The 71875-nt window shown below is 33.5% G+C and overlaps 6 protein-coding genes across 11 annotated transcripts in view; 4 read left to right on the top strand and 2 right to left on the bottom strand.

Moving 5' to 3' along the window:
* Positions 1–3536: 3536 nt before the first annotated feature.
* Positions 3537–14805, bottom strand: LOC108908652. Of its 2 annotated transcripts, none has more exons than XM_018712757.2 (7): positions 14636–14805; positions 13965–14116; positions 13573–13866; positions 13228–13493; positions 11863–12863; positions 6268–6591; positions 3537–3681 (listed from the first exon to the last, which is right to left on the bottom strand). In XM_018712757.2, exons 2-6 carry the CDS (start codon positions 14076–14078, stop codon positions 6281–6283), a joined length of 1986 nt encoding a protein of 661 aa, XP_018568273.1. In that variant the 5' UTR covers positions 14079–14116; positions 14636–14805; the 3' UTR covers positions 3537–3681; positions 6268–6280. The 2 variants fall into 2 exon arrangements, with proteins under 2 accessions (XP_018568273.1, XP_018568274.1); XM_018712758.2 differs by having other exon boundaries at positions 11863–12860.
* Positions 14806–18230: 3425 nt separating this feature from the next.
* LOC108908656 (E3 ubiquitin-protein ligase SHPRH) lies at positions 18231–35582 on the top strand. The gene is made up of 17 exons (XM_018712769.1): positions 18231–18631; positions 18810–18980; positions 19106–19312; positions 20221–21080; positions 22749–22944; positions 23144–23307; positions 23363–23533; positions 23586–23763; positions 26620–26885; positions 29274–29464; positions 29518–29861; positions 29918–30018; positions 31565–31759; positions 31815–32042; positions 33376–33687; positions 33751–33911; positions 34839–35582. The coding sequence occupies exons 1-17, from the start codon at positions 18292–18294 to the stop codon at positions 35071–35073; spliced, it is 4320 nt and encodes a 1439-aa protein (XP_018568285.1). The 5' UTR covers positions 18231–18291; the 3' UTR covers positions 35074–35582.
* Positions 35583–40675: 5093 nt separating this feature from the next.
* LOC108908645 (2-acylglycerol O-acyltransferase 2-like) lies at positions 40676–54785 on the top strand. The gene is made up of 3 exons (XM_018712743.2): positions 40676–40978; positions 50652–51516; positions 54502–54785. The coding sequence occupies exons 2-3, from the start codon at positions 50652–50654 to the stop codon at positions 54657–54659; spliced, it is 1023 nt and encodes a 340-aa protein (XP_018568259.1). The 5' UTR covers positions 40676–40978; the 3' UTR covers positions 54660–54785.
* Positions 54786–57700: 2915 nt separating this feature from the next.
* On the top strand, positions 57701–60057 carry LOC108908646 (2-acylglycerol O-acyltransferase 2-like). 2 transcript variants are annotated; one of them, XM_018712744.1, is made up of 3 exons: positions 57701–57862; positions 58664–59528; positions 59825–60057. In XM_018712744.1, the coding sequence occupies exons 2-3, from the start codon at positions 58664–58666 to the stop codon at positions 59980–59982; spliced, it is 1023 nt and encodes a 340-aa protein (XP_018568260.1). In that variant the 5' UTR covers positions 57701–57862; the 3' UTR covers positions 59983–60057. The 2 variants fall into 2 exon arrangements, with proteins under 2 accessions (XP_018568260.1, XP_018568261.1); XM_018712745.1 differs by having other exon boundaries at positions 57701–57866.
* A 5812-nt stretch (positions 60058–65869) lies between these two features.
* Positions 65870–69082, top strand: LOC108908647 (2-acylglycerol O-acyltransferase 1-like). 4 transcript variants are annotated; one of them, XM_018712748.1, is made up of 4 exons: positions 65870–66034; positions 67728–67839; positions 67924–68592; positions 68870–69082. In XM_018712748.1, exons 1-4 carry the CDS (start codon positions 65924–65926, stop codon positions 69025–69027), a joined length of 1050 nt encoding a protein of 349 aa, XP_018568264.1. In that variant the 5' UTR covers positions 65870–65923; the 3' UTR covers positions 69028–69082. The 4 variants fall into 4 exon arrangements, with proteins under 4 accessions (XP_018568264.1, XP_018568263.1, XP_018568262.1 ...); XM_018712747.1 differs by having other exon boundaries at positions 67728–68592; positions 68873–69082; XM_018712746.1 differs by having other exon boundaries at positions 67728–68592.
* Positions 69083–69726: 644 nt separating this feature from the next.
* Positions 69727–71875, bottom strand: part of LOC108908644 (kynurenine 3-monooxygenase) — a 13496-nt gene continuing 11347 nt past the window's right edge. Inside the window, exons 7-8 of the mRNA XM_018712742.1 lie at positions 69812–70125; positions 69727–69762 (exon numbers count right to left, since the gene is read on the bottom strand). Coding sequence (XP_018568258.1) covers positions 69727–69762; positions 69812–70125 — 350 coding nt within the window. The remainder of the gene's footprint in view (positions 69763–69811; positions 70126–71875) is intronic.

The raw sequence follows: 71875 nt of genomic DNA, 5'->3' as shown, positions 1-71875 counted from the left end.
CTATGACCTACAATTATGTTTTTTTTTTAAATCACATGTTTTAGTACTTGGTAAAGTTTTCTGTTTAAAACCTGTTACACTTTGCATATTTTAAAATATTTTATTAAAAAAGTTACCTTTGATGATCCGAATCTCAAAACATAAAGATAATAAGGCTATTGTTTATCGGAAATAATAATTTTTATTTTTTAATGTTCTATCAACTAATGAATTTGCACTTTTGAAAAACATATATTTTAAAATTAAATACCAATAATTAGGTTTAGATATTTAAAAGTGAAAATATAAATATATATTTTTGGTCAATAACTTCAGCACCAAGAATTTGTACATTTACGAATAACAAAACCCATCACTAATATCCACTTACATTTAACTTTTGAATAAATTAATATAAATATGAAAAATATATAAAAACCATGCAGAAATTAAAACGTCTTCCTTCAACATTTTGAATTCCTAAAATACCACTGTTCATGCTTCAAATATTCTATGTAATCCTTTCCATACTATTATGAACTGGAAAAAACGGAGTATTCCGGAGGACTAATATCAATACAATGACATAGTTCCATGTCTCTCCTTTCTTCTCCATATCACTTCCACATGTAAACGCTAATAAGTTATTATTAGCATACTTTTGTCCTCTATACTTTAATGACGAGGAAATTGTGACAATTTTTATTAGTCCATAGAACTGGCATATTTGTGATCGTGTTGGGCAGCGAATGGTTTTGAAAGGCACCATGAAGTACAAAATTTGACCATCAAATGTCAATGAGAAACATCAATATCCCTTATTGGTGCTGCTGTTTAATTATGCCATAAAAATATGACACCGTTTTAAATTACTTTCTTTCCTGCTTTGGAATAAAAATAAATCCTTAGTACGGCTGAAATCACATGCTGAAAATAATATTATTAACCCACCGTCTAAGCATTTTTCGTCTATTCTTCACCGACGGTGTAATTGTTGTTTGTGTGCAAATTGCCGCAATGTAAAATAAATGTCTTGGTTTCAGTTTTTAACATCCGGGTATTCACAATTAGCTGCTTTCTGTTGTCATTTGACAACATAATCCTAAAAAAGCAATCCATGTGATGGGAAGAGATCAGAATCTGGATAGTTTTTGCAGTCATGAGCATAGCTAGGGGGAGTTGGGGGTGTGCACGGTCCACCCGACCCTGGTGCCCACCCCAGAAAAAAATCTAATATTATCATCTTCTTTATCATATTGGTAAATCGGATGCGCGGCTTTTTTTTTATCAAAACGTGTTCAAATTTAACATCGGTATTTGCGAGCGTTTTTTTTTTTGAGGCCTCCGTAGAGGTTGCAGCCCTGGGCCCACCTCAAGCAAACATTATAGCTACACCCATGTTTGCAGATGCATCAATTTGAAAGCAAATGGTTATTGAAACTGGCTTGATGGTTCCCTGTTCCCATCTGACAGCATAACCATTCCCGAAGCTAACCATTTTAAAAATAATCTAGTTGAAGATTAGAAGAGACCAGAACCCGGTTGGTTTTTTTACTTTTTCTAAGGTTCGGAAGTGAATACTATTTTTATTATTCACCATGTAATTGTAATCATTAAATATAACAATTACAAAGCATATACAAAGTGATTTATTAATTCCATTGTTTTGTATCATAATTCCCAATGTGAAGTACTATTTGTAGTCAACACTGACAGATTGAGAACAATCACAAAGCAATTTGTCTTGTTCTTAACACTTTGTTTTGTTCTTAGTTTAGTTTAATCGCTCAGCTACTAAGCCAAATGCAAAAGTGTAACAGTGGCAACTTTTACTTCTGAAGAATATTGTGATGTAATTATATGGAGCGAAAATGAAGGTACATGCAATCAACGAAGTTCTGTAGCTGGTAGAAGAAAGAATCTCGTCGAGTACTTAGAAAATTGTCCACTTGTTGGAGTGGTGAGTAGAACTTCATATGAAAATCACTTTCGGCAGTACTACGAGGCATACCCATAAAGTAAGAGTACTCATTTTTTTTATAAATCGAAACGGGAGTTCATGAAAAATTTACATATTCAGAAAGGCACACCAAACATTATTTTTCGACGTAGTTGCCTTCAACCTCAATGCACTTTGTTAGCCGAGGGATAAATTTCTGATACTATTGTCAAAAAAATCTCCCTCCGCCTCTCTGGCCCATTGTTTCACGGGATTGTAGACCTCATCGTTGGTAAAAAACCTTTTTCCACTCATAAACACCTTTAGAGAAAATATAAAAATCAGAACGTGCCAGGTCAGGGATGTGAGCAGGATGGTCGATGATGTTCCAACCGAATGAATCCTATAATTGCTTTGTGGCGTTGGCTGTGCGGGGATGTGCATTGTCATGCAACAAGCACGCTTCCTTCATTAACATTTCCCTTCTTTTGTTATGAATCGCCCTACGTAGTGTTTTCAGTACCCCGCAGCATTGTCAATGAGGAGAATCCCTTTACTGTCCCAAAACACAGTTGTCATCATTTTTCTCCTTTGTGATCATGAACATTTGTTCTTCAAGACACCACTTGTACACATTAGTACACAAGTACCCTCATGAACAGTTTTACAGCTGGTGGGATTTGGAATAGCGGCACTCATTTCAACATGCCACTTCAACAACAGTTCTCAACTGAGACAAATGAGCGCGCATTTTGTTCCCAACACCTTGGCCTTGAATGCATTGCCAACTTTGTCGAAAACAAAAACTACATAGCATCAGAGTCACAGCACTCTTACTTTGAGGATATGCCTCGTATTGGTTTGGTACCAAAACCAGACCAGATCAGAAAAATTTTTTAACAGTTTAATAGAACCATATTGGAGTATCAGGACATGTATATTTAATATCTCTGCAAGTCATATGAGAATACACTTTTAAACATCTTACTGAGGGTTTGGTTTATGCATGTTGAAGCATAATCTCCACTTCTTAAACGTAAAAGTTGTGCTCTTTGGATGACAAATGTACACAACATTGGTTAAGCATTGATGGTTTTATTTCTTGGCCCCTGAGAAGTCCGATCCTTACGCAGATGGACTTTTTTGTGGGAATACACAAAAATTCGGCAAATGTTCAACCCATGACTAACCAACATAAACAAGCTCAAATCATTAACAATGCCACATACATAATCCATGAGCAATGAGACGAGACAATTTTAAGCAAACGATATCCTTGGGCGGCACATCCATAAAGGTCTCATCTTACTTTTGCCATATTCAAATCAATCACTTTATATCACCAATGATTGCACTTGCTATTTACAGGTACGTAATCAAATTTCTAAATTGGTTGGAAAAAGGAAAACCTCTCGCATAAATTATCCTGTTTCATATTGCTAGTTCAATATTTCCAAAATAATTGAGAAATCCTTATTCCTTTCCCTTATTTCGGTGGGTCGAAGGGTAGGATAGCAGCTGGTTATGTACCTGGATATTTACCATTCTGCATCTTTAATCACACCGTTACAAAGTTGTTTTCACCTATTTCAAACATTACAAAATAAATGAAAATATGTATATTTGGACACAATTACTTTATTGTTATTAACTTATACAACTACCATTAATACGTCCCAATAACATTTAGATTATAACATAGAGATGTGATATATTCATTCCTCAGAAATCCAAAATTCCATTGTAGTTTTGTGACTCAAGACCTTTTAACAGAAATAAAAACTTATAAAATCTTATAGGAGATAACTGGGGAGTATAAGCATGCCTAGGTACACATGTGTACACTCAAGACATTTTAAATTTTATAATCCCATTACTTTAATAGTAACGTTGAAGCCCAAGACAAAGTTTTTTAATACCAATGAAAAAACTATTCCTGAGCAAATTTAACATTCAAGCTCCAAAATGTTGGCATGTTTAAGGGAAAATCCTATGAAAGTTGATGGGATAATGACAATACTTCATCGTCTGACAATAAAAAGTAGCCCTTTTCAGTCTCGTTTTGTGTCCTACAGAAAAGTACAGTAAACTTTTCCGTGATGAGCTTGTAAAGAATTCTCCAGTGTTGTTTATAGAATACCTCGGGGGTATTTATCAACAATCAAATGTTAAAAAGAACTGGAGAAAACACTGAGTAGCAATATACTACTACTTAGAATGATGTTTATAATAGGTCCATACATTACACAGTTTTAGCAATATAATCAAAACCGTATGAACTAAAATCGTGGCAAGTCGTGCCCGCATACTACATGGTCCCCATTGAGGTTATCCATTGGGAAGAGGGATTCACAACGGTGTCCAACCATGGTGTTAAAGTGCACGATTAAAACTGATTCCAATATGGTACCCAGTTTTGACCCGTACGGGCTAGACTGTACTGTTAACACTGTGTAATGTATGAGACCCGCCATAAAAATCTGTATTGCTCAAAACAAAGTTTAAAAAGGGACTGAAATCCCGTAGAAATCCATAAACCAATTAAATATGAAGAAAATAACCATGTATATTTCAAGTGCGTTATCAAGTACTAAATACTTATGTTCTCTAAGTTCCCTTCCGTTCCATTGTCACTGACTGTACAAGGAATTCGGACGAGGATACATTCCAAGAGAGTTCCTAGTGTGGCCTACACAACAAATGGTTTATGGTTATGAAAGACAGTTAAAGAATGTGTCTCTGCTGAATGGCAAAGAATTGCCATAGCCACTACAAATGTTTGTGAAACACTTTTCTTCCATAAAAGTGTAAATTTTTTGCAGCACGCAGTATTGTACTCGTAGAAACGACATTTTTATCAATCCTGAATCAAAGACTAGCCTGGCTGTATTTGTGACAAATAATCCTTTTTATAGAAAAAAAAATAATTAAATTAATTATGACCCTATACTATTGAGATGTTGAATAAATTCTCACTGTTTTTTCGTGGAAATTAATGCTTTACTTTAAAAAATTGGTAACAAATATCGCTACTTTTTCTCAGCCTTCTGGCAGCATTTTAATTCTACGTCAAAAAAACGACGCGTCTTATGAGGTTACCCAAGAGTCGACCTATTTTTTTGGCATTTTCATAAAAATGAAAGTGTTGCTGAGCCAGACCATGCCCCATTGTTCGGAACAATGTCTGGTGAACATCGCGGATGAGGTAGGACCTCCCATTTAAGCGGTTCCAAGGAGGTTTTCACCGGTTTTGCAATACGTGGCCAAGCATTGTTATGCTGCAACATCATTTTGTCCCCATGTAGCAGTTATTTTTTCTTCAATGTTCGATAGCGAACTCCCATGATGGTTTCGTTTGGTTTGAGCAGCGCATAGTAAACTATGCCCAACTGATCTCACCAAATGTAAATCTGAAGTTTGGGAGTGTAGGTATTTGGCTTTGCCGATAATGATAAAGCATGATCACGATTTTTTACGTTTAGGATTATCATAGCGTATCCATTTTTCATCGACAGTCAGGATACGATGCAAAAAAACCTTTCCTTTTCTGATATTGAAAAAGTTTTTCGCACGTGAAAAGACGCCGTTCGACGTCTCTCAACTGCAACTTGTACGACACTCAATGTCCTTGCTTTTGAATCATTGCTAATATTTTCAAACATTTCGAAATTCTTGTCCCAATCACCTCCTAATGTTTCTGCAAGTTCAACTAGCATCTGACACGAGTCTTCATGAAGCAATGCCTCCAATTCTTCATCTTCAAACTGTTTCGGTTTTTTATCTTCAACAAACTCATTTTTGAAGCATTTAAATCAATTTCGGCATGTTGTATGCCACAGCATGGTTGTCATAAGTTTCAACAAGAATTTCTTTTGAATAAAGTGGTTCAGTAAAATTCCCCACATATACAGCACGAAATTCGACATGTAACACCATGAAAAAAAAGTACTTTACACTTCGGCAAAATAACATACAACGCCATCCTTTCGAAAACAGCGAGAATTTATTCAACGTCCCAGCAAATCGGACTTAAACTTGCAAAGTGCCGACAATGGAATGACATAGCTGGTCTATATACACTGCTGACAAAATTTTCCAGGTGAGTCTGTGATCAAAAATAAAACTTGAGTTCATAGGAATGTAGAATCAGTTATTTTTTAGGTACGTTGTATTCTCATTTACTTTTTTTTAATGTTCATATAAAGTTTTTTCTTATTTTTGGCCACAGATGAAATATTGTTATACTTTATATTTTGCGATAAAACTATAAAATATAACAGATGTGTAATGCCGATATGACATATGATGTTGACATCATATTGGATACCAAAAACAAAATAAACACTTACTTGATTTTCCCTTCTAGTTCCTGTATGATCTACGGGAAAACTGGTCACAATCTTTTGTAAGATGGCCTGGTTTGTAACATCTTAAGCATATTTGATTGAAATCATTGTTTTCTGGAATATAAGCGCCAAGATATTTATCGATACTGGCGGGACAGCAAGGATTTGTGATACTCCCGAATTGCCCACAACCACTGCATCGGGAATAGGTGCTGTCCACGTTTTTGTTCTGTTTCGGGATTCGGGGAGAGTTAGGTTTTCCGCGTTTGTGCGACCAACAGTTGTCGATTGTGTGTCCCTCTTTACGACAAAAAGAGCATCTTTCCTCTACAGATATTTAAGTGTTTTAGTTAAATTCAAGTTGCATTGCCCCCATATATAGGGTGAATAGAAATTAGTAGAGTAAAAACAATTAAGACACTCATCATTACCACCTGTAATGTAAAGCCTCACAGCTGATGAGTTATCACTTAGTGATGTCATTAGTAGAGGTACAGTCAGAGACAATCTGGTGCAGCCATTTTTGTAAACTTATTTTAATAATTGCTAAAACATTTTTTATGGGCCTGAACACATTTTTGAATAATATTGCAGCATTAAAGGGGATGCAAGTATAATAAAATAAAATACAGCAACAAAAAGGGAAAATAATTAGAATACAATTAAAAATGACACAGTAACATCTAACAAAAGTAGCAAATGAAAGAAAAAAATTTAAGTGATTTGGAAATTTGTTGGTATTGATAAGCAACATACAATTTATTCGATGTATAAACTATTATGCAGTGCGCATCATGGGCGTGGCCTACGTCTAACACGCACCTGTCCATAAAAAACGGCAACCATGCTTTAAGGCAGTCCCCAGCCACGACAGAAGGCCCGGCGAACTTATTAATGGTCCAGGATGATGGGGAAACGGCCTACCTCTAAGAGGCGTCCAGGCCTACAATGAGGTGGGTAAAGAGCGATAATCTCGCTCGATCCCACTTCATCCGAGGTCATATATTCAGCCAAGGATATTGGCATCAGGGCAGTTGGAAGATCATATTTCACAGGATCAGGGTAGTCAGGGTTTACACAGACGATCAGGAGAAGGAAAAAGAGTGACAGAAGAAACGGCCCTAATTGGCGGAGCCCAGCCGGAACAGAAGGAGTTTTCACGTACTATTTGAATCTGGCCGTGTCAACGGTACGGGATGATGGGGAAAGGGCCTGCCTCTAAGAGGCGTCCGAGCCTACAAAGATGGCGTAAATAAAGAGCGATAGTCCCGCTCGAGCCTGCCACATCCGAGGTCATTTTTCCTGTCAAGGATATTGGCGGGTCAGTGCAGTCAGTCGCCAGCCACATATAAAGCAAATTAGTCGGCAACCATGTTCGAGTAAAGTCGCGAGTAGCACTTCTAGTACTTTCTAGTACTATTAGAAAAGAATTCATATTTGTCCCCACACTTAAAACGGCATTGAAAAGCGGGCCTAATCTCACGCTAGACGACGTGTAGAAGTATGAACGAGCTAGCCTTCGGAGGAACACAGGAGATGTAAATATCTATTTTCCTTAATAGTTCTTCGAAAAACATGAAATTCAATTTTGAAAAGAGTGTAGGATCAAGATAACTTTAAAATTAGTAATATAAAATAGTTTTAAATCTTTGTTTTTTGTGCCCAGAATGTAGTAAGTCATGAAAGTAATTCAACAAACCACTTACGTAATATTCAGTCTTTCCATTTTAAGTCGTCTGTAAAAATTTATAATGGGAGATGCACTTGTTAATATCATTTAGAAAAATGAAAAAAAAAAAAAAAACAGTGGTCATTATCCAGTACTTTAACTGTATCGTCTTGTTTCATAGCTTTACTGACTGATATTACTTACATCTACAGTGACATCAAAGTGTTGAGGCTTTATAACATAGTTGGTAATGGTGATATCCTTTTTATGACCTTAAAGTATACAGGGTGTAACTGTTAATGGGGGTTATAATTATATCATGGCCACCTTGACCTTTAAAAACACATCATAAGTTTGTTTTCTCAGTTTCCATTGTAGAAACCAAATTTTTTTCATAATTTTCATATCCCGCTACTGTAACCTAACCTCAAACAAGCGTGTGTGCCAGCCACAAGCATGTAACCAATTGGATGCATGTACTGTTGTCAAATCTCATCTTTCTTGATTTGAATAATTTATTTTTTCATATCACACAGAAATTTAACAAACACACTTATATTACACAAAATAACACTTTCAATTTTACTATAAAATTAAATTTCAAATATTTCAAACGGTAAGTCTCAAAATTATCAATTAAAATAAATTACTTGGAGGGTTACATATTTGGCCTCATATTTTGCCCGCCTACCGCCCCATTATCATATCATATCAGATGGATTGACATTATGTAGGTCACCAAAACTACAAGGTCACTGACAATAATATTCACAATCCAAACACAGTGCTTTAAAATAAGAAATAGTTGTAAACTTGTAAAATATAATTTTTTTTTAAATGCACACATTTTTTTAATGTTCGGCAGTGCTTTGTATGCATTGACATAAAAAAAAGATGATGACCTCACATGTTCTATGTTACAAGGTCATGCAAAAGCAATCTGCTTTGATAAAATCATTATCCATTACAGTTTTGCTCTGCCAATTCGTTAGTTTCATAGTTGGTTGAAAAATATTATAAAAGGTAACATATACACCTGCACATACAACCAAGTTCCGGAGCTGCCCAGTAGTGGCGTAGACAAGAATTTAAGTGAAGTATTAAAATTAATTATAACTCGATTATTTATTTTGATTTAAAATAAAATTAATTTCAGGGTAGTTAGTATTCTAGGAAACATTAAAAAACTGACCACTGCTTAAAGATACACCCTGTATACTCTTAAGTGTTTGCCAATTTTCTTTTATTTTCGGCTTAAAATTTTTGTAGCGTCTGAATTTTATTTTAGTCAAATAACTTGGAAAAGGTCATAATTGGTGTCCGAAAATTCACGCAAGAAGTAATTTTGATAGAAAACACATTCATAAAGTATACAGTATACGGTTATGTATGAAATCAGGTAAATGGCGTCTACAGTTTAGCTCGTACATACTGGTACATAATGAGCGTCAACGCTAAAGATGATTTTGTTAGAAAAGTCATCATATAGGCTTCAGTTCTAGAGTCAATTGAACTTTGCATGAAGATGCAAAACTTTCATGAGAATATTCTGTAGAGATTTTCGAAATGTTCAATTCTTGACCACGGTGCCAAATTGATGTTCCTGGACTCTCAGCAACACTCTCATGAACTACTTCGATGTTTTGTTGAATGACTTGTTGAAGGACGGCCAGTTTAAGATCACTAATTGATCCAGTTTCCATGAATTTCTCAATTAATCTCTTCACAGTTGATGAAGTTAAATCGCTATTCCGACCATATTTTGTACAAAATTTGTGAACTGCAACTGCCAAACTTTCATTATTTTTAAAATAATACTCCACAATGAAAACGCGTTCTTTCATGTAGAGCTCCATTTTTAATAACCCTAAACAGTTATATGTCGCACTTTTTTTTTTTCGTTGGTTGCACTTTACCGCACACATGGCGGCAAATTCAAATCTTGCGTAAATTTTGGAAGTTCCAAGAAAATTTGTTAAGAGTAATTTTTTAAAAAATTTTATGTATACAAGGTGTGGCGTGTATAATCTATAAAAATTAAACTACAGCTTCCCAACGATATTTGTAATAGAAAAGTCTTATACGAAAAAGTTTTATTTTTGCGTTTTTTTCCGTAAATTAAAGTTCAATTATAGATCAAAATATTTTCTCTGGAACAACGGTCCTGTCCGTGTGCTGTACGATGAGGTACGTACTTTAGACTAGCTGCGTAAACAAATCGTCGTTGAAAGATAGAAAGATACTTTTCAAGGGAATACTTTGGGAATTTTTCAATGCAAAAATACAAACTAAGAAAAATAGATATTTAAAAAAAACTGATATTTTCTTATTATAATAATTAATAGTAATTACTATCTTAAACGCATTAGCGCGGATACAGGCATGGCACCGACGCACCCAATTTTGGCGAATATTTTCCCCGAATTGTGTCAGCAGCTTCAAGTATACGGTTTTGCAATTCTTCCACCGTAGCAAGTGAAATATTGTAAACCAATGACTTCAAGTCACTCCAAAGATAAAAGTCCATTGGAGTTAGATCGGGTGACCGAGGTGGCCACAGCACAGGACCAAAGCGTCCAATCCATCGCTGAGGAAACATTTCATTTAAAAGTGTCATTACTTCTCGAGTACTGTATGGAGGAGCCCAATCTTGAAAATAAAACATGCGTGCCCGAACTTGTAATGCCACATCGTCCAATAATTCAGGCAACCGGTTCTCTAAAAAGTCAGCATATGTTGGTCCATTTAGTCGCCCTTCAAAGAAATAGGAACCCACAAGTACATCGCCTATTATGCCAGCCCAAACATTTACCGAGAACCGAAGTTGAAAATGAGTTTCCCTAATTGCGTGAGGATTTTCATTGGCCCATATGTGCATATTATGGAAATTCACTTCATCACGGGTAAATGTCGCCTCATTTGTTACAAAAACATAAACAGGAAAGTCTACTTGATTGGCACATTGCCGTAAAAACCATCTGCAAAAACGCATTCGTTGATCACAATCCGGGGGTAAAATCTATTGAACTGGTCGCAGATGATAGGGGTGCAACAGCTGGCGCCTTAAGATGCGATGTACGGTACGAGATGAGGTTCCTACTTGCTGTGGGACTCGTCGAGTACTAATTGTGGGGTTTTCGTCAAGATTTTCCAACACTGCATCTTCAACATTAAGGTTCACTTGCGGACCATGTCCTTCTCCTCAAGGAATAACACTTGACGTTGTGGCCACCGCTTCCGGCACAACCTAGTCGCTACGAGAGCATTTTCTCCAGATGCACCATACACTAACACCATATCGACACGTTCGGAAATAGTAAATGCATTGTTTTCTCAGTTCATTGTAAAACTAGTTTGTGTACAAACTAAAAAATTAAGTAAAATAAGAAATAAGAATCTCGTTTTTAATGTAATCGACATGCTATTCTTATTTTTCACTTCTTTATAAAAATTACACTGTCACTATCGTGGAATTACAAAATAAAAACTTTTCTCTGGAATCTTTCACTTTTTAACACTGATGGGTCGATGGACGATGCTTAATATTTAATAAGTGAATATAATGAATTCAATACAAATACAAAATCAGTTGACTGCACAAATTTTTTGACAATGTAACCTAACCTTCTTTTAGTATTACCAGTATTAGATTATACTGACTTAAATTATAAGGTTGCATCTCCGGTTGCATAAAAACATTTCCAAAGTTTTTAATAAATAACACAGAGTCGGCCTTCATTTTCGTTGAATAAATGAACTTTAATTTACAAAAAAAAACGCGAAGATAGAATTTTTTCGTATAAGACTTTTCTATTACAAATATCATCTGGAAGCTGTAGTTTAGTTTTTATAGATTATACACGCCACACCCTGTATTAGTGAACTGAAAATAATAGTAGTTTTGATAGAATAATTTTCTGCACACTTACCAAAGCGCTCCTTTGGCTTTTTGGGAGACTGCTTCTTCTGCGGTGCCTTAGGAGTGTTCAATGGTACGTATAACTTACAAGCATTCTGAAAATGTCCTGGTTGTCCACATAAGAAGCAGTCCACATTAGGTTTCATTTTCTTTGGTTTTCTTGCCCTAGCATCGCTCGCCCTGGGATTGTTTTGTGGTTTCAGCTTGTCGACTTTATCCAAATGCTCGCCGATTTTGTACTGACGGCATTCGATAACTGAATGCCCGTACCTATGGCAATCACCACATTTTGTGTGGATATTGCTTTTATCCTTCGGAACAGGAACAAGATTTGTAACGGGTTTAATTTGTCCTCTCGCTCTGAGTCTTTGAGATCTCGGGACAGGCTTGAGGGCCTCCTTGTTTATCTGGGCAGCTGCCTCGACAGTTTCTTTATCATCGCAAGATTTAAAGTAGTCAAGTAATTCTTCGGGGCTCTTGTAGTCACCTACCCTTCCAACGCAACACACCAGGATGTCTGTTATGCCGCCAAATATACAGGAAATTTTCTGCTCAGCAGTTAGGTTCAACGGTTCCATCAACTTAAGTTTGTCATTGTAATAGGCGACGTAGGTCTCCTCCTTCTTTTTTCTACGGGTGATCAGCTTCTTGAGATATATATGGTAGTCATTTCTACGCGGGAAAGCACGTGTCAATTTCGTTTTCCACTGTTTCCAGTCCATTATATCGGCAATGTTGCTGAACCAGATGTACAACTCCTTCAGATCCTTCAATTTGACGAGGACCTTGTGGATGGTGGTGTAATCGGACCAGTTGAATTTCTGTTTGTACTCCTCCACTTGAGCCAACCAGTCTTCCACGATGTCCGTTTTGTTGGGATTGTACAGCAGGTTGTTATTGAAATGGAAGTGTGGCAATTCCTCATCATTGATATTTCCAATCATTAATTTTTGCTTCTTTATTGGTGGCGTCTCTTCTTCTTTAACAACCTCAGAAATTGGGCGTTTGCTACTAGAATAAAGTTTTCTCCATATAGAAATCAAATTTGAAGGGTATAACAATTAAAAAAACAAAAAAATTTCTTTCTCAGGATGTACCACTTAATATTTTCAGACTTTTTCTTAAATACTAAATGACATATTTTAAATCTGTATTAGCCATATGCACGTTATTTGACGGAGTTGTATTGCAAATCTTACTTTATGGTATTTTTCAGTTTAGAAACTAATTTCACATTGTAAAATTAATGTTTTGATAACAAATATGATTCACCAGCTGTCAATTTGGTTCCAAAGTTGCAACAATTAATTGTGGCACTTTATCAATATAGGAATTCTATGGGATTTAGTTGTAAAAAACAAAAAATTAGATATACCTTTCTTCCCGGATATTGGGAATTTCATCAAAAATATCAGTTTCGTCTTCATCCTTCACTTCAAATCCTGATAAGAAATCATTTTCTTCCTCTGTTCTGTTTAACATCAAAATTTTGTTCAGATCAACGCCTTTGTCAGTTACACAATCAGGGGAAGTTTGTATTCTTTCTTCTACTGACAACCAATCCTTTTTGTAGTTGTACAGTTTATACAACAAAATTTGACATGTAGAACAGACCGCTGGCTTTAAACTTAGAGTTTCGTCCTAAAATTTGTAAAATTGAAATAATATTCCCATTTTTTTTGTCAAATATTGCAGTGAATGTTGCAAATTATGAACTTACCAACTCGGGAATACAATAGTCCAAAACATTGCTGAAATCATCATCAACGTCTTTATTTATATATACGAATTTACCTTCGATGGGTTGTAAGCAAATTCTGCAAATGTCTCGACAAGATTTAGAGTTGCCACTTTTAACAATGTTATGTAAATTGACTTTATTAGACTTCGACTTGTCTCTTTCATTTTGAATCAATTCGTTATTTTTTGAAACCATCCTTTTTAAATCAAACGATTTTTCCAGTACATTTCTGCACTTTGAACATATAACGAAATCATTTGGAAAATTCAGAATCTAAAAATCATTTTACAATTGAGAACAAAAAAATCAAATTCAATGAAACTAGAAATAGTTTTTTTCTAGACAGAAATAAATAGTATATAGTTTATTACCAATTCTGGAACAATTGCTTTTATTTTTCCAATAGCAGAAGCATCTAGTTTAGTAAAATTACTATCCTCAATGTTTAAACACAATCGACATATATTCTCTTTGGATTCCCCCATAGTTGTAAAATCGATTTACTGCAATTTGTGAATTAACACTGAAAGAAAGCTCTTAATAAATATGTACATAAAAATAAAAATATTTGTTGTGCATCTAGATCATTACGAGTTAATTTTCGTAAACTCCTATTAGTGTGAAGCACTCAAAGCACTTGTTTCTGTAATTTAAGCTAGTTGCATATTGCATATCCATGCATATTAATCATAGACCTTATAGTTTACTAGATCTATGATATTAATAGATAAATATTATCTGGTAAAGGTCAATTCATTGTGATTTATCCCTCATTACAATTATCCTATAAATTATTGGGTATATGTACAGGAAGTATCATAATTACACACGAATTTCAAACAAAATGAATCATTTATAAATTAAAACGCAGTTTGGTTAAACACAAATTCTTGATATAATTTATAACGATTTTTAAAACCTTAATGCCGGTTTTATAATAACTTATTAGCATAGACATTAGTTCTTAAGGTCTATCCTTATCTGCAAACATGTTTTTTTTTTTTAGTAAAATCATTTTATCTGAATGAAAGAAAAGAATTACCTTATTTAACACTTCTCAAATATAAGAAATACTATTAACTCTAAATATTTATAACCGCACTAACTGTTTAACTCGGACGCGTATATTATATACGCAAATTAAATTCCTAACAAATTGGTAGACAACCAAGCCAAGGAATTACCAGCGAGTAGAACACAAAATGGAGTTTGTCAAATGTCAAATTTGAATTTTTTGCATGTTCTCGTTCGTTTTGCGTGTAGATCATGGAATATTCTATTTCCGCTTCCTAAACTTTAGGCGTAAAGGCGTTTACGGATATACTACCACAGATTACCATTTCATTGGAAACTACTTATTAAATTAAAATTTAAAGTTTTGTCGACTTCCCGCAGTATAGAGCAACTCTGGGTAAACCTTACTGTTTCGAATAAAGCGTATTGTATTGGTGTTGTGTATCGTCCTCCTGATTTAAGTTACAATCTATTTTTAACTGAGTTGGAAAATACTTTTGTATATGATTTACTTCAAACTGATGCCAGTTGTTTGCTTTGTCTTGGTGATTTTAATATAGACATGTTGGAGTTTGAGAACAAACCTACCATAGCCATGAATGACTTCTTGGAAATACTTGAATTGAGTCAGATCATTGAACATCCTACTAGATCTACTTCACTAATTGATCTTATTGTAATATCAGATAAGTCCTTGGTCTCAGATAAAGGCGTCATTAAAATAAACCGACGTATATCAGATCATGACCTTGTTTACGTTAAGTTGGCGACACAGATAAAGTCAGTACCCAAGCAAATAATATATAGAGATTATAAAAATTTGGATTATGAATTATTTATGTTGGATTTAACGACGCTCCCTCTCTTTTACTTAATTGAAATTGATAATATTGATGAAAAATTAGTTTTTTTAAATGACAATTTAAATACCTTGTTTAACAAACATATTCCAATTAAAACATGTACGCTACGTAAACCATACGCCCCGTGGCTGACCGACAATTTGAAGCTACTCATGTCGATTAGGGATAAAAAATTGAAAAAGTTTAAATTGAATAAGAATGCCATTCATTGGCAAGAGTATAAAGCATGGCGTAATTATACTAATGCAGCAATAAAAAATGAAAAGAAGGCTTACTTCGGATACAAATTTCGCACTTCCAATTTAAAGGACACCTGGAGAGAATTGAGACGTATGAATGTTATTAACAAAGTAATACCAACTATCCCTGATGAGTTAGCAGATCCAAACTCTATCAATAATTTTCTTGTAACCTCGATTCAGCAAGTTGATAACAACACTAAACACGAATGGACTAGCTTTTATAATTCTAATACGAAGAATAATATACCCAACAGTTTTGCTTTTTCTAGAGTTAATGAAGAAGAAGTTAGTAAAATAATTAATAATGTATCCACCAAGGCGACTGGATCCGACGGTATTAACATAACCTTTATAAAATTATGCTGTCCATATATAGTTCCGTTAGTCACACATATAATTAATTATTGTTTAGAAAATAGTGTGTATCCTTCTTGCTGGAAAGAATCTCTAATAAAACCAATCCCAAAGATTTCTAACCCAACTGAATTTAAAGACCTCAGGCCTATAGCAATCCTCCCAGTCTTGTCTAAGGTGCTAGAAAAAATAATTGAAAACCAACTGCGGGACTATCTCAACAACAATCAGTTAATGCCTCTACATCAATCAGGTTTCCGTAAACAACACAGTTGCTTATCTGCCCTTTTAAACGTTACAGATGATATTATTGGCCAAGCTGACATCGGTAAAATCAGTGCATTGGTTCTGTTAGACTTTAGTAAGGCCTTCGACACACTCGACCATGATATATTATTAGCCATATTACACTTCGTGGGCCTCGCGGAACAGTCTATACTGCTTTTTAGAAATTATTTGAGTGATCGTGTACAATCTGTGGTTGTTAATAATAAAGTATCTGATAAAGTTAGAATGTCAACCGGAGTACCTCAAGGATCTATTCTGGGTCCACTTCTTTATACTCTGTATACGCTGAACTTTGAAACCTTTATCAACCATTGTAAATATCATTTCTATGCAGACGATACGCAGCTGTATTACTCTTTTATACCGTCTGAGGCTATTAATTGTTGCCAGAAAATTAATAGTGACTTAACAGCTCTGTCCACTATTGCGACAGGTCACTCTTTAAAGCTAAATGGCTCTAAGTCTTCCGTTCTACTTTTTGGTCGAAATACTGTCTTGGATGAAGTTATTCACTCAATGCATATTTGCATAAACAATGAACCTCTTTTTGTTACTAGAGAAGCTAAAAGCCTGGGTGTAATATTAGACTCTGGTTTGAGATTTAAATCATTTGTAAATTCAATGTTGAGAAAATCGTTTGCAAATCTAAAACTTCTATACGGTAGTCGGCATATATTAAGTAAGCAAATCAAGATGCTACTGTGTGAGTCTATGGTCTTGTCTCAATTTAACTACTGTGATGTTCTTTATAATCCTTGTATAGACAGTACTGATACATCCAGAATCCAGAGAATGCAAAATGCTTGTGTCCGATTTATATGCGGCATTAAAAAATATAATCATATATCTCCCGCTTTCAAGAGTCTGAAGTGGTTCCCAATGAAAACTAGACGAAATTATCATGCAATCTGTTTTTATCATAAGTTGATTTCTACAAAAACTCCTCCGTATCTCTATAATAAAATAACATTTAGGACGGACGTGCATAATGTTAATATACGAAATAAAGGTTTATTATCTATGCCCAGACATAGAACCGCTTTCTTTGAACGGTCCTTCTCCCATAATATAGTCAAACTATATAATGATCTAAGTAATACCTCAGCAGCAATGTCAATGCCAATGTCGCTTTACAAATTTAGGATATCTCTCAAATCTTACTTTTTAAATAGTCAAGTTTAAGATACTTCTCTATTATTTGTTGATTTTTTATATGCTATATATTTTCTTTTTAGTCCCCACATCTATTTTAAAATATATATTTTTTTAGAATCGTTTATTCTCTTTAGGATGCGCGGAAGAACAGTACCCTGCTGATGCAGCGAACTGAGCGTTATTCCTATTTGTCTATATGTAATATGTGTCTGTAATAAATAGTAAACATTATTGTACTATATAGATAAATAAAATTATTATTATTATTATTATTATTATTATGCCAAATCTCAATTCACATGGAACGTTGAAGTCGTCCTAAATCTTAGAGCATACTAGCCTAGATAAATGATACTACATACTAGTACTAGTAGTAGTAGTATAGCTCTAAGCCCTAAATTGATAGTTCCGTTCACACAGACAATAAGACTAAACGCGGAGAAACGGTTTGACGTAGCCGCTAGACATGACAATCCCCTCCTAAGGCAAGCCGTTGACTACGTACCCGACGTGACCGACAAACACANTCCCCCTCGATCCCAAATCAGTGAGGCCAATTTCTAGCCATGGAATAATGGCGCGAGTTCTTCATAATATCAAATTTGAAGTTAGCAACGGATTAGTGGTGAGTAATTAAGTTATTTTTTTTTTAAGTTGGCTATTTGGACTATTTGATATTAAATTAACCTCAAAAGTCAAAAATCAAAAATGATTAATGAGAAGTGGGGATTGTTGTAGGAAAACAAGTTTCAATTTTTTTTTAGACGAAAAAATAGAGTACAATGGTTAGACAGAAGAACATTCCTGCAAAAAAGACTAAGGATGCGGAATTTTGGAATATGCATAGTAACAATTTTATACCAGTCATAAAAAAGCGTAAAACACAAAGAAAATATAAATCCACGAATATAAATATATTACTGCCTAAGGATAGCAATAAAAAGTTCCATTTAGGAAATATATTTATTGGTACTACTAATAATGTGTTTCCGGATGAATATAAAAAGTGCAAAATCATTTTTAATTCTGTGGAAGATGAGGAAAAGGATACAGTCGTTGTAGAATGTGACGGGTCACTAATAGTTCTTATTAAAGTTAATTTTGATGTAGACATGTTAAAAGGTACAATTATTTTTATTGTATTTTTACTTGTATTTTTTTTTTGTTTTCAAATATTTTTCTAAAAATCGAACTAGAATTTAGAAATTTGTCATGAGGACACAGCACAACTAATAATAATATATATATATTTATATATATATATATTATATGTTCAGCTCTATTTATATTTTGGTTTTAGAAATATGTACAATGAAATTTTTGGCTCTGAAATTTGAGACAAAGAATGGTGAGGTATACATGGATATTTATTTTCAAAATTTACCATTGCCAAAGTTTTATACTAAACTTGGTAATTGTCTCAAAACTCTTTTCCATCTGATGTACAACTTTGAAACAGACACTGCCAATGGTGAGTTAAAAAATAAAAATATTTAATGCGCTTATAAATTATAAATCACAAAACTTTCATTTAGTACCTCACAAAGTACATAGCATATATCAAATTTAAAAAATTACTGATAGATTTGCTTTTAGAAACTGCTTTGGAAATATGTGATAGAAATCTCCATGGTAATGCGGAAATTTTGAATTTATATAAAGATATATCTGCTGTTAGGAAATGTAATTTGAGCAACAGCGAAAATATACAACATCCTTGCTTGAAACCAAAATTGAGGCCATATCAAGAACAGGCGGTGAGATGGATGCTTCATAGAGAACGGATGATTAATATTGAAAATGGTATGTAATACGGGTAATTTAAAAAAAAATTAAGTAATTTTTATTAAAATTGATTAAATACCTTGAAAATTACTCATTGTGTGTCTGTAAAATAATAGAGCAAAATACTAGTTATTCATAGGAAAAATATAAAATTCACGAAAAAACCGTGATAGCTGTTTAAAAATTTTTTATTGTAACCTTTAATATAAAATGAATCGTCAAAAAGAAAAAAGAGAAAGAAATACGTAGAAAGCTTCCTGGAATGTAATACAGTGTTTGTCGGTAAATTGATGTGGTAAAGTTATGTAAAATATGTAAATTAAACCAATAAATCTGATTTTAACCATTTATTGGCTGGAAAATCATAAAAGTAGTTTTTGGTACATATCGATTTAAGAAAAATGATATATTTATAAGTGGGTTTGCAGTACTTCAGGGTAATCAAAAATAACATTTTCCAGATGGAAAAGAATAGTATCTTATTAAAGAAGTAGTATAGAGACAAAAAACTAAGGATGGTTGAAGAAAAAATAGAAAAATATCATAGAGGTACAAATAAAAGGTTGTAATACAAAATTTTTATTAAAAATTTGTTCTTATTTTAACCTAACTTAACCTAGTTTATCTTAACCTAATTGAACCTGACAACTTATCCTAATCCAACCCTAAATTTAACCTGAGCTAACAAAACAGAAAAACAAATATCACATGAGTAACCACAACAAACTTCTACAAAAATTAACGATAAATAATGACCTCGCTCAAGCGAACTATAATAAAACATTTACCTTTACAACTTGACATTTACAGTACAAAGAGAACATTCGTGCATATGATTTTTTCATGTGTAAACAAACGTAAATATTCTTAAGCACGCATTGAGAACGTTCTCACCTTTACAATACTTATATTTCTTAATATTACAGATTTGCTCCATCCACTTTACACAACAGTTGTATTAAAATCAGGGCTCACGATTTATTACAATAAGTACACAGGTTATGTAGATATAGACAAGCCTGTGGTCCCACCATGTTGTAATGGTGGGATACTAGCCGACGAAATGGGTTTAGGCAAAACTGTCGAGGTGCTTGCTTGCATACTGTTAAATAAACGATCAACAAATAACTCGCAAGCACAGGAAACCAGTTGTCTAACTCTAGGCATTGATATTGATCCAGGAGAGCTACTGAAGTCTCCAACAGTAGACAAGCAGTTGAGAAAACGTAAGTTAGTTGAAGAAGATACCGCACCCAATCAAGTTGTCAATCAACCAAAGAAGTTAAAGGTCCCTAACGATTGGGTTAAACCGTCGAGTAACAAGAGTGCGACAAAAGTCGCTCTCGAACTGTGGTACAACAGTATCCTTTCTGGTATGAGCGTAAGCTCCAGTAGTTATCCCTACAGAGATGAAGATGAGCCTCTGGTACAATGTGTCTGTGGTAACACCTCGGAAGAAGGGATTATCGAATGTGATTCCTGTGGAAAATACCAACACCGTATTTGTCTTGGGTACAGAAAGTCCCTTGGCAGATATTTATGCCCTCAGTGTTGGATGGACGAACCACTGTTAGAGTGTAGCGCGACGTTGATCGTAACACCGCTAGCTTTACGGACTCAGTGGTGCAATGAGATTTGTAGGCATGTTAAGGGGGGCTTCAAGGTGTTGCAGTACGAGGGGTACAGTGCTACTCCGGTATATCCTACGCAGTTGAAGGAGTATGATTTGGTTATAACGACATACAATGTTTTGAAGGCTGAGTTACGGTTGACTGAATGTGGACAGGTAAGTTTTACTTTTTACATACTCCATTAAGGCTCACCTGACTGTTTAAGTCAGGTGAGCCTAAGAATTTAGATTTTTTAAATAGTAGTTCTATTTTCTTATTTCCGTTCATAAAAATACCAGGACTAGTTTTTTTTTTTGTAAAATCAAGGCTTTATTGTGAAAAATTGTGTACATTATTATCTTTCAATGCTAGCCACTATTTTTCCCCATCTTTCTGCCAGCATGCGATTGCGAAAGTTGACAAAAGTGAAATCTGAATTTGATAAAACTTTTAGGAACTTGCGCAATAACGTTTTCTAGTTTAATACGTTTTAATCCTTGGTTTTGATTAAATAAGGAAATAAAAATAATTGCCAGCAATATACAGCGTAATGTGACTTAATTTAGGCAGTAAATCATGTTAAAAGTAGAAAAAAAGAAAGGTTTTTCCAAATAACTCTGAAAATGCTAGGACCTTTGCACTGATGTCACTTTTTGACATTGTGAATTAATTTTGAAGGATTTTTTTTGTAAAGTCGAGGCTTTATTGTGAAAAATTGTGTACATTATTATTTTTCAAAGTATTGTCCATCGCTAGTACTTTTTTCCATATTTTTGACATACGGATCCCCGTCATAAGAACAACCCATCTTTTGATGCTATCCACTAATCGATTGAATTTTTCATATCTTCGTAAGATTGGAAGCGCTGCTTAGTCAGGCCATGTTCCATGTATAAGAACAAGTATTAATTTGATGGATCAATATCTGGTGTATATGGCGGTTTGGGTAAAACGTTCCATTTTAGCATTTCTAAATATTTTTTGACTTTCTGAGCAACAAATGGTCGAACTTGTCATGTTGAAAAATTACTGTGCTTGAATTGTGGCCGTTTTTCCTTCAATGCTTGGGTCAAATGCATCTATTGTGTTTGGTAGTGTTTACCAGTGATGGATTCGTTCGGTTGAAGCAGCTCATAATACACAACACCAAGCTGGTTCCTCAAAATACAGAGCATGAGCTTCGAACTATGAATATTTGGCCTTCCCGTAGCTGTTGATGCCTGTCCAGGCAAACCTGATGAATTTCTATACTTAGGATTATCATAGCTTAGCCACTTTTCATCTCCAGGCACCATACGATGCAAAAAACTCTTTCTTTTTGCCGTTGAAGCAAATTTTCACACAAAATCGTTATTCAACAACTCTCGGCTCCAATTTGTATGGCACCCAATCTCCTTGCTTTTGAATCATACCGAGTGCATTTAAAGATTTGGAAACGTTTGGTCGTGCGATCAACATTCAAGTATTCAGCAAGTTTATCTTGCGTTTGATATGAATCTTGGTCGAGTAACGCTTCCAATTCCTCATTTTGGAACTTTTTCTGTTAACCAGGGCGTCCTTTGTTAACTGCATCGAAATCGCCACTACTAAAGCATCGAAACCAATACACACATGTTTTTATCGATGGAGTGTGTTCACCGTAAGTCTCCAACAGCATTCGATGGCTTTCATCAGAGCTTTTCTTTGAATTAAACAGTAAAAGTAAACCTTCCCGCAACTGCCTTGTGTCTCAGTATTTCTGCATTTTATATGTTTAAATATTCTCAAAGCTGCAATAGCAAACTGAATAAGCAACCGCATAACTGAGCTTTTTCATTAGAGCTTTATTTTTGTAAAAACATTAGGTTGTGAATTTGAGACGAGAAAGAAAATATTCCCCACCAGGTAGTCCACTGGTGCGAGTGAAGTGGTGGAGGTTGTGCCTGGATGAAGCCCAAACTGTGGAGACACCCAGACAGATGGTATCAGAAATGACAAAAAAAATTAATTCAACTTTCCGATGGGCAATTACGGGAACACCAATTTCGAAAGAAATATCAGGTAGTTACAGCAATAGAGAAAATATTTAAAATCTTTGATTTGTTATTTATCCTTTAAAAATATGCAGAGTAGTACCGACATACTGTATATACTGTAAATGGCAGAATGGCACAGTCTAGTTGAGTACGGAATGACCATGTAAATGTGTACATATTTTTTAAACATTATGTACAGTTCAGTACAAATATTTGCGTTTTAGATTTGCAGGGGCTAATTGACTATTTACAAATAACACCATACAATGACTTCGAAACTTGGAAATATATACTTTACGACCCTTATATGAAGGGCAACAAGGGCCCCATGCTGGAGTTTTTATCAAAAGTAATGTGGAGGACATCCAAAATTGACGTTGTGAACCAGGTTTGACAAACTATCGCCGTGTAATATTGTTCGTTACGTATCTTTCTATTTTCAGATCAACATTCCAAAACAAACTTATAAGGAACACTTTTTGGAATTCTCTGCAGTCGAAAAGTACTTTTACCGAAGGGAGCACGAGCTCAGTTGTAGCGATTTCCTGCACAGGGTGCAGAACATCGATCCCTCTCTGCTTCTGGGGAAAATGGACAGGAGTTGTTTGAAAAAGGTAAATTCTCTAAAATATCCTAAAACATGATAACCTTTTTTTTTAATTTTAGATATTGGCGCCCCTCTTGACACTAAGGCACGCCTGTACCCATCCGAACACCTTAAGGGGCAGGTACCTGGCCACCAAAAAGCAAGTCACTTCTATGAAGGACCTGCTCGACGCGTTAATTTTGAAGAATACTTCGGACAGTGAGGAGTGTTTACGTTTTGTAATCGCCTCGCTGAATGGTAAGAACAAAATTAAATTTTAAACGAAACCTAATGTGTGAGAGAACAATTCAAATCTGTGTTTTACCTTTTCGAACATTTTCACAAATATCAGGGCGTTTTTAAATTGGATGTGGTAAGGGGTGACAGAGAGAGATAGAAAAGAGGGATGGGGTGGACAGCAGCGTTGCCAGATTTTTTTTTCAGGCAAAGCGGGATTTTGAAACCTTTTGAGTAAAAAAAGCAGTATTCTTTCGTCGAAAGCGGGACATACTAAAAAAACATATATAATCATTAGTTTTTAACTACTTTTCCTTTTATTTGAGTTTCAAATTAAATTTACATGACGATTGATAGATAGCCAAAATTGCCATAGAAAATATATTTTAATGAAATTACGTTACTTTACTATACTAATTGTTGTGCCGTCGAGTAATCACCGAACAGCGGGACTGAGCCTGGCCCGCAAGGGACATTTAATTTCGGGCTAAAAATCGGGATGTCCCGCTAAAATAGGGACGTCTGGCAATGCTCGTGGACAGATAGATATAGGTTGTATACCAGCAATATAAAATTATTATTTATTTTGGTACAACTCTAAGAAAACAAAAAAAAAACTAGTTAGTCACTAAATAAAAGATTAGGCTAGTCCGCTGACACTGACTTGACCTTTCTCTTGGGCCTTCTGCCCGAAATCCTAAGTTAGTCAAAATCATAACAGCGGTCTTTTGCAGTACACGAGATAACACATCGTTCAATAAGTCCCGGGACTAGCGTAGAGATGGCGCTAATAATGCCATGTATATACCAAGGTTCAGAAGTACCAACCTTTAGATGAGATGTGTCAAAATTTGATGTAATTCGAAACATAACCAAGAAAGCTATAGTGGTTAAAGTGACGCTACCTTTGCAATCGTGAAAAAATGGACCAAAACGAGTTTCGTGTGTTGATAAAACATTGTTTTCTAATGGGAAAAAACACTGTTCAAGCTCAGCAATGGCTTGAAAAACGTTATCCGGACTCTACTCCGTCGAAAACAACCATTTGTCGGTGGTATGCTGACTTTAAACGCGGTCGTGCTGATACAAATGATACGGAACGTTCGGGTCGGCCAAATGAAGCAGTAACTCCCGAAAACACCAAGCAAGTATTGAAAATCGTGATGGGTGACCGCAAAATGAAAGTGCGCGAGATAGCTAAGATGGTGAACATATCAACTGGTAGTGCATTTACTATTTTGCACCAAAAATTGGCTATGAAAAAGGTTTTTTCCAAATGGGTGCCGCGTTTGCTCACAATGGAACAAAAGCAACAACGTATCAATGATTTGGAGAGCTGTTTGGCACTGTTTACTCGCAATAAACAGGATTTTTTGCGTCGATATGTGACAGTGGACAAAACATGGATTCACCATTTCACTCCGGAGTCAAGTCGGCACTCAGCTGAATGGCGTACGACCGGTGAAAGCCACCCGAAGCGTCCAAAAACACAACAGTCGGCCGGCAAAGTGATGGCGTCCGTATTCTGGGATGCGAATGGTATAATTTTCATTGACTACCTCGAAAAAGGAAAAACCATCAATAGCGACTACTACATGGTGTTATTGGATCGTTTGAAGGCCGAAATATCAAAAAAAATGCCCACACATGAAGAAGAAGAAAGTCATCTTTCATCAAGACAACGCACCGTGCCACAAGTCAATCAAAACGATGACCAAATTCAACGAATTGGGCTTCCAGCTGCTTCCCCATCCTCCGTACTCGCCGGATCTGGCCCCCAGCGACTACTGGCTCTTTGCGGATCTCAAAAAGATGCTCCAGGGAAAAAGATTTGGCTCGAATGAGGAGGTGATCGCTGCTACTGAGGCTCATTTTGAGTCAAAAGACAAATCGTTCTACAAACATGGCATTGAAAAGTTAGAGAAGCGTTGGAATGATTGTATTACACTTGAAGGAGATTATGTTGATGAATAATAAAGAATTTTGCGGATAAAATGTTGTTTTCATAGTTAGTCCCTGGACTTATTGAACAATGTGTTATATCCACAAAGTAACAGTACTGAGACTCTGATGCTCTGTGGCTTTGGTTTTCGACAAAGTTGGCAACACTGCATTCAAGGTCAAGGTGCTAGGAGCAGAACATGTGCTCATTTGTCTCAGTCAGTTGAGAACTGTTGTTGTAGTGGCACGTTGAAATGAGTATCGCTGTTTCGAATCCTGTCAGCTGCGAGGTGTGGAGTGTAATCCAATTTCTTCTTGCAAAGGGAAAGGTGCCATTCCAGATTTTTAACAAAATTAAAACTGTTTGTGGGGATTGGTGTGATGAATCGTACTGTGTACAAGTGGTGTCGTGAGCTGGCAGAACGAATACTCATGATAAACAAAGGAATAGGCGTCCCTCAATTGTGACTGGTGAGATGGTGAACAAGATTGAAGAAATGCTTTGTGGCGACTGTCGATTGACTTTGGACACAGTGTTATCACAGATCTCCAAGCCCACTACACCCCTGACAGGAAAAGACAACCAATGTGACATTCGTCTTCACCATCCACCTTATTTTACTTAAAGGGAAATTTTTGCAAATAATTTTGATTTCGATAAAAATTATAAGTAAAAAAAATAATACTGACTGAATTCACCATTCCATAATTAATACAAAGCCACATACCTGGTATATTAAAATTGTTAAATAATGCAATTATTCAAAGAAATATTCTGTATTCTTGCTGTTCTAATATCACCCTTGACAAAGACTAATCACGTAAAAAGCACCTGCAAAGTTTTTTACATTATTAGTCTTCGTCAAGTTTGATAATAGATCAGCAAGAATACAGAATATTTCAAAAGAATACAGTTTGGACAAAATTTTTTCGAAGGTTTGGCGGGAATTCAGCTGCTCCTGCAAGAACCCCAAGAAGCTATAGCTCACTACAGGGAGGTCCTGCAACTTGCGGCTAGGTTTTCCGAAGGCAATAAGGAGGCGAAGTTGATGGTGGATAAGCTGCAAGTTATTCATACCATGCATAATTTGGCACAAGTGTTGGATACTTGGCAGCCGAATGAGCCCACTTTGAGAGACGGTAGTTTGAGGAAGGACTGCTTTGATCTGGAACAGAAATATATGGAGAAGTTCAGAAAAGAGGTAGGTCATTTTGCAATTTTACGTAGCGGCAATTTGGTACAGAACTTGCTTTAATGGGTGTTTTCAGCAGTTTTCTTTTACTTGTTTATATATAGGGTGAGTCATTTTAATTTCTCCTTCAATTATTTTGGCGCGGGGGGTCATTTCGTGAGGTTTGTTGGAAGTTGGATTTGACCTTGACCCATATTTTCAAGGTCGACTTATTTTTTTAAATAGAAAAGTCTATTTTTGGAATACATAGTTTGGTTTTTTGTGAAAGTGATCATTGAAAATAAACCATAATTTTCATAATCGAAAAGAATGAAGAATTGATAAGAGTAATTATGGCTAGAATTATTTGTTTTAGAGGTTGACCTTAAATTTGACCTTACCATTTTTCAAGGTCATTTTGAATGACGACTCATTTTCTGTAACAGAAATGACTATTTTTACTTCAGAAATGAAAATGAAGGAAAATTTTATGTCAGAATAAATAGTTTAGATTTTGGTGATCGATTTTGCATCTCTTTTGTAAGTCGTAATAGTACAGTCATTGAGCTGAAAATCAGCTGTAACCTCCGAATTCTTTGAAACTGCATGGATTTGCATGAAAATTTAGAATAAGGCTCACTTTGGCTCAAGTTCAAAAGTGACATTACCCGATTGACGCTTTTTGTTTTTTAGGGGTAAAAACTGCTCCTAAGTGAAAAAAAATTGAAAAAATTAAGTTTTAAGTATTTTATTGATAAAAATCTTGCTCAAACACAAAGATTAAATAATGTTCCTTGTTCTCAAACATGTTTTATGATATATTTGATCTTTTCGACCCTTCTTTAACCCTTAAAAACTACCCCAATGCAAAAAATAATGATAAAAAATTACTTTTTAAAGATTTGGAATGATTAAATCGTGCAATTATTTAAAATAAAAGTTACCTTATAGCTAATAAAAGAATTTTTCCATTTCAACCCCTAAAAACCACCCCTGTATTGACAAAAATTATAAAAAATTACTTTTTAAAAGCTTGGAATGCTTTAACGGTGCAATTATTTAAAATAAAAATTCCCTCATTGCTTATGAAAGAATTTGTATCTCATAACACTTTTCAACCCTTATAAATCACCCCTGTGTTAAAAAAATGATAAAAAATTACGTTTTAAATCTTGGAATGCTATAATTGTGCAATAATTTAAAATAAAAATTCCCTTATATTGCTTATGAAAGAATATTTTACTTTTGCCATTTTCAACGCTTATCTTACCCTTTTACCAATATTAATGTAAAATATTTTTATTATAATCGATTTTTAAATATAATCAATCATAAAAAAAATTGCTACGCTGCATATAAATAATCACATTAAATTTTTTTACTTATTTTATATGTATAATAATATAATATATAAAAATGAGAAAGCCTATTTAGCTCCGAAAAAATGTCATTGGTTTTTTTACCATAACTCGGTTAATATTGAAGCTATAGTATCCTACAAAAAAGCATTTTAAAGATAATTTCAAGAGCTGTAAGATCGTTTGCATATAAAACCTTTTAAGTCCTTCGTTTTTTAAAGGGAAAGGATCGAAGGGCTTGAGACAGATCGTTTTTTCACTAAAATGGACATTTCAAGTGGCGATATCTCCGTTATTTTATATGATATAGGAATAAAAAAAAGCAAAATATTTGTTGGAAAAAAAGCTACGTTTTTGTTGTCTATCATTTTTTACGTATCTTTCTTAGTTTCAGAGTTATTACATAATTAAGGCAATTTTTTTTGAATAATGAAAAATACATTTTCAACTTTTACTGTACATTATTAAAAAAATACACATTCTAAACCGGTCTATCTTCAGGATCGTATGAAAAACACGAACAAAACTAATTGTAAAGGGTCTACGATTAATTTTAATTCTGATGGAAATGGTACTGCGTTTACTGCTCATTTTTCCTTAAAAAAATATGAGCAACCCATACATTTTTGACGATAACTCCTTCAATTTTGCTCTACTTAACTTTTACAAGTGCTCATTTTGAAGGTCTTTTAGAGTACTACAAAAAACTCCGGGAGCGTTATACACGTAAAATGAATCATTTTTCCGTTATTTGACGTTGAATACATTGATTCGAGTATTCCCCTCAAAACAAGTCCCCTTCGACTAACTATATTTTGCTTTGTATAGGACGTACAACACTTTTTAAAAAACGATTTTCTTTGTTTATTTATAAGCTACATTTTTGTACATTACACTTTTTTTAATAAAATGCGTAGTTTTTGAGTTATTCGCGAAAAATTCTTTGAAAAAGTGTTTTTTTTTCACTCAAAATTCCAAGTTTTCAATCCTGAATAACTAAAATTTTCAGTATTTTCAGCCTGTAAAAAGTTTCGATTTTGAAAAACGTTCTCTGTTGTAGACGGTTTCTGCCTATGAATCTAGCAATGTGGCAATGATGCACGTTGAGGAGTTGCAACAAAAATTTGTCTTGAAACAGGGCCAGTGGTATTCCGACGGCTTGGATTGGACCTTTATTAACGATTTTTACGGCAACCTACTGGAAAGGATCCAAAATGAGTGCAACAGAGCAAATATAGAATGTAACTTAAGGTTAGAAGTCAATTATCGTTTAACAACTTTAAATGTCAACATAACTTTCTTAGGAGTAGCAGCGAGCGGAACATTTTGAAGCTGGTGTACACCTGGGACGAAGACGTGTTCTACTTGAGATATCTACTGTACGATTCCATGAGCAAACTGTACGACGAACAACCAGAAACGATCTTCAAGATCGTGATCAAAGAGAAACTAACAGAGAAAGCCATGAACTGCCATCTCAGGCCGCAGAAGAAGGCGAAACAAGTGAAGTGTCCCCTCTGTTTGTGCAACGCTGATCTGAAACGTTACGAGGCGAAACTCTTCAATATGGTGCAGAGGAAGAAGGCTTTTGAAGAAATGTCTCTTCTAGGCAGTTGGAAGCCTACTCAGGAGGAGATCATCATGCGATGTAAGAATTTTTTCAGTATTTAATTCAACCTTCATGTAATTACGTGATCTTTTTAGCTTTGTTGGCGTTGTTAAAAGCAAAAAATGGAAATCCCGATCATATTAAGGATGGGGAGGTACACATAAATATGATAGAAGGCTTAAAGAAGGAATTTAAGGTGAGAGATGATTAATAATAACACTAGAACGGTGCAAGTTGGCTTTCGCCGACTTGACCTTTCGCTCGTGTCAAGCATCGCAAAATTTAAATGTTCAAGTTAAGTTTTATCGCAATAATATTGTCTTTGAAAGACCAGAACCGGTGACTAACGACAAAATAACGACCCACCGTGATCTGAACGAACTGACATTCAGTTGTTTTTTGAATTTTCGACGATGGGCGTTCCCGTTGGGTTTCATCTCTTCTGCAGCAAAAATTTGCCGTTTTTGGTGGAGAAGTCGCAGGAAAACAAAAATTTATGTAGGAAAATGCAGAGAAACCACTTCAATAGTACCTACATCGTAGACAAGAAGGATCGCTAAATAAAAGACAATTATATCAAACTATATGGATTTTCAACCCTCTTTAGATATTCGTCCTATTGTGTATATCAAAAGTGAAGGCACCGAGATAATTCCAAAATGATCTAAAAAATACAAAAACACCCACTACACTCCAGGCGGCTCTAGCTTCACGAGCCCTCGCACTGTCTGACTTCAAATTTTCTCTTCTTGGACCGTGTCCAGTCCGGTTTATGCAAATTCTCCAAAAATTTAATTCTCAAAGTTACTACTAGGCGATGTACTGGTGCCACTTCCCAGGTTCCCTTTTGATTTTTGACTCCTATTCTCTGCAATGCATTTTGTGCAGTGTAGGACGCTTCCCCCACAACGCTTGTTTTTAACGAGAACTTAAGTCCGAAATTGCTACCTTGCGATTCACAGGAAGCAATCTTAGCTCCCATTACTCTTTTTTTTTTTTAATGTTCTGAGCTTCACCCGCATTGACATTAAATAAATAAGTGATGTACCTTTAAAATAACGTTGCAAAGTAATACAAAAGCAATCTATTTTTACAACAAGTTTAAGTTTGTGTAAATGAATTTGTTGCTTTTTGCAAAAATACTCTTCTTTAAAATCTATTTTGTGACAAGCCTATTTGTGATTGGAATAAAATTATATTTTGTAGATTTGGTGTTCATATTGTACATTTGGTTCCCATATTGTTCATTTGGCTTCTCCATTTTACATTTGGCTTCCGCATTGTACATTTGGCTCCTTTATTTATATTTGGCTCCTATATTGTAGATTTGGATTCCATATTGTACATGTAGGTCCCATATTGTACATTAGGTTCCTTTACTGTACAGGCTGGTCCATTTTCGATGGGATTTCAGGGTATATTAGAAACTACTAAAGATATGATAAATCTGACACCACGTTCTCGAGCTCGATTTTTATGGCAAACTCGACTGTCAAATCAGAAATTTGCTATCTTCATTTGTTTCTGAGTTACAGGGCGTTTCTCGTTATTGTGACACTTTTGAACATGTCTGTATCTCAGCTGTTAAATAAGTTAAAGTGAAAACTGCTCAAGACTAATTCTTTGGCAAAGCTATGGAAGAATCCATTTTAAATGGGATAGTCTGTACACTACGAGCAAAACCCAACCTTCCATAACACCACATATTTTCCCAACTTACTACAGACTTAATTCATTTTTAGGAGATTCGAAAGTTTTGGACACTTTTGGACAGAGAGATATGTGCACACGACGAACTGGATATATGCAAAGTGAGATTGCAACTAAAAGATCCGAATGGCGTGATCGAGGAGAAAAAGACTGATAGAATTTTAAAAAGCCTCACATATACTTTGGAGAACAAAAACGAGCATCTCAATTTGATAAGTGTGCACGAGGTTAGTAAACTTTTAAATATTCCTGGTCATTCAGTATAGCTTAGTTGGATTTCAGCTCGATTATCAAAACTCCTTGCTGACGACGGAGCGGAAGATGAATATGCAGAAATTGGAGAAGTCGTTAGGCATGCAGAGCTACCTGGAAACGTTGCGGAAGCAACAGTATGAAGGACAAAGCCCGGACCCTTGTCCCATTTGCAAGAACACCTTGGAGAACCACTGGAGTATTTTGCTTTGTGGTCACAGTTACTGTCTGGAGTGCATCCAAGTGCTACTAGAACAGGTAGAACAATATTAAATAAAATCCCCTTTTAATTTTCAAGTTATGCATGTGCAAATGAATTATTATTAATTTTCTAAAAATTTTTTTGTTAATGTTCGACGATTCATCTGTACCCGCAAAAAAATATGGTGTCTTTAAAGTAATGTTTCACAAATTCATACAAAATCAATCTGTTTTTTTTTTGTAAATGAATTTGTTGCTTTTTGCAATAATGCTCCTCAAATATTCATTAGTCTATTTTGTGACAAACCTATTTGTGATTAGGAAAAAAATAGTATCTCGTAGATTTCGCGCCCATTTTGTACATTTTGCTGCCATATTGTACATTTGGCTCCCGAATTGTACATTCGGATTCTGCATTGTACATTTGGCTCCTGTGTCAATATTTGGTTTCTATATTGTAGATTTGGTTTCCATATTGTACATGTGGGTCTCATATTGTACATTTGGCTCCTATATTGTATATTTAATACTGACTTCCTGCATTTGGCACTCAAATTGTACATTTAGTGTTTGTAGTCTGATGTCAAGTAAATGTTTTATAATCTAATCTTTGTATATACCAATTTGTGATTATTGGTCGATTGAATGTATAGTTGGCATGCATTTTATACATTTAGCATCTATTTTGTACATTTGGCACCCATATTACCCATTTGGCAATTGTATACAATTTCTTTTTCTCAGTCCGATTCCAACTATACTTTTTTTGTTATCCTTATTTGTAGTTGTAAAAAGTTATATATATTTTAGATATTTTGTACATTTGGCTCCCGCATTGTACATTTGGATTCCCCATTGTACATTTGGCATCTGTATTAATATTTGGCTCCTATATTGTATATTTGGTTCCCGTATTGTACATGTGGATCCCCTGTTGTACATTTAGCTCCTACATTGTACATTTAACACTGACTTACTACATTTAGCACTCAAATTGTACATTTAGTTTTTGTAGTCTGATGTCAAGTAAATATTCTTTAAAATATAATTTTTATATGTATCAATTTGTGATTACATGCAAGTTATTTTTGGATCTTATATTGAACAGTTAGCACCCATTTTATACGTTTAGCATCTATTTTGTACATTTGGCACCCATATTGCCTATTTGGCAGTTGTACATTTCTTCTTCTCAATCCGATTCCCAAAATACTTTTTTTGTGTGTACTTACTTATTTGTAGTTGTAAAAGTTATATATATTTTAGATATTTTGTACATTTGTCCCTAAAAGTGTACATTTGGTGTTTCCAGCTAGTCCGAAACTAATTAAATATATGTGATTATACAAAAATTATTTCTGTTTTGCATGTAAGCAATCTGAAATTGCAGAATGTTGGCGAGCACATACAGTGTTCCGTGTGCCGGAATAAGCAGAAATACCAGGAGATCTCTTACATCAAAGCCGGAAGCACCGTGACGGATGAAGATTGTGTGAAAATAAAGGGAAATTATTCGACTAAAATAGAAGGCGTTATCAAATTGCTGCTCGAATTGAAGAGCAATGACCCCGATGTGAAAGTTTTACTGTTCTCATCTTGGGCGTCCGTCTTGAAATGCCTGAAGGAGGCGTTGGAAATGAACGACATATCCTGCGAACTGGCTTTAAGTTCAAAGTTGGAATCGCGGATAGAAAATTTTAAGGTAAAGGTTATATTTTAGTTGTACAGTTTTTATTGATGTGTTAATTCTAATTGAACGATGTAGGACCTTAAGAAACGGATCACAGTGTTTTTATTGCCGATCGCTCTCGGATCGAAAGGTTTAAATTTGATAGAGGCCACCCATGTCATCCTTGCGGAACCACTTTTGAATCCAGCCGACGAGCTTCAAGCTGTTGGACGAGTTCATCGGATAGGACAAAAGAAGTAAGTGTACCTTTTGTAAGATTCTGTTTCGCCGGCTAGTGATTGGCGTAATTTTTCACGAAATTTTATCCAACTAGTCGGCAATCGCATTATTTTGAGCTTAGACGTAATGGTTTGTCATTGTTCATTGTAAACGAATCATTAATATTGATGATGCTAAGATTTAGGAATTTTTAGTTGGTAGAACCAGCCGTAAAATGTTGGTTGCCTAAGTTTGTCGGTCATGTGGCTTATAATCATTTATGAAGGCCGCGTGAGACAGATTCACTCAAAACCTCAATTTTATTGTGTTACGATTATGTTGATATTTTCCTAAAAAAGTTAGTACTTTTCTGAATTTTATCCCTTTGTCCTACATAATTTCTTCATACGCTACATTTTAGGGTTTAGTGAAGATAAAAGAATATATTTTTTGTCTATGGTACATTACTTGCTATTTGGCACATTTTTGTACATTTGGAGCTGCTGAAATTGTACTTTTAGCGCTGAATCTGTACATTTGATGCTGATCCTGTACATTCAGTGCTTCAACTGTACAAGGACATGCACATAACATTCTTTTTTGCCTTTCTGTCTGAAATAATAAAAAAATTACGAAAGTATTAGGAAATTTTCTTAATCCATCAAAGAAATACGTAAAAACATAATTTGCATAATATTTGGGTTTGTTTACTGGACAAACACACTGGATAAATAGTAGATTGCCACGAAATCGATGAATATATTGTTTTTTTATGTGTATCTTTGAGATCGCAAGACAATTTCCTTAAACTTTGGTCTTTACCACTTTCCTCTGGATAGAAAGGTGAAAAAAATACGGGGGTGTGGAATTCTTTGGAAACATCCGTATATGTTTAATGCTTTAACTGTAGTTTTGCTTTTCGAACTGCACGTTTGAGTAAGAAAATATTTTAATTTCCTTTCTAGGCCAACCACGGTCCACAAATTTTTAATAAAAAACACAATCGAGGAGAGCATCTACCAAGCGACGACATCCGACGCTGACAGCTGGGACAAGAACAAAGTTACCCTGCACCAACTTACGGAGCTTTTCCTCAGCAATGAGGGTGCTTTGGATGAGGCGAACATTACCGCCGGATCTCAACAAGATGTATCGGTTTCAAACGAAAACGTCGGGACTTCAAGTACAAGTACTGCCTGAGTTTTTTTTTACGATTTTACATCTTTTATTTTGGAAATGTGATATTTTTATGTCTGTCAGTATTTATATATGGAGATATATTTTAGGTATGTGTTTCTAGTTGTGTACGTGTTAGTAAAATTTTTAGATGGCTATACAGGGTGTCAGAATAATGTCACAGATAATAGGAAACATCACATTCTCAATACATTTAATTTTTTTTGTAATATTGTGTATGATATTTTAAATTTTTTTCATATCTTGTATTTCAAGTGAACTTTATCTTTTTTAATGTATGAAGATGAAGGTTGATTGAGTTTTTTTACTTAAATCATGACATGCTCATCGTTAAAAATATGTTTTAAAGTTACTGACATAAAAAATTAATTTGAAATTTATTTTTTGTGTTTTATGTAGAGGGTGTTCAGTTAAAATCGGTCAAAAGTCACCAAGAGATTTTATAAATTCTTTGATAAAATTACGGGAGTAGTTCGAAAAAAATTTTGTCAAAAAATGCTTTGTTTTGCAGACACAGGGTGTTGAATTTAAAAAAGTAAAACTGTTTTTAGGCTTTGCTCTTTAAAAAAAAATGAAAAAATTACTGAAAAAATAACTAAAAATAATTAAAAATAATTAAAAAAAAAATTAAAAAAAAAATAAAAAAATAAAAATAAAATTAAAAATATAATAAAAATAAGAAAATTAAAAAATTACTAAAAATAACTAAAAAATAGCTAAGGTGCATTTTTTCAGAAAAAAACGGATTTCATTTAATTAAACATCTTTTTGCTAAATTTGCAACTTCTTGATAAATTTTTACGATTTAGAATAATTTAACTCTGTTCAAATGTCTCTAAATGTTCGTTCATGGAACTATTTTCAAAGACCCGTGTCTCTATCTAACATTTGAGTAGAGGTAAGTTAGTCTAAATCATAAAAATTAATAAAGCTACAAATTTTACTAAAATATGGTGTTTAATTAAACTTAAATACATTTATTTTTATTAAAAGACTCCAAGAATACAGTTTGCCCACTACTGGTCCATAAAATTAAAAAAAATTGCTTAACGAGTTTTTGACCTGTCTGAAAATGGTGTAAATTTTTCGATTTCAACACTATTTCGAAAACGAAGCATTTTGCAAGAAAATCTCATTTCAACTAGTCCTCCTTAATGTCTCTCCTGGAATGTATTGGTACAGTTTGGTCAATTAGCGACTGAACACCCTGTATAAATTTCCTTGCTTGGAAAACGAAGTCGCACATTTCTGACACACTCTGGACATGTGATTTTTATTTTTTAGATTAGTTCGAGTAAATTCGAGTGTAGGCGCATTTAATTTGATGTATATTTTAAATTTACTTAACATTTTGTAATAAAATCTCTTTCAATTAAACGTTGTATGTTAATTCATTTTCCTGATGAAAAAATATCACTGTTTTAAGTTAAATATGCTGTGATACGAAAAAAGTTGAGGAATAAGATCGCAAGGTTAGGTAAGTCTGCATACAGAGTGTTTTAAAAAGTCATTGCTCGTGAGGAGCCATTCTTCGAAACGTTAAAAGATAAAATTCCTGATCGACACGGTACAGGATATTTATATTTATATTTTTTTCTTTTGTCTTTTGAAACTATTTCAGCAATTTGAATTATATTTATGTTGGGTGTTATTTATTATCATCACTTTCAGTAATCGTGTCCAGCCGAATCAAATTAATTATTTTAAAACTAATATAGCTAACAAAAAATGAGATAAAAAGTACTCTAATAATACACACTGACAGGGGACGATGTTGTCGACGGTGAGATTCAGGACGATGCGCCACGGGATGCGCCAAATTACACGTCGCCGTGCCAAAAACCGCTCTAAACAGTCTAAAATCACCCCGCCGCCGCCGCAACGACAAGAGTTAAAAGAGGAAGAGCTGTTCCGGGTTTTGGGGACCCAAAGTTCTCTAAATTCGACGAAATCCAAACTAAACGGAAGCTAAGAAATAAGAGTAAATACCTAAAAATAAATGTAGAAGGATGCCCAATTCCAGAGACCCAGAAATGGTCAGAGAGGCGAAGCCGTGGAGTGGAAATAGTACCAATTCATCGTCAGTTCGGTAACCAGTATGCGAGACCTGGCCAGTGCCTGCAGCACGATCCAAATTTATACAATGATTATAAACAATATCTATTGTTAAACATCAATTGTAAACCACTCAAAAGTCAACAATAAAGCATATTTATAAAATTCCATTCTGAGTTATATTCTCTCCAAAAACAGCTCCTACAGCCCTTCAAGCTACTTGACTACCTAGGGGTGCACATCTTTTAAGCTGCCATATTCATCAGTTCCATTCGTACACCCTCCAAGGAGGCGCTGTGACATTCCACAAGATAATGACTGAAGATGCCGGAAGTTAGGAACGGTGAGACGTTTGGGAGCATTGGATGCGACCAGCCACAGAAGACATTACGGATAGTTTCGGAGGATTACCATTGCTTGAGAAGCGGTTCCGTCCGTAGCGGCTTTAGAACCAACCAGAACGGAAATGGACATCAGAGGGCCTTTCGAATTGGTAAAAATAATAGCTATTAGTAGCTAATAGCAACTTAGAGTTACTCTGAACTGATATCAGTATAGGTACAATTTTTGCTAAAACAAAGGCCCCCCAGAGCGGGTCTAGGAGATCCAATAGCGGGTCTGCCCCCACAGAGCTTGCCCAAGAACAACAAGGGCGGGTCAAATATTTCTAGCTAATGCTTCCTTAGGAAGTGAAAGGTAATTCTGTAATTGACGGCGACCATGGACATAGGCCGACATAATCGGAAAAACCACCGTACCTTATACAGGGTGTCTCATAGTTAGTGTCCAATAATTTACCACTAGATTCTATTGCCAAAAATAAGAATATTTTTTCATATAATCATAGGTCGAGAAATGTTTTCTAAATGGGGCCTCAAAAAAATAATTTTTTTTTTAAATATTTCTGAAATGGGTTGAAGGAAAATTATGAATTTTGACATCGTGAATGCTCATTAAAAGTCGAAATAGTTTATCATAACATTTTTCAAAGATTGTAGTCAGGAGCGTCTCAACTGAGGGGATCTTCGGCTAAAATTTGCTCCAATTTTTTTGCTTGTCGAAATTTTCAAATTCAGATGCCAACAGATGATAGACCCTCATTTCCTTTACAAAAATGTACTCTTTATTTTTTTCGATGAAATGCTCCATTTCCGAGAAAAACAGATCTAAGCATTTCATTACATACATTAATAAAATTTAACAATTCAACGGGTACAATTTTTTTTACATGTTTCTATTTGCAAATTTAAACAGTAAAGTTTGATAAATCTGACTTTTCTATTAAAAATGTTAATGTTGTTTTATATCGAAAAAGTAATCAGTTTTCGAGAAAAATCCGTTTAAATAATGTTATTACACTTTCCAAAGTGTGCTTTTCTAAGCACATAAATCCGTTTTTATTGGAAATAGAGCATTTTTTGTAGAGGAAATGCAAGTCTATCATATGTTGGCCTCTGAATTTAATTAACTAAATTATTGGACACTAATTATGAGACACCCTGTATAGGAACTTTAAGTTTCAAAATAGCAATAAATACAAATTTTGTGCAATTTTGATAGTGGATTCTGTATTTTCGAAAATTAAAAATTACCCATTATATGAGTGCAGAAAATGACAATCCGTAGAAATTGTTTTTTCTGTGTACGTAGAATACTTCTGTACTGCGGAGTTTTATAATATATATTGAGGCTTTTCTGCGCCTTTGTACGATAGAGTGTATGTAACACACCGACTTGTTAAAAATTAAGGAACAATCAAATTTATGAGTATTTTTTACATTTGTCCATGAAAGGTATCTCTATTGACACTTGAAACTAAATTTTATGCACAAGTATATGGATAAAATTGCATTCAACTTATCAAGGCCAAATGTTTATATAAATATTCTTAAATTTAGATTAGCTCATAGAATCGTTTCAATTAGCTCGCAGTCTTCTGATCTCAATTGAAGAACCAACAGGTTGGCAGCATGTACCAGGTTTGGTCGCTGACGCACCAACTCGGCATTGAAATATTTGAAAAACTTGTTCCCATATTTATTTAGCCATACCCATATACAGGTCTGGTCGCCCAATTGAAAAATGAACGCGCGGGCAAACGCGGTACAAACACAGCCGCACTGGGCGATCTGGCCATAAATTCAGTTGTCGACAAATGGCCTAGCAGTGCAGTGCAGCAATGCGGAATTCGGTGTGATTCAGGTAAATTTAATTTGTTATAGGCACCTTCTATTAATTCATATTACAATTGCAAAAGGAGAAATAAGAGGGATAATTTGTTTACTAATACTATTACAACATGGCATTTTGGAGATCTTTTGAAAAGGAACAAAACCAAATTTACCATCAATATAATAAAATTGTTTAAGGGCTTGAATAATTAAAATATGTTGTTGGCCAAATGAACATATACTTAACAGAAATTTTCTACACATTATATCTATACAAATTATTATAATTTTTTACTTTTAGCAGAAAACTTTTTTAGGAACGCGTATGAAACTCATTAAATTTTATTGCTAGGCCTTTTTATACATGTTCAACTGACTTCGGAAAGACTATACACCCTGTATAACCCGGCTTTCAGAAAACAGCCCAAACTGGACAGACTCTTATTCATCGTCCAATTCTATGCAGTACCTATGCTGCCCTGCTAAGGTGAACCGTCCTATCTGACCTGAGGAAAGTTTTGAGATATTAACGATTTTCTGTTTTTATATTGTTAACTGTGTAAATATTATTCAAAAGGAATGAAATTTTGGCATGAATTAACTTTAAGCGATATAAATCAATACGTATACTATGCAAATTGCATAGTTGCCCAAAACTTTGACTTTTGTTAGTTAGGACGTTTATCCTTAGGAATCTGAAAAAAAGGTAAACACATAGGACAATAATAATGAATATAAATTATTTATTGTTTTTTTTTTTTGAAAAATTTAAAAGTATCAACAGAAGAAAAACAACAATACAATTTATAATATAAATTTATTTTTGAAACGCATTTAGTCGTATTTCTTGATTTGCTGATAAGCTTAATGGAACCGTTTACGAAAAGTCGCTGTTCTTTTTTAGAAAGCTTCCAATATTGAGAATTGAGAAAAAACGTCCCATCTGACAGATAGGACATCCTGCTTGGTAATTTTATTTCATACCTTTAAATTTTACTAAACTCAAACGTCCTATTTGCGTATTTAGAACACATTTAATTAGTAAATGAAGATAGGACAAACATTCTTAGTAATCATGTTGTTTTTGGTAGATGGGACGAAACTGAATGAAGAAACAAGTGCTTTATGATGTAGTTAGGACGTTCTTGCGTAAAGAAACAAGTGCTTTATGATGTAGTTAGGACGTTCTTGCGTAGAAAAATAGTTGTAGATGCATATCTGCATCACAATTACGCCTTCAACTCAAAAACTGAAATTTTGTCATATAGGACGTTTCAGCTTAGCAGGGCAGTGCGGGGTCGGAACCCTCGACAGACTTCGAACCAGTCTCAATGCTTTCCTCCTATTGTTGTTATTATTATCACTAAGAAACGACGATCGGCGTTCAGTACATACACTGAACATCACTCGCTACCGCGGAGTTCAAGCGAGTCCAACGTACTTTTGTTTTGTTTGCGCTCGTATCTCGCGTCCCCTATCTTCGGCTTCGGCATTAAAGATAATCTACAGGATCGCATTACAGTACCAGTACCTGAATGAGATTGGGAAAAATGTGAGGTGTTTCACGGCGTTCGCGTGCACGACTTTGGGGGATTTGATTTAACGAAAACCACGTGTGTGGTGCGGCTGCGGACATTTATTTATACTATTTATAAATCTGCGATTGGATTCATAGGCGCAAGGTAAGTACAAACAAACGATTATTATTAGGTCATGCGGTAATTGTCTCTTACTATTTCTGATATCCTAGATAGGTAAAGTTAAAGTATTAAATACGTTCTAATAGTTAGTGGGCGCCGTGGGCGGTAACCGACAATAAAATAAAAACTAATGTTTCTAGTTTTGATGTCGCATCAATAAACATTACAAACACTACTGTTAGTGGACAAGTTTTGAATTTTTTTGTTAGGTATTCTGGGAAATATAATTTGCCCTGAAAAAATGTGTTATAAAAAGTGCGAATAACATACAGAGTGTGCCACGGTGCATGGTCAAATTTTAATAGTAACAAATTAAAGAAGTTTTTATAAACACTTTGTTTTCGAAATACACCCAGTATTTCTGGGTGTTAAAATTTAATGAAGAAATTTATTTCGGATCATAAAAACGTTGAGAATAGTCATGTGTAGGTAAATAATATTTTATTTCTATATTGTTTATAGATAATGCGATTATTTGAAATGTGATTACTGTTATTTTATAAATGACGTGATACTATAACATTTTTGGCAATAAATACCTACCTACCTACGTGCGCGGTATTATAATTTTTCAATTATTTCTAAACGGTACATCCAAATAACATGCAACAAACAAGTATTTTCATGAAACCTTTAATACTCTGTCGTAATCATAATCATTGATATAATTTGAAAGAAAAGAAAATAGGACCGTAGCTGCACTTTAAAAATCTGTAGTACGGTTCCTACTAAACATTTTTCAGTTTCTGACATGTTTTAGAAATGTTTCCATTTTTCTTGAAACGTTTCATAAAAAATCCATGCAACGTTCTGGTAACGTTCTAGAAGCCCAAGATGTCCTCCCCAAAATACGTTTCCAATGAAACGTTTTTTTGTTTTACGTTTCAGTATATTTTCAGAAATGTTTGAGTAACATAATAATTTTATTACCATATTGTTCTCATAATGCTCTCAACTTTAGATCATTTTCATTTCAAAAGCGTTTTTGAAATAGTATAAAGTGTGAGTATTTTTTTAAATATCTCTAATACTCCTTTGTGATATTTTTATTTGTATTGTGAATGACTTAATTCGAACTAAAAAGAGTTACATTGTATATTAAAAAAAATAAATATGCTCTTCTAGTTTGGTGATGCGGCAACTTTTACTAAGAATTTCTTTCTTTTTGAGAAGCCACTGAAAAAAGTTTCTAATATGAATTATGAATTTTGCCATTTATCGTACAAATAAAAATATCACAAAACAATATCAGAAGCATTAAAAAAAGCTACACATTTTATATAGTTCAAATACGCTTCTGAAATGGAAATTTTCTAATGTTGAGACCTTCATGAATATGGTAACAATGACGAACTGATAATTAGAAAAAGTTAGTTATGATTATGAATCTTAAAATGGTAGGTACATGAAAAACAAATAACATTACTGAAAAATAATATAAAGTTATAATTTCTTCTACGCATGGTCAATATTACATATATCCTTTTAATAATAATAAATTATACAGCAGAAATAAGGATACAAAATGATATCTTGACAAAGTAAATATCTGTAGGTATACCTAAACTCTTTTATTTAAGCATGCCTATACACATAAACAAATATAAACATTTGTACAAAATATAAAATAAATGACGTCTATTTCACTTGATTCATCCATATTTCAAATAGTTCTCACTGACTAAGTAGTTGCTCTTCAAATTATATCGAAACGTATACCTAGTTCCATGTTCCATTTTCTTAGTTATTGTCCCTTGTCCTCTTGTCTATAATAGGTAGTGGGTATAAATAACTATGTTTAGGTAGATGTGACGCAAAATTGGAAATCTCTACACATATCGTTTTAAACATTTTGCATCAATATTCATTATTTTATATGCACCTTACAATTACCACAACTGCACACACTACAAATATCACATAAAATAGCATCAAAGTAAAGATGAATAACAACGAAACCAAGCAAACTGACAAACCGCAAACCTAACCTAACATAATACGAATTGAAACGACACACGGGAAACAAATAAACTCGGGCTGTTACGCGCAGTCTACGCAAGTCACGAACATACATTTTTTCTAGACTTGTGTTATAATATGCTACCACATTTTTTTTCTAATTATGTCTTTATATAACAAAGGCAAATGAACTAACGCTTGAGAAGGATTGGGGATTGAGAGCAAAATTTAACGAATGCCGAATGTTCCATAAGATAAGCAAAAATAGCAAAGGGTTGTTCGTCTGTTATGTTTCCGAGATCGAAAGGGAATGTTTCGAGTAATGTTTCAAACTCTCTTCAATTGTAACGTTTCGGCTATGTTTCACTAAATAAGTTTTCAAGTGCTACATTTCTGTAATGAAACAGAAACGTTTCTAGTTAATGTTTCAAATGTTTAGTAAAACATCTCATTTGCAACGTTTCATTTACGTTTCGTGTTTAGTGGGTTTATACTATACGATGCGCTCCAATTAAAAGTAGTTGAATAACATTGAAAATAACAATATTTTGAAACGTCACAGAAACTATGTTTGTTAATTGGGATACATTTTAACGCTACCCTCTATGCCTTGCTAATTCTAATATTATTTATAAATATTTGATTTGATTAATACACTCTTTTAGTGTTATCACATATTTTCTGTTCTTCTGTTTATCTTGTCATTTTCTAGTTCTACTAAGTATTTTTATTGTTTGCCTTGGTGCTATGCTTTGTCAGTGTGTTTATCGAGTGTTTTCTCCTTCAACTAGTTTATTATAGACGTACTCTTAACCTCAACCAAACTTTTCTTGAATAATATCCTGTTGTGAGGCTACTTCGCTTACATGAAATTATCTTTGATGCGCATGCTCAGTAACCTTGATATATAATTTTAATTTATTAATTACTATAAATGTCAATATTGTTCTATAAATTTGAATAGGTATATAAATTCTATAATCCTTTTAGTTTGTCACTTTTAGGATTTAAAACTTCTTAAATATTTCAAATATTGCCAGAATATCGCAACATTTAAGGGCATGATAAAGAAGCCATTTTTTTGGCACTTACGTCTAAAGCATGTACATAAGGTCGAAAATCGATCTAGTAAAAATATTGAGAAATTCTTCATGACAATGTGCACTATGGGGTTTGGCGTATGTGACGTCACTACTAAAAAGGTCTATTAATTTGCGCATGCTTACTTGTTGTGGTCTTGGTCCCAAGAAGTTAGTAAATAGGAATTTTCAAGGTCAGGTCTTACGACTTCCTAAGAAATAAGGAATAAGGTGATTTTTATAATAAACCAGCACACTGAAATCTGTGCGTTTAATCTCTTAGGGCAAATACTAAGATTAATTTAGGACAAAGTTATGGCTAATGTTTGTTTATGAACCTTCCAATAGTAGCCCTAAAAATGTGTATGAACGACACATATTAGTGAACTACTCTCTGATATAAATTGTCGCCAAGACCTTATTTCAGATGCTCGTTTTGTTTTAATGCTGTTGGTAATATTTAGGTCTTGTAGAATGGCCAGCTAGGCCATCTGATCTTCATCGTTTAGCTTTGATTTTATGGGGCTGTTGACGTCTAAGATTTTTGGGGCAAACATATAAAAAAATTAAACGAAAAAAGTCTGATTTGAACACCTCAATATGCAATTTGATGCGTTTTAGATGCAAAAACTTTGTAAAATATATTTACTGCCCCATTTATTACATCACATGATATTTGAAATAATTTTCAATTTCGCAAAGTTCTGATTTTTTGTTAGTCCGTTTATCAAGTAAAAAAATCGTAAGAACATATCATTGTTAATAATAAAGTTAATATTAATTGTTATCATTTCTGTTATTGCCAAACAGAGTAAGCAATCTATGAATCACAAATAAATTAAACAAAGAAATAAAGTACTGACTAATTTGCTCTTTTGTTCCAAATTAAAAAATAATTTAATTTCAATCAAGGATTCATTAATTATAATTGCTAATGACAAGAAATTATATACATTGATATAAGTCATAAAATCATAAACAAAAATTAGCTATAAACAAAAATTTTTTAAATTTCTCTCAGCCTTCATTTATTTATCGCTTTCAAATATTTTGTATAACAATTTTTAAATGTCTGAGTCTGGGGAATAATTTCCCTGAAAAACCTCAATTTTATCACTGTATATCTGAGGCTAAAAATAACTTAGCGATATCAATATCGTTGTAGGCTTGCTTATAAATATGTCTTTAAATTAAAACATTTAAAAGAGAAAAAAAAGTACCTACATTATACACTTGAAAAAGTAAGTAAGATGACTGGTAAGATGAAAACTTACCAGTCTTATCACCCTGCGTTACAATCTGCAACCTTTTGGGTTGCATAATAAATAACTATATTTCTGGTTGTTTTTAAAATAAAACCAAATTCCATATCTTTAATTTTTGTGACCTTGACAGAATAAAATACTGTTCTAAGTATTATTATGTTTGCCTAACAAATGCAGTTTGCAGTTTGTACGTCAATACAAAATCGTTTTATATATTTTTCCAATTTATTATCACAATTTATTACGTATGAATAAAATGTGTTAATGTGACCATGAAAAAAATTGTGTTTTCATGTTGATTTAAATAATGGAATATACCTAACTACCTATACAAAGTGGTTTAAAAACAAATACAAATAAATAACATACCTATTTAACAATTTTCAATCATAATTATTTATAGTTTTTACCGAGGTTTTTACAAATTGATATTTTAAGTGGTACCAAAATTACATTTTTTTTTTAAAATACTTCGGCTTACTGACTGTTCATAATCCAACCTCCTTATTGTTGTTGCCTCCGGTGTGGCTACAACTTAATGTCAAATTAAACCACCACTGACACACCACATCTTTTAACATTAATGGAATATTTTCAACTAACTATATTGTGGGAAACTACTCTGCAGACTAATGTCCAGATCAGCATTGAATTACATCCGCCATAACTAGTAAACACCCGACATCATTTGTGAGCAGAATCACTAGTCTTAGACCGATGTCGAACTTATTCATTCATTCACTTGTAGGATCGTATTTGATGCAATGTAGAGCAAAAAATTGTCGGTCTTTTATCAAAGGAAAATCGTGTCATCATGTTTAGGAGGCGTAAGATGAACCATTTCAAGTTTAAAATAAAATTGAATGTAAAATCGGAAATACCTCTGCATACACACTGGTGTTCTGGTAGTAGCTGTAGTCGCCCAGGTGCATCGAGTGTACGAAGTGGTCGGTTATACGTCAAATACTTCTGCCGAGCTTGGTCGTAAATCGACGGCCGACTCCAAAAAACAAATAAACAACAGTCGCGCGCACAGAGATAAAATGTAGTACATATGCGGAATTTAAAAAACAAATTGAATTTATAATAAATAGTTTATGAGAATAAAAGAATTTTTGTAGGAACAAGCGCGTTAGACTTGAACTGATCCCTTCATCCCTTCATAATGCATAAAGAAATTATTGAATTTCTAAACCTCTTAAAACCGTATTGCACTGGATCCCTTGACAGGCAATGATTTATTACTTTGCATCGAATATGATCCTCCTATAGTTCTCTTCAGTATCCCAAAGGTGAGACGAACCACAAACAATCTAGCCGTGGATACAGTTATTGGGATGTCTGCCCATCGACATGTTTTGCGTGTGGGTGAGGTATAATCTACAAAGTGTGTTTACATTTTGAATGGTCACAGCTGCTCAATGCCCAGGTTTTCAATATGGCGAGACTGGTAGTGTCAATTTAATCTCAGGTTATATGTCTTGAGAAAGGAAATAAACACTTCCGAAAGCTTGACAACAAACACAGTGTTCTTATTATACTAGCCCTTAGCACTGTCGATTGCAATCCCAAAAACATCACTGTTTTTTTCACATGTGTTTAGGTATATAGGCATAAGTTTATTCTACATTATTTTAACATTTTCTCAACTGAAGAACTCATAAAAGTGCATGTCTCATTATTAGTCCTTGACCTGATAAGACAAATTGATTGTAATAAAAGAAACCTTAAACTTACCGTCCTACATGTATTTTCGCACGAACAAGCTTAAAATATATAAAATAATTTTCTCGTTCACCTTGCATTATTCGAAGGTACTACGTGCTCAAAAGTTTCACAACAACAGGCTGAAATTGTACCCCGAAAGATTTTTAAATAGACTTTATTAAAAATTATGAAGATATTTCATACGGAAAATATATTTTAAAATCATTTTAGATCTGAATCCAAAGCGATGATTCCATTGCTTTCGTATCTACATGCTAAATGATCTTTATTTTCGAAAATAACACTGACCTGCTTATTTGGAAAATGCGTTTCATACATTTCTGTTAAGCAAAGTACATATATAAAATATTTATGTCCAGGGAATTGCTATCGATTTTATAAATAATTGACTTCACAGAAAATAAACTTGAATCAATATCTACCTACTACTAAGGTATCTTATTTTACCTTATTTGTAGCTCGTTTTTTAATAAAATGAGTAGAGGATTTTTGCTTGGGGTTATATCGAAATAATTACTCTTGTCACTACAAGAAAAAATTAAATTTATTTGTCGAACATTAAAAATTGTGTAACATTTATCTCAATTTAATATCAGATACATCTTATCTTAGAACTTGACTTCCACCTAATACATCTAATACCGTACTTTTAAAAAATAACATTCGTGTTGCTTATAGAGTTCATAGAATATAATGTATATATTTAAAATTGGTAATATAAATTAATATTATTAGTTCATAGAACCGATAAATATTTGCCCAGTCCAAAATTTGAACATTGACACAAGTTCAAGAATTTAAAAACAAGTTCATTTAACAATTTATATTATTAACTTGGATATTAAGCGTGTTTAATAATGACGTAAAAGTTAAACTCGGTAAAGATAAAAATAGTCAGTTAAGTCACTCAATCATAACACAGGGTGTTCTTTAATTAATCTACAATATTAAACTGGATCATCCATCATATCATTTTATGAAAACGACGTTATATTTTTATTGGCTGTCAGCTTTTGTCTTAAGACCTTTTCCTATTTAATGTATAATCTCGGCTACGATATATAAAAAAATAATGGAGTTAGATGAGAGTCCAATCGAACTTTTTTCATCAAAATTAATGTACCTAAAGTTATTTTGGAGAATGAAACAAAATTTGACAATTTACAAACATCGTTGATGTCATGCAAATTTTTAGCTACTTTATAAAAATGATTCTCGTATGTTCAAATGAATGTTAAAACGCTAAACAGAAAAACATCTTAGAACTAAAAGTTCTTTAAAGCTTCATCGAAGTTTCTGAGAAAAGGAAATTTACCAGAGCGCCATCGTTTGGTGGGAATATATAACTAAAAACTAAAACCGTTTTACATCATGTATTTAAACAAGTTTCTGAAATAAGTGTGTTTCTTGAAAATACTGATAGAGCAAGAAAATAAGCAACTTTTATTAAGCAACTGATGGTCTTCTAAAACATTACGTTTTAAATTGAAAAAAAAAATTCACATGAGGATTTAAACAAATTTAAAGCCGTCCGTGGTGCGGCAACCAGCTATACCTTTGATATCGAAGCTGCCGCGCGCCGTAGTGCGAAAGCGCTGATGGCGGTTTTGACAGTTTAAATTTTATATTCGAAAATGCTGAAATTTATTCAAATCTCGATTACAAGTAACACAAAAATTAAACGAATAAACAAATTACTTATAATAGACGGTATGTTCCTCAAAAATTGTTCAAAGTTGTTTCCATGTGCTAATAAACATGCTTTCAAACGACCGACAGTCAACAATCCTGTCACCAAAAACACCACACCACACATTTACTGAAAACCTTTGCTGGAACTGAGATCTCTGTACAATATGAGGATTTGCGTCACATCAATAAACATTCTAGGTCATTCTGCAACACACAACGCACGTGCACAAGATGCACAGGGTCGGCTTAGATTTATGGTTAATTTTCTTAATGAATTTTCTCGAAATCAGAAGCATTTAGATAATTAGTTGTTTAATAAAAGTTGCTCATTTATTTACCCTCTATCAGTGGCGGCCCGTGGGTTTGAATACAGGGGGCGCATTTTGAAAAATTTTAAGGAATTTGAAGGTCATTGTGTTTTGCAAGTACCCCAAAATGAATACTGTCAGTGTGTACAGTAGCTACTTAGATACAATGCGAGAAATAAAATTCCAACGTGTGGGGGGCTGAAGTGGATAATCGATCAACCAACCCAGTTAGGATATAATTATGGAAATTACTGTAGTAGTTCATTCTGTATAGTTTTTGAAGTTCCTTTAAAAACATGGGCATCACTAAGATGTTTATCTAAAACGGGTTCAATTTTTGCACTATAGTCTATCAGTTCTAAAAATACCCCTTTGTTTACCGAGTCACTTTTTTTTATTATGTCCACGAAGAGAAAGGTTACATGTACCACATAGTTTTAAGATATTTAAAATTTTTGAAAGAAGCAATCGATTTTTTTTAACTGTTTCGTTATGACTATTTACTATTTATTTGTTCTGCATAAGCACTATTTAAACAAGAAGCAATATTTACTCTTCCTAAAAGTAAAAAACTCACCAACTTATTTTTGTGTTTAGGAGAATTTTCATGTTTCTTAATTTTAATTTCTAAATGTTTCAAGTCAGAAACTCCAGTTTTCGTCCAGTTTTCTTCGCCTCCTCCAAACAATAAACATACAAAACAAAAAAATCTATTTGGTCACAACCACAGGGTCTTATTATAAATGTTTTTATCAAATTTGCGAAAGCCGGCCCACTTTTTGCACTCTTTCTGCACCTCAACTAAATTCAACACTGGCGTTGGACGACCGTTATTTTTCAATTCGACTTTTTCCTCTAAACTTAAATTACTATTAACAAGTTTTTTTTATTTTACAAACCCTCATTTTAAACTTAAACTTATAAAATATAATGTCTTAAAAAGCGCCAAAGCAAAAACAAAACACATATAACCACACTTCAGTGATACGGGTTACTGCCTCATGGAGTCCCAAAACAAAGCGCGCGAGCCTATCGTCGCCTATCCCCTCCACGTACCAATTTGTCCAATCATATGTAAAAATATGCTTGCACGATGGATTCAGATTTCACGGTCCGCGATGGAGTGGGGATTGCGCGCGCGGTTAAACATAACTCTTTTGTACGATCATAGATGGCAGATGGCATTAATCTGAACAACGTTCACGGAGTACATGCACTTTATGCAACCAACCTAACATCCAAGAGATATTGAATGCATGCTATTTAGATTTCTTATTGATTTAAATAAATACATTATTTTAAGTTTATAGTTTGAAAATATTTGGGGGAGGCGGAGTCCCAGAGTCCTCCTTCACGAGCCGCCACTGCCCTCTATCACCCCCAGAAATACCACTGAAAATATAACGTCGTTTTCAGAATTAAATTATCTTTAGTCGTTTTAATTGGAAAATGTTTTTAGAGAATATGTCGCACAAACAAAAAATAATTAAGAACAAACTAAAAAGGTTTTAGGTAAATTTATACGTTGTGTGGCAATACAAAAGCACACATTTTCGACTGTTCCTTTAACCAATCCTTATACGCATTTGTCAATAGCTATTCAGCTAGTTCTATTTTTTTACAGATGGAGATATTCGGAATACAATTCGCTCCACTAAATGTCCCTCTGGAAAGGCGTATTCAAACCCTTGCCGCCGCAACATGGATGGTCGCTATGGCGTTCGGCGGCTTCATAGGATTGTTGATAGCGCTGTATCTCATCGCATTCACAAAGTACTGGTGGCTAACACTCCTATACCTCCTTTGGATCTATGTGATAGACAAAGACGTTAGTGAGCAGGGTGGGAGGCCAAACAAATGGGTACGGTCTTGGCGATGGTGGAAGTATGCTAGGGACTATTTCCCTTTACGTTTCGAGAGGTTACCTTGGGTAGAGTTAGACCCCGAGAAGAACTACTTGTTTTGCTGTTTTCCTCACGGGATGTTATCCACTGGAGCTTTCAACGCCTTTGGTAGCGAGTGGGGAGGGTACAAGCATTATTTTCCACATCACGCTCCTCATGTGGTGACCTTGTCGCAGCACTACATCATGCCGTTCTTCAGGGAACTAGCTTTGGCCTTGGGAGGCATAGGCTCTTCGGCTAAATCGATAGATTACGTCCTGGGAATTCCAGGGGGCGGCCACGTTTGTGTTTTGATGGTAGGGGGAGCAGCGGAGGCGTATAATTGCAAACCGGGGAATTACAAACTCGTCTTGGAAAAGAGGAAGGGTTTTGTGAAGTTGGCTTTGAAGAATGGAACGCCGTTGGTGCCTGTACTGTCGTTCGGCGAGACGGATCTATTTGATCAGTTAGAAGGGTTAAGATTGAGAAACCTTCAGGAGTCGTTGAGGAAATGGATCGGATTGGCGCCAGTTGTGCCCATTGGAAGGGGCTTTTTCCAGTATTCGTTCGGGATTATTCCCAGAAGAAGTAAAGTTACCACAGTAGGTAAGTTCTGGTAAAAGTAGGCTCTTCGTCTGGTACAAATATGGAAACAGAACTTGAACTATAAGTTAAAATCACTTATTTCCCACTTATAGACTGCTGAAAGAAAGGGATGTTACATGTTACTTATCCCTTTACTGAACCACGTATGTGTTGGTTTCTTTAACTTGGTATTTGTTCTGGTCTTTTGTTTGTATCGATTTAGTGTAGGAAAAAAACTTCTACTGGCTTTTTTCTTTAATTTAAAAATAAATAAAAATGCATGTATAGGGTCAGTCACTATATTTTTCAATGGAACACCCTATATATTAGTGCATACTTAGCTTCGTTAAATTTCTCTTCAAAAATATATAATACGTTACTCTTTGATTCAGGACTTTTCGATATATTTCAGTTTAAAACTATCTTTGAAAAAAACAGGAGGGAAATTTATGTCTGACGGATCGCAGTGGCTATGGACGAGGCACGCGGAACAAACAAATGACTGACAGAAGTTTATTTATCATCATTAATTTATTTCCTATAACAACAAGCTATTTTAACAAAGAAATAATGTTTAGTGAGAACGAAAAATTGGAAGTTATCTGTTTCTCTTATGATAATAATAAAAATCATTCTTAACTTTAACAGAATTTTAATATCTAATTAATAAAAACCAACTAAAACACAAGTGGTCACAGAAGCTCAAATGACCGCCATTATTATTGATGCACTTCATATAATCCTCATTAATTTTCAGAACTGCTTTTAGTACGAAATGGGAATTAAATTCACTTAAATTTTGTATACATTGATCAACTTTACGTTTTAGTTTATCTAAGTTTACACTAGTTTCCATATAAACGTCGTTTTTTAAGTAACCCCACAGAAAACTGTCTAAGGGTGTAAGGTCTGGGCCATTTGAAGGCCATTGAATATTTCCTCCATTACCAATCCACAAATCAAACCTAGTATTTAAATAATTTCGTACTGCTCTGGTTCTATGCGGAGGCGCTCTGTCATGGTGCCAAATTAAATTGGTATAGTCGATCAGCGGCAGGTCTTCCAATTGGTTTTCTATTTGATTTTCAAGAAAATGCAGGTATCTTTACCCAGTCAAAGAACCTTCATAAAATAGTGCTCGATGTGCTCCCTTGAATTGGAATTTCCCTATTACAGTGAGGATTTTCATTTGCCCAGGTATGAGTATTTTTTTTATAAATGCCAACTGTTGTAAAAGTCGCCTCATCAGTCCATAAAATCTGTTCAAAATAGTTTAGGTCGCATCATTTGTCTGCAGTACTCTAATCGCCGATTTTTTTGATTTTGGGGTGAGTTTTTGGACCGGCATAATTTTATAGGGGCGTTATTTATATTTATGTAGTCTTCTAATAATTTTACTTTGGCTTATTTCTAACTGTCTTGAAGCATTCACTGTGGACTCTTGTGGCCTTTCTACAATAATTTAATATTTAAATTTATCATGGTAAACCTCGACTGAATATTTGCTCACCTTGAAAATATAGTAATATAGTAACTTCTAATTCTTCATTTGGAATAATTCTTTGTTTCTGTCTTCCAAGAGATTTTGTTTCTCTAAAGCGTCGCTTGATATCGTAAAATGGAGTTCGAGATGGAATTGGAAACCCTGGATGCAAACGAGCATACTCTCGCGCACATTATTATTTTTGTAAAATAAACGGATAACTTCAAATTTTTCGTTCTCACACTTCTTTGTTAAAATAGTTGGTTATAGGAAATAAATTAATGATGATAAATAAACTTCTGTCAAAGTCATTTGTTTGTTAAAATTAAAAACTTTTTTGTAATTTCAATAATAAACTCACAATAAGTTGTCAGATTGTAGTGATTAACCCGGTACATATCCCATTCTTGAACTATAAATGGTCTATTGGGTACATCATCGTTATTTACATAAATATTTCAGTTTAAGTCAGATGTGAATGTCATTTAGCGAACAACCAAAAAAATAGTAGTGTTAAAAAATACCTTTGCCTTTTTTGAACAATTTATGTATTACCCTTTCCTCCACTAAGATCTAAGATTACTTATATAGAGAAAAAATAAAAAAATTAACAACAATTTGACTACGCTATCGGTTTGAACTTTTTAAGTGTACTTATGCCCTCAATTTAGTTCCTAATGTGTATGCAATGGAACGAATAGAATCGTCAACTTACATATATATTTTGTAAACGTTAAAAATAATCTATTACCTTACGTAATCACCTAATAAAAATATTGGGAACTTTGTTCGAGGTCGTTAATTAATAGGTAATTATTAAAGTTTGGTGCGCAAATAGGTGATCTCATTAGTGCGAGGCTCCTCGCATGTGGTTCCTTTAGAATAGGTTCCATTGGATTAGGTTTACATGGGGATTGTATAATAGACGACAGACGAACGAGAAGCATGTTATGTTTTTAGTCGCACTAAATGACGTCACACTGCGTTCTTGATCACGTGACAAAATTAAATTTTTTTCATCATTTTAATCACCTATAATTAATTTGTAGCGTTAAGGAAATTAATTTTTTTACCATTTATTAATTGTTTGCAGCCAGTATTGCAATTAGAACTGTATTATTCTGTTTGGGAAAATATAAAGTATTAAAACAGAAGAGGTTTTATTGGAAATCGGCTATGAACTCTGTACCTTTTATATGAATTGTCTGATTGAGTTCAAATTTGACAACATTGTTTTCATGCCATTTACTTTATCAGAAATAGTCGGATACTTAATTTTTTAAATGTCCCAGTATATTTTTACGCATTTGGATAGAACACCTTTGACTATAATTATATACCTAAGTTTAATAGGAAATATGGAATAAGAATGTACCTATCATACCAGTTTTTGAGAAAAGATAATGATGGGTTTATTTATTTTTTTCATAATCGAACTTAAGATTATTAAATTAAAAACGAGTTTTGTTGGAAAATTTAAAATTTGTTGTAAGAATGGTATACATATAGGTACTTTGTTGCAGTTGGTCTTCCAATTGAAGTACCAAAAATCGAGGATCCAACTAGAGAGCAGGTGGACCAGTACCACGCTGAGTTCGTGAAAAGGTTAACGCAGATGTTCGACGAGCAGAAGTACAACTACTTGGAGAAACCAGAAGACAAACGCCTCGTAATAGAATGATGAATTCCGTGATAATACCATTAATTGTTACTTATTTATAATTTTGTTATATGCATGAACTGTTTATTGGGTCACTGTTTTGTATAGATTTGTTACAGATTGAAATAAATATTTATTTGTAAATTTTCTCGATATGGAAACTTGTGTGGTCCTGCGTGTTTTCAATGAAAATGAATTTTAGTAATGGTCTGAAAAGTTGAAGGTAAGAAAATAGTGTTCATCGTATAGGGATCGGAATTTATAAATATTACAATATTTTTAAATTCCGAATTTTAAAAATGTTTGATCATTAAGTTTTTTTTTAGTTTGCTGTAGCGAATTTCATCAAGCAAACGAATTTATTTATTTGCTGCTAATTTTTGTAATAAAGAATGAAAATACCTCTCTAATGAGGTAGCACACTATACTTCCCATTAAAAAAATTGGGGATTGCAACTGCCACTCGGGAGGGGATTGAATTTAGGGATGAAATTTTTACATTGTGAAATGTCATTTCAGAACCCAAAATATACGTGTCTCGGAATTTTTTTATAAATATGTATAATAATCGAGATACTGAATTTATTTCATTTGGCTGTTCCATACTGTATAATAAATTTTGTGTAAAAAAATTGAGTTATTCCAAAACTATATTAAAAGTCAAAAAGCTGCCGAGTGTAAATATTACTTATATTATTTTTGTACTTATCTATATTTGTATACAGAGTGTCCCGCATAGGAATGAATACAGGGCAGGTGCATGTAGGGGTGTCCAAAATGTTGTAATTTAACCAAACTTACCTATAAACAAAGTTGCACCCTTGAGGAGTTATTGGCCCCCAAATTGGGGCCCTAAATTTCGAAAAAAATTAATATGTGCAATACCTCACCGCAGAAGAACCAAATTTGGTACATGATTTAGGTTTATTACTGTTCACTATGATTTAAAGTTAATTGAAGCACTACAAGGTGTTAATTGGGGATGACTCACCTCTAAAATTGTACCGAACTTTTTTTTCATTGACCGAATTGAAAAATAATATTAGTTCACAGCAGAATTTAATTTTAAAAATTTTTTTACTCATTAAATTTTAAAAAACTATGATTTTCAAGAAAAACCGTATTAACTGAAACAAGATTTTAACAGTGTTCATTAGAAAATAATCGAAAAGTCTAAATCATGTACCAAATTTGGTTCTTCTACGGTAAAGTGTTGCAGGGATATTAATTATTTTAAAATTTAGGGCCCCAATTTGGGGGCTATAACTCCTCAGGGGTACAACTTTATATATAGGTAAATTTGGTTAAATTACAATATTTTGGACACCCCTACATGCACCTGCCCTGTGTCGGTTCTTATGCGGGACACCCTGTATATTTGAGTAATCTTCTGACATATTTCTTCAGTACGCTAAGAAAATTTTTAAAATCGTTTATGAAATTACTTTTTTTGCAATATGTAGACATTTTTTAATAAAACCTGTGATAATGTATGATTGTATTCATATTTATTTTATACGATTTAAAAAACAACACAAATTATTTTTTTTATCACATAAATAATATAAATTGTAATTAGTGAACATTTATTTCTGATGTAATTTTTTCCATGACCATGTCCGGTCGTGAAGAGATAACGCATTTATTTCTAGAGCTACTACATGTAAAATTGTGACGATAATAGTCCAGTAGTCAGGAGGTTCATAGTTAGTAATTTTCCATAAACCTCAAAATTTTTTTACACATCGGCTACAAGTATAGAACACACAAGCGCCACATAGTGAGAAAAAAATATTAATTTACGTCGCAAAAAATGATTTTTTATTTGTTTTTCTTAAATATGTCGTTTGGATCGCATTCTGGAAAGAAAATGCAATATGTTTTTTTTAATGAAATTTTGTACAAGATAGAATTGCTCCACTTTTTTTTATTACAAATAACAAAGAAAATAGGCAAATATTGACGTTTTTCTTAAAATTGTTAAACCTCATGAAACTTTTGAAAAATACGCCCCAATTGATTTAAAAAAAAGCTACCGAAATCCGCTGTTGGAAGGATCAGTTGCTGAGGTATTGACAATTATACGTTATACCATTGTATAACTTATACAATGGTCATACTTACCGAAAAGTTTGGAATGATGGTAAACATTTTCTAGATCTTGGATCTTTGGGCATTTTGGTGAGTACAGAGTACAGTCCGTACTGCGTAACTTTCTTGGAATTAACCGCATTCGACACCCGAGGTAGAAAGACATTGGCGGCGTGACATCTACCGTTGCAGCTTACAGTGTATTTGTGAAAAAATTTTGAGGTTTATGAAAAATTACTACAATCCCGATGTTTTGGGCCTTTGGATTGCAACTTAAACAGTTCTAAAAAGTGTCTCAATACTTGATAAATATTCTATTGTTCTTAATTTTGATGTTTTTAACTGAGTATCTGTTAATAATTTTTACTGTAGATAATTTTCTGTTCGAAATTTGATAGCAATTGAAGCGATTATAATTTGACATTTTCTTATGGTCTGTTTAATAAAATGTCTTAAACAAAACAACAAAAAAAAGTTTTATTAAAAATATTCGCAACGGTTTCAGTTTTGAATACTATCTTTAGAATTTAAAATGCATTACTTACCTGCCTAATATCACCTTTTCCAACAACACGGTGTACAGGGTGATTCAGAACTTATCCAAACTATAACTACAAAAAACCTATTGTAAACACTATCGCAACGACGATTGTAAAATCGGATTTCAGTATTCGGAGTCGTTGAGGCCACGTGGCTCTCCACGCGTATTGCGAATGACGCTAACTACAATTATCCAGCGATGTAATGCTTGAAAGTACTACAACATTGTTTTTTTTTTCGGTAACTATGAGGATTTAACAAAAATGTTTTTTACGATGTTGACTCCATTTCTAATGCGCATCTATTCCCAAATTTTTTCGGATAAGTTGTGAATCACCCTGTATAATTAATTAGTTTGATAGACGAGGTGACATAGGTGGCAATTATGATAAAAAAAACTAATATATACAATTAGTCGACATAAACATTTAAGCAGTCCATAGAACATTTATTACAACTAACATTAAGTAAAATACGAACTAGTAACCAAGTTGAAGGCTGAATATTAATGCATTGTTATACATACGCCTAATTTTTCTTGATTTTATTGGATAAAGGGATTTTTCCTACTAGATTTATTTGTTGAACAGAAGGTAGGTTAGTAATATATTTCAGATAGGTGGTGGTAGGCTAAACTATATACTGGGGGGAAGGCGAGTTCATCTTGAAGAAATAGTGGGAGTAGTCCATATAAAATTTTTCTTTAACGTTATTTTTTATGATATACAGGGTGCTGTATACTGATAAGCGTTTTTCTTAATTATTGTGCTGTAAAATGTTGCCAACGACAAAACAGTCAGGGTACAGTTCTGGGTTCAGGGTTATATTCAAGATGAAGCGGTACACGGAAGTGCAACGCGTTTTCATTGTTGAGCAATATTTTAATAATAATGAGGTTTGTCAGCTACAGTTAGCAATTTTCGTAGAAAATATGGTCGGAACAGTAATTTAACTTCATCAACTCTGAAGAGATAGACTAATTGAAAAATTCAAAGAGACTGGATCAATTAGTGATCTTAAACACTCTAGACGTCCTTCAGCAAGTCGTTCAACACAAAACATCGAAGCAGTTCGTGAGAGTGTTGCTGAGAGTCCAGGAACATCAATTCGGCACTGTGGTCAAGAATTGGACATTTCGAAAAGCTCTCTTCAGTATATTCTCACGAAAGATTTGCATGTTCATGTGTGTAATGTCCTGTTAACAGTCTTAATGTTACTTTTATTGATCTGGTTCGATAGGTTTACCCTCAACTCCTAATATCTAATGCCATCTGAAGCAAAAATTGACATATTTAATCAGCTTATCCCTAGGGTACTGTTAAGAAGTGTTAGCATATTTTTCTAACCAATTTAGTACTATTGCAACTCTAAAAATATATATACCATTTTTCTAGATGAACATCTTGGGAATACAATTTGCTCCACTATTCGTACCTTTAGAGCGACGCCTACAGACTCTTGCTGCGGCGACATGGATCCTCCTTATGGTATTTGGCAATGCAATAGGTCCCATTTTAACTTTCTACCTCCTGGTATATACGAAGTATTGGTGGCTGACAGCCTTGTATCTATTTTGGATTTGGATAATAGACAAAGACATCAGAGAAAAAGGAGGTAGACAAAGCACGTGGGTGAAGTCTTGGTCGGTCTGGAGGTACTGCATAGACTATTTCTCATTTCGTCTGGAAAAACTACCTGGCGTGGAACTGGACCCCAAGAAGAACTACCTATTTTGCTGTTTTCCTCACGGGGTAATATGCATTGGGGTATTCAATGCGTTTGCGACTACGTGGGGAGGGTGCAGTAATTATTTCCCACACCACACCCCCCACATAGCGACTTTATCTCAGAATTACATAATACCATTCTATAGAGAATTAGCTCTGGCACTGGGGGGCATTGCCTCGTCGGCAAAGTCAATAGATTATATCCTGAGGATCCCAGGCGGTGGACATATTGGTGTTGTAGTGGTAGGGGGGGCAGCGGAAGCGTACTATTGTAAGCCGGGAAATTATAGGGTGATTTTGAAAAATAGGAAGGGGTTTGTGAAACTGGCTTTGAAGAACGGCTCGCCGCTGGTGCCGATGTTGTCGTTTGGAGAGACGGACCTGTTTGATCAGTTCGATGGACCACGACTGAGAAGTGTTCAGGAAGCTGTGAGGAAGAGGTTAGGTCTGGCGCCTGTTGCGCTCATCGGGAGAGGGTTCTTTCAGTACTCATTTGGGTTTATTCCACGTAGAAGAAAAGTTATTGCAGTAGGTAAGATTTTTAGTTTTGTTATATTAAATACTACTTTAAAAATATTTATTTATCAAACTCATTCAATCTTGCCACACATAATAATTTTAAAAGTGTAAAAATAAATTGGAAAAAAATACGTTGAGAGTTTTAAAATCAAAACCAAAATAATTCCTTTTCATAAAAACACAACAAAGCACAGTTTGATGAAACAAAAAAATATTTTAATGAAAATTAGAATTACTCATAAATTTCAAGATGGCTTTGTTATTGAACTGTGGGGTTCATACAATTTTTTTCAACTTTACCACTTTTAGTTGGAATTCCACTGGAAGTGCCAAAAATCCAAAATCCTACAGTGGAGCAGGTAGATCATTACCATGCAGAGTTTGTCAAGAGATTAACTCAGATGTTTGAGGAGCAAAAATACACATATTTGGAAAACCCTGAAGACAAACACCTTGTAATTGAGTGATGAATTACTTGATAAATCTTTGATGTAACTGTAAATTTTTACCGTTGTATTTTGTACATATATTTTTAATAGCCATTTGTTTATAGTTATGTTTTTTGATAATTGTTTTGATAATTTTTGATAATTGTAGTTTTGTTTTTTGATAATTGTCATTACAACAATAATAGGTTATAGTAACAAGAATTAGCTTATCGTTATAAAATAATATAAGGGACGTTTTTATGAAAGTTACAGAAACAGATTAACACTACTGTTGTGTTGTTTAATTATAAATCCAAAGCGTAATCAATCTTGTTAACAATTATGAAAATTATAAAAAGTTGCAACTGCATGAGATGAAAAAAATCAAAACTTTTAGAAAAAACGACAATTTGAAACGAAAGTTTTAAATATGACTACTTAAATTGACGTTAATTGTTTTTTACCTAACCAATATTTGACCTTTTCACTGAATTTCTATTATCTTGTATTAGTTCTTGCATTATTATTATTAGTCATTATTACTCTATTGTAAAGGAATTAAACAAATTCAATTTTTTTAATAGTCGAATGTTACAAATAAATCAATAAATTATATTTCAGTAAATTTGAGTGATAAATTAAAAATTAAATAGGTATATAGGTTTAAAGGAAAGGAAAATTTCGGTGAAAACCTCTTATCGATACCGTGGTTCGTTTAATAGATACCTACAGAATATTTTCATATTTGGCCGTTTTTCTACCCCTAACCATGAGATAAAAAATATTGTACACATTTCTGGGTTGTATGTATAGTAAAAATCTGAACAAAAAATTTTCAAGTTTGTTTCGAAGTTTCTCTTTTTCAATATTTGAAAAATTTACATAAAATTATGATATGAAAGATGCCAATGTTCGTTTTGATGTATTGAAAATACATAAAATTTAGGTATATATTTAAAAACCACCTAGACATAAAATTTACGTCATCTTTTTTTATTTTTAATATCATCCGAAGTTATTTATTTGCAGCATAGTTATAGTTTTTCTCTGTTTATTTAGGAACAGGTTGTAAAATAAAGTTTTTTACTTATAAGAATTTCTTACAAATCAAGGTACATTTTATTTGCTAGTAAATTAAGTACGTATCTAGTTCAAAGAAGGTCATTGATTTTTTATGTTTGACATTATACTAATTATATATAATCATAAATAATAGATCTAATTAAGTATCTATTTATAAACAAATCTCTTAGTAATGATGTTCGGTAATTTTGTTTTAATTTGCCATAAATTATTATGACCAGAAATAAAAAATATATGAAAGAACGTGCTATCAAGTAGCGTTGAAAAAGAGAAAGTACATATGAAATTATTACTTAGTTTGTAAACAATGAGAGGTAACTTATTCTTGTTTTATTTTTCTATTTCATGTTATGTGTAAAGTGTGTTTGTCAAAATTTGTTAGTGAAAATTTCATTAGCAGACAGTAGGATTTTCTAGGCTCTTTTTTAAAAAATATATACATAGTTCTAACATAGTAATTATGTACAATTAAATATTACAAACAAATAATGGTGGATGCGTCGCTAGATGTGCACAGTAACATAAAATCACAAATATTTCCTAAATTGTTAATTTTACCGAGTTGAACGAAGAGGGTATTATCGTTGGCAAATTCTTCAGGGAACTTATTTTTGATGCAGGCAGATTGCGATCGTCACATAAATATGCAAAAATTCTGTATTGTTAACCATTGGGCATAGTCCGTACCTGACATTCTGGGCATAATGAAGTTTCACTTACAACATCAAAGACAAGCTATACACATGTGTTATCGATCACCAAATTTGCATGCTGAAGTTAATAGTTTAGAGACTGTAAATAAAAATAACTTTTTAATTTTCACCTTTGAGGGCCCGTAACTTGTTAACGAAGGCCCGTATGAAGAAAATTTATATGAAAAAATGATATTATTTTGACCTCATCTATTTGTACTCCACTTTTTTGTATCAAGTACCGGGACACCCTGTATATTTTAATAGAATTACTTATTTCACTCCTTACGTATTGATGCATAAAGGGTCCCACCGGGTTTCCACGTGAAATCTGCACTGGCGTGTTTTTTAACAATGGTGTCTTCAGTGTGTTGCTTGTTGATAGAAATAACTCTTGACCAATTATCAGAGCTCTATCTTTGCTCATTTTTAAAAAAATGGGGTTGCAACCCTTAACTTCAAAATAATTTTTCTATAAAACTATGATAGATATTTGAATAAATCCAACGGCATATGAAAGCTACTGATAAGAATTATATTGCATATTTTTTTCATAGTTTTTTAATTATATAAACAGTGAGAAAAAAAATGAAAAAATTAAGGGTGTTTTTTTGTGGCTATTTCTCGAGATACACTAACAAAAAAAATCACGTATAATCAGTGAGTCTTAAGCTACAATGCATAGCAGTTACATAGATCTGCGACGGGTGGATCATATTTAAAATAATCATTTTATGTTACTAGGTACAGTATTGTGAACTGATACTTGTTAGATCCTTGTGAAGTTGCAATACTTGTGTAAGTTTTAACTGACGTATTACACTTACAGATGTTATATAAAAAGATATCGGTATCCGATTTTGTTATAATTAGTCTGAAAATTAAATCTTTATAGTATGCCTGTAGACTCACAATGGTACGAATATTGTATCCCAATGTCACCTTGGAACAAATGGAACAAAATCAATTGCGCGTGCGTTAGCTAACAGCTGATCCAGTCAAGCAGAGGTTAAGTTCTACATTGTTCATGGGTGAATGATTCGTTTCTATATTTTAAAAATAATTATAAATAAATATTAAATATGTGACCGAAGATTTTATTGTATGTTGAAAATTAAAAAAATCATTATTGTGAAGACTGGTTAAAATATTCGACATTACATATGTACTTTTCACATCAATTGAAGCTACAATAATGCTAGAGAGTATAATATTCGGTTGGATATAATTTTGCATATTTTTTATTTTGTTAAAGCCTTTATATTATTCTAAAATGGAAGGCAATAGCGGTATACGAAATAAATGTATTAACTGTAATCGAAATAAATCCAACATATAATCCAACAATTTTTTTTTTATATTAAATAAAACTTATATTATAAATATAAAATATAAATCATAAAAATATTCATTAGTTAAAGTATGTAAATGTTTATTACGGTTTATTACTTTATATAAAAAGTTCTGGGAATGTATCCGATCGTAACGTGCTTATAATTTGTTTGTCGTTATTTTAGCTGAAGTCTAAAATTTTTGTAAATTCTGTGAATCTAAATAAGTGAAAAATCTCTAGTAGAACAAAAATAAATGGTTGGACATTTATTTGTGTTTAATATAAAATTTACCCAGAAGGAAACAAGTAAAATAGATGATAGACCATAAAACATGAAGGCTTGTTGAGTTCAGAATAGTTACTCAACTGTATTGTCAGTAAGTTTTGACTTAGATGTTCTTATGAATTATGAATGGAATGGTCAACTAATTTGAACCGCTCTAGAACCGTTCTCTATCGAAACCAAAACACACCTGTAAATTAGCAGTTTTACTACTGTTGGCACTTTGATCTCATTGGATCGTTTTCGGCATCCTTGGATGGTTTCGCATTGTATTAGCTATGTATTGTCCAAATTTGATTCGAAAATTCAATACCTGTGTATATATTTTCAGCCACGAAAATTGAATAATTCTAAATAGTCCGATTTTTTACCACCAAGAACGGCGGTGACAACATTTCCAACAGCAAGGCGATGTTTCGCATTGTATTAGCTATGTCCTCTCCAAATTTGGTTAGTGCATCTCGGTTTCTAAAATTCAATACCTATGTATGTTTTCAGCCACGAAAATTGAATAATTCCAAATAGTTCTATTTTTCACCACCAAGAAAGGCGGTGACAACATTTTTAATAGTAAGGCGATGTTTCGCTATGTCCTGTCCGAATTTAGTTAGTGCGTCTTTCTCGGGTTCGACAGTCTCAAAAAAAAATTAGAGATGCTGAATGAGAATACGTAATCTTTTTTTGGAGAAAAAAATCACTAATACCAATTAGCTGTTTTGACGTCTAAAGAATGCGTCATAGTTGACCGTGTATTGCATTAATAAAAACAGCAGTATCACAGTTAGATACATTTTTTATCCTACATTCTAAAAAAAAAGTTGAAGTTGGTACAAAAATAAAGAAGTTACAGGCTTGTATCACATTTAAGCGCGACACCCTGTACATTTGATCTTGGGATATACTGATCCTAGGGATCCCCTGAAGGTCAAATCAGTTTTCTGACTGAAACATTTTATGGCAAAGGTTGATTAATTACACAGCCCCACAAAAAAAATTATCGGATCTGGTATTCAGACCCATGTATTTCCATGTACTTTTTTCCGCTGAATCCGAATCTGCGTTCAGATTTCAGATTCAGAGTTTTCGGGAAAATTCAAAAAACAGCTCAAAATTCACAAAAACGTCGTTTACGATCGACGAAAGTTATAAAAAATCAAATTATTCTACCAGCTCACTAGACGTATGATTTTTCACTCGTTAAATTCCAATTTATCATCATAGAGTCAGACAAGCTGGTCCAATTTCATTCAAAAACAGAAAATAGATCAAAAAACGCCATTTTCGTGGCATAATTCGTGTTGCAGAGGTCTGGATCCTTTTTATCACCCACCCATTTATGAATTCATACATCGTTTCTATCCAGTCGTTCATGCCTGAATACGCATATTTATTCATCCACCTGTACCACCTATAAAACCCACGCATTCACCCATCTATCCATCTACTTTTTATACTGAGAGATGAGATAACAGCCTAGTAGATTGAGAATGCAATAAAACTCTACTTTCTAAACAAAAGAAAACGATATCTACAAATCATTACGCTTTCGTTTAGTCCCTCTATTTTTTGTTTCTCTTTTTAACAACCAATAAAAATCGGCCATCATTTTTTGGGCCAAATCTGAAGGCAGATTCAGCGGAAAAAAATACATGGAAATACATGGGTCTGAATACCAGATCCGATAATTTTTTTTTGTGGGGCTGTGTAATTAATCAACCTTTGCCATAAAATGTTTCAGTCAGAAAGCTGATTTGACAGCTTCAGGGGATCCCTAGGATCAATATATATATATATATAGCNATTTCCCGAAAACTCAGACCCGTTGGGCCAAATCTGAAGGCAGATTCGGATTCAGCGGAAAAAATACATGGAAATACACGGGTCTGAATACCAGATCAGATACTTTTTTTTGTGGGTCTGTGTTATTGTAGCAATTTATGGTCTGATTGTGATTCTGACCTTGAGCCTGGTTTCTTTAAGGGTCATTTAATGGTTAACTATGGATTTGGTTTTTCTAATTATTTATTATCTAAATTAATTAATTATTTAATTACAATTTTTAAGTTTTATTTTTTTTCAGTTGGTGTTCCAATGGAAGTATTAAAAGTAGAAGATCCTTCAAGAGAGTTAGTGGATCAGTATCATTCGGATTTCGTTGGGATATTAATACAAATATTCGAGGAAAAAAGTACTATTTCGTGAAACCAAATAACTTCTAATAGAATAATAAATTCTGGGACATTAAGTACATTTAGTAAATTAATTTTTACTATTTTGATGATAGTTTCGGACTAAAATGTATTCATCTTTTTGTTCAAGTTAAAATAATAAATATTTCTTTGTAGATATTCATTCTTATTTAAAAATTAGGTTCCATTTGCATAAAACTGTTTTTAAAATGGTGTCTTATTAGCAGAACTGGATGTCCAAAGATAAAAGCAGTCTTTTAATACGTAAATAATTCAGTTTTGCATTTAATACTAATCCAGAGTCCAGTTGTAATAAACTATGCACGTGGATATTAGACGACTTTAATGAAATAGCGTATGATTTAATGTGATAATCCAATTATTGCTTTAAAATACAGCTATGTTATATTTATTACATAAATATAAAAAATTGTTCGTAGGAAATACCTATCAGTTCTTGTTTGTGCATTTGTGCGAAGTCAAGGGAAGTAAAAAATACAGTACAATAAGGGTAAGTACTATTAGGGATTCCTTGCGGTGCTCACGGACTTCGGTTGGCTTAACAAAACTTAATCTTAATCTTTGTTTGATACTTATTTTCGTACTGTACTTTTTGTATTTTCCCACTAGAAATACATGTTTTTGAAAAGTTCCTGTTTATTTTGAAACGCAACTCACAGATTTCTTCAGTTTTTTCTGCATTTTTATGTACCATTTTTTTATGATTTAAAAAACACTCTATACATAGTAAATATTTTGTGGTCTTCTCGACTTTGTACTGTGTATCGTCTTGCGAGGACGATTCACTACTTATCGCCTATCGGAAGAGATAAACATTGTTGTTCTTTCTGTAAAAATTCCTGACAAATAAGTTGTGGATTCTTTTAAGTTATAGTGTTGTAATAAACTGTTAAAAATTATGTTATGAGTTTTGGATAATATCACATAGAAGGTATAATCTATCATTATAAATATATATTTTTTTGTTTAAAACATTGAGTTTTTTTAATATGTTTGAATATGTATTTACATTTTTAGTTTATGGTTGTGGTAAAAAATTACTAACTTTGATAAATATTTGTTAATAGTTTTTTAGGAATAGAAACTTCAATTTTGTACCAAATCATACTCTTGATATATGAACACAATGACGTAAATTTATTTAAGGAATTAAAATCTACAGTGACTGGCAGAAAATATGTAATATAAGCTAGGCATAGAAATTAAGGGATATTAAAAAAATCCCAAATATTTGGTGATTTTCAAAGAACTGTAACTTGGAAGGAAATGGTCCTGGAGAGGATAAAAAAAGGAAATTGTAGCTTCAAGTGTCTAGTTTTCAGATTTTCAGTTTAAAATTTTTTAGCGTTAGCAGTTTTTGAGTAATCGTAAGAAAATCAACGAAAACAAAAAATTGTAATTTTTTTTTAAATGGACAAAGATTTTTTTTAGTAATTTCTACATAAATCTCTTTTAGATATTTTAATTCTCTTCAAGTTGAGCGGTTCCGGAGTCTTGTATGATTATTTATCGCTGAGTTATCGTCAATCAAAGCAAAAAAAATCATTTTTGACTTTGGAAATCAATTACTCGGGAAAAAATGGTCGTACAGGAAATCCAACAGGCTTTATTAAATTGCATATTTACATTGCTACCTTTTTCGCTCTATCCAATAGCGTCAACATTTTTGCAATTCTACCTTTCGTCTTCGAGGGGCCATCATCAGCTTGATTTTTTTAAATAGGTCGCTGGTATTTTTATGACAAAGTTTAAAGTCATTTTTAATTCTGAATTAGATATTAGTATTGTAATCACTTAAAAAGGTTTTTAGCTTGTTTTAGCTATTTGAAATTTTTCCTGAGTACAGCTCTGAACGCTGTCAAAATATCTATTGGGGGAAGTCATAACAGTATAAAAGTCAATACAACACAATTTTTTTTTACTACTGTTAGGAATACTAATTAGAAATAATAAAACATTTCATAAATTTGTATTATTTTTGATTAGATACAACGTTTTTAAATTATTGATTAAAAACCGTTTACCGTTTCCGAGATCTCTGTAGTGAGAAGCGAATTTGTAACAGCCTGTGTATTACCAACTTATACGTCATAAGTCATTTAATTTCTAACGAAACGAGGATTGTTAATTTTTTCTAAAAAAATATTGTAACAAACGTGTTTAGTAAATCAGTTTTGTTTCAGATGGAACTACTTGGCATTAAGTTTGCTCCTTTAAACGTACCACTGGAAAGACGCTTGCAAACTTTGGCAGCAGCAGCTTGGTTGGTTACCTTCACCGTAGGGGGTATAATAGGTACATTCTTAGCCCTATATCTGGTTCTTTGTACAAGATTAAGGTGGGTGGTGCTACCATATTTGATATGGGTATATTTCATAGATAGGCATGCTGCAGAAACCGGTGGTAGGATCAGTCCTTGGGCTAGATCCTGGAAGTGGTGGAAGTATCTCAAGGACTATTTTCCATTGCAGTGTGTAAAATCAGATGGAGCGATATTGGATCCTAACAAAAATTATTTGTTTGGATGCTTCCCACACGGGGTTATGCCTAGCGGGATATTTAGTTTATTAAATACGAACTATGGTGGTTTCGACGAGTATTTTCCTCATCATGAGAGATATTTGGTAACTTTGTCCGAGCAATTTATGCTTCCGTTTTCTCGGGAATTGATGTTAAGTTTGGGTGGGGTAGCGTCCTCTGTGAAATCCATTGAATATATTTTGGGAAAGCCTGGTGGAGGGAACGTCTTGGGGATAACAGTAGGAGGTGCCAAAGAGTCCCTCAACAGCAAACCAGGGATATACAGAATTGTATTGAGACGACGCAAAGGTTTTGTTAAGTTAGCACTGCGTAACGGTGCTCGTCTGGTGCCTGTCTTTTCCTTTGGGCAAAATGATTTGTTCGATCAACTGGATGGGCCTCGTTTGAGGAGGTTTCAAGAGGCGCTGAGGAAGTGGATTGTCATAGCGCCTATTATACCTATAGGGAGAGGATTTTTCCAGTATTCCTTCGGACTTATTCCCCGAAGACATCCAGTCGTGACTGTTGGTAAGTTAGTAGTCAATCTCGATTAGACTTATTTGCTCTTGAGCTGAATATTGATGAATAAAAGGTGTTTCATGACCAATCATACAGTTCATCTCGTTCTCAATATCTTGCTGGGGTATTCCGGTTATTATTGACCCGTCGCGTTTGGGACACCCTGTACATACATACCCACCAAACACATGTAAATTATTTTTACCGCCTGTATCATTTTATGTTATAAATACTGATATAAAATTATCTACTAGATTGATAGTAAGTTTGTATTGGTTTTTTCTAGTAGGTAAACCAATTGAGATGCCAAAAATTGAAAAACCCACCCAAGAAGATATTGATAAATATCACACTATATTTATGGAGAAGTTGATTGAATTATTTGAAGAAAATAAGCATAAGTATTTGGAGGAACCAGAAAGTAAGAAACTGACTATAGATTAGAGACTTCTTTGTGTTAATTTAAAGATAATAAAAACTTGAGACATTATTATTATGATTTATTTATTTTATTAATCAATGAATCGTGGAATATAAGTTTCAATTTCAATACAATTATTACTATCAGGATACTTGAAAATGCTTTGATGGAATATTTAACCTATACAATTCTAGATTTTCTAAATGTGTGAACTAATTAATATAGAAAGGCGTCATTTATAATGAAGTGTTCTAAAATAATTTATATCTGACCTCATTTTAAATATTATGATTCGCCTATTATAATTATAAATTCACCAACATTGTAGTATGTGGCTTAGCATCACTTTAATTGACAAAGTAACCGTGCTCTCTCTGTGTTAGACACTTCATCACAAATGAAGATTACTATACGTTTCAGTTTTAAATATTGAATTAATTAGGTACTAAACTTTCAGATAAATATAATAAAATATACATATTAATATTATTCCGATGAACACTGAAACTTTGTTGACAATCTGGAAAAGAAAATGCTGATATTAATTTACTTAGGCCTTCAATAAACAGTTTTTTATATTTATAGAATTTCTATCTTTTCAAAACAATCAAGTGACAGCTACACAAATAAACTTTTTAATAAATTAATTAGTTCTATTATTTCATATCAGAATGAGCATGCGTTTGACTGGAAACTTTTTTGAATTACTCTAGGAACAAAGCTTATGCATCTGACTGTTGGAAACAGTTTGGATTGCTCTGCGGACAAAGCAAATATGATTTTTTTTACCAAATTCTGTTAACTTACGTTGTCCTGCTTTTTTCTGTTTTCTAAACATTTCATGTAATCGATATGAGAGAAACTTATGGAGTTATATAGAGGGATCCATTTATCTGAAAGTATCTTAAATAGAACGTTGTCCAGCGCTCTACGCATGTGATAGGTTGGTTTGGTAACTAGATTTCGCATTTCCTCGTAATTGTACATTGCCAGATCACAGATGGCTTGGGCACTAGCGACTCGAATTTCACTAAATTTTCTTATAGTTTCTGGGAAATTCTCGTTATTTTCCTCAAGAAGTTGATTCAAGAGGGAGCAGTCTTCAAACCCAGCATTCATACCTGAAAGAAATTTGATAATATAGAGGATGTTTTATTTAATACCCTTAGCCAGAAATTTGGAAATTCAAAAGATTACAGAACTGTATACAGGGTCATAAATAGTGACCAAAAATGAAACCTAAAAATATTTTTTGAAGTTTCACACCCTGTATCTTTTGAACAGCGTCCTAGATAAAAACTGTATAGGAAAAACTCCCCTTAAAATTCACTAAAGAATACGAGGTTTCATTTTTGCTCACCATTTGTGAATCACCCTGTATATTAGTATTAGTAATAACTAACTTATATATTAGTATTACTATTAGTATATATTAGTATTAGTACACCAAGCAAATTAAATTTTTACTCGAAAAAAGTCCTATCCGCTAGATTATTGTAAAATTCTTTTTATTTTTTTTAAATCTTTTAACAATAAATAATAATTTGAAAATAATTTATGGATTTTTACTTTAATTTTACATTTAAATCGTAATTAAATAGCTAACAAAATATTGAAAAAAACAAGTTTACTTTGCCTTAATATGTAAAAAAAATTACTTTTTAAATGAACGATGGCCTCATTTATATATTTAATAATAGTAAAATAATTCCGAAATTGAAATTTTAATTAATATTTCGTTTAACAATAATTTTTGTGACATTTTTGTAAATTAAAAAAAATTAATTATAAAAGATGCATTTTTTCTGGGGTTCAGGGCTATTCTACGAATTCGTAAATATGCCCATTGTTATTTTTTCGTCGAGCTACCCCAGTTTAAAAAAAAAAAAAGTTTCTACGATGAATAGAAGCCGAGATATTGCAAAATTTACAGCGCGCACTTATTTGAACTTTGCATTTAACTTTTCTCGCCCGCGGGATCGCTTGGACGAGCTTCCCCCACCACTACGCCGCCGGCCGCCGGACAGTTTACTTAGCGAGTCGTGAGTCGTTAATTTTCCACATTTTTCAATGCAATTCACGGGAAATCGTAGTTTACGTCGTAAACTTTATTTTGCGAAAAATTCAAGTCTTAATATTTATAAACAATTGCGCTACGATTTTTTAAAAAAAGATTCTTATCTTGGCTCCTGTTGGTCGTAGAGGGCACTTTTTTTATTTTAAAACTGTATTTTTTTGCCAGCTATCCATTGCATCTATTTTCGGTGAGATAGCATAAATAGCAACAATGTTATTCAAATTGTTTATAAGCGAAAAACGCACGGTTTTTTAATGCACAATTTGAGAATGTTAATGTCAAAAAAACGGTGATATTTTTTAATAGGTCGCTTAATTGCGTCTTTAAGATTACAATGACGCTTTCAGAATCATGTTTGATTGAAAATTAACGTCTGTACAGAGGCTTAAAGTTCATAACTTTTGGAGCCTCCGCTATAAACAAATAGAATTGTGCGAAAACTATTGCACCTACAGCGCCCACTTTTGGCACACTTTTAAAGTATGACAAAACCCTCAACTTGTCATAGGTTTTATAAAATTTTAACAATAAATGCGATAGTTATAAACAAATGAAAAAATGGGCACTTTTCTTGTTTTTTTGCAATAACTTCTTTGTTTATTAACCGATTTTAATTTAACCAGTCTCATTTTGTAGATAATTTTACTCCCTATAAGCTGTCTGAGAGTCACTTTTCGCTAAAATTGTTGGTTTTCCCTGCAAAGTGAAAAAACTGTTTTCCTCACTTATTTGTTTAAATAGAAAAGTTAGCTAATAACAGTTTTTGACTCACTCAATTTTACAATAATCTAGCG

This window comes from Anoplophora glabripennis, unplaced genomic scaffold (assembly GCF_000390285.2).
Source record: "Anoplophora glabripennis isolate ALB-LARVAE unplaced genomic scaffold, Agla_2.0 scaffold208, whole genome shotgun sequence".
Classification (NCBI taxonomy): Eukaryota; Metazoa; Arthropoda; class Insecta; order Coleoptera; family Cerambycidae; genus Anoplophora; species Anoplophora glabripennis.
The sequence above is the reverse complement of the archived record's forward strand: the minus strand, read 5'-3'. Positions and strand labels throughout refer to the sequence as shown.

What these genes read in the sequence shown, in the direction of transcription:
- LOC108908652 (XM_018712757.2), bottom strand. Translation starts at nt 14,078, where the DNA reads ATGGGGGAATCCAAAGAGAATATATGTCGATTGTGTTTAAACATTGAG. An exon ending in AAGCAATTGTTCCAGAATTG is followed by an intron (nt 13,867 to 13,964) that starts GTAATAAACTAT and finishes AATGATTTTTAG; the next exon opens with ATTCTGAATTTTCCAAATGA. An exon ending in AAAGCCAAAGGAGCGCTTTG is followed by an intron (nt 6,592 to 11,862) that starts GTAAGTGTGCAG and finishes AAATATCTGTAG; the next exon opens with AGGAAAGATGCTCTTTTTGT.
- LOC108908656 (XM_018712769.1), top strand. Translation starts at nt 18,292, where the DNA reads ATGGTTAGACAGAAGAACATTCCTGCAAAAAAGACTAAGGATGCGGAA. An exon ending in AATATAGAATGTAACTTAAG is followed by an intron (nt 29,465 to 29,517) that starts GTTAGAAGTCAA and finishes TAACTTTCTTAG; the next exon opens with GAGTAGCAGCGAGCGGAACA. An exon ending in CATCGGATAGGACAAAAGAA is followed by an intron (nt 33,912 to 34,838) that starts GTAAGTGTACCT and finishes TTTCCTTTCTAG; the next exon opens with GCCAACCACGGTCCACAAAT.
- LOC108908645 (XM_018712743.2), top strand. Translation starts at nt 50,652, where the DNA reads ATGGAGATATTCGGAATACAATTCGCTCCACTAAATGTCCCTCTGGAA. An exon ending in AAGTAAAGTTACCACAGTAG is followed by an intron (nt 51,517 to 54,501) that starts GTAAGTTCTGGT and finishes ACTTTGTTGCAG; the next exon opens with TTGGTCTTCCAATTGAAGTA.
- LOC108908646 (XM_018712744.1), top strand. Translation starts at nt 58,664, where the DNA reads ATGAACATCTTGGGAATACAATTTGCTCCACTATTCGTACCTTTAGAG. An exon ending in AAGAAAAGTTATTGCAGTAG is followed by an intron (nt 59,529 to 59,824) that starts GTAAGATTTTTA and finishes TACCACTTTTAG; the next exon opens with TTGGAATTCCACTGGAAGTG.
- LOC108908647 (XM_018712746.1), top strand. Translation starts at nt 65,924, where the DNA reads ATGTTATATTTATTACATAAATATAAAAAATTGTTCGTAGGAAATACC. An exon ending in AAAAATACAGTACAATAAGG is followed by an intron (nt 66,035 to 67,727) that starts GTAAGTACTATT and finishes GTTTTGTTTCAG; the next exon opens with ATGGAACTACTTGGCATTAA. An exon ending in ACATCCAGTCGTGACTGTTG is followed by an intron (nt 68,593 to 68,869) that starts GTAAGTTAGTAG and finishes GGTTTTTTCTAG; the next exon opens with TAGGTAAACCAATTGAGATG.